Below are 67,789 nucleotides of genomic sequence, written 5' to 3'. Positions count from 1 at the left end.
AACCTGGAAAATTGGAATGTGCATAAACATTCAGCCCACCGAGTAGTATTTACCAATTTTTTCAGATCTCTGCGTTAAAACAGGGGGGTCCAAGGGGGCTAAAAGTTGAAAAAAGGATATTTAGACCCAAAAAATCCCGCTTTTCCTCTTTTTCCCGCCTTAGATACATGATGGAGACACGTGAGTCATACTGCCTGAAAGGCAGTTCTATTCTGAAGAGAACGATTGGCGAAACATGACCCTAGGGTAATTAGGGATGTCTCAGGAAATTTTTTACCCGAGATCATGGTGTTTTACGGTAATTTGGGGCATGGTGGGAATTCCTGATAAAATTTCTCCCGCCCTTGGTATTTAAGATAGAAACTTGAAATTTGGCACACACATTCAGTATACCAAGTACTATTTATCAGATTTTTAAAGATGGCTACGTTCGCACAGGGTCGCTCCAGGGGGCCCAAACTGCGAGAAAAAATTTTCCCTTTGACATCATTTTCCCCGCTCCTGGTATATGGTATGAGCATGCAAGTGGTATCATTTGAAAGCCAGCTCTATTCTGAAGAGAATGAGGTATGAACCATGATCCTAGGATAAATAGTGACGATGCAGTAGCTGCTTGACTGAAAGTCTAAAAAATAGCCCAAAAACCCCGGATCTCTTAAGGGGTAATGGTATATATTATTTGCAAAACAAACACATCATTACGTAAAGGAAGAACACCATCTTTAGTACATGCAATGTCAAACAGTACGTTTAACACTAGTACATTTATTTTAAGTTTTAATGCACACCTGCTACTTTACTGATTTTCGAAAAAATGATTTCACAAGATCTCCTGCCTATGTCAACACAGCAACTCAACTGAAACTTGCGTAGATGGCGTGCCAGTCCACCCGCATGAGCGATCTGTCAGATCCTTTCAGAACTAAAGCCAGTTGGAAAACGTACCCCTATAGAAAACTTGCCCCGGTCTTCCCTATTTAGTTTTCTTTGCACTTACTTCTAAACCCATGTTCCTGCAAGGTTTAATAAGATCTCTGCATTTCTTTCTATTGTTCTCCTATCATCTCCTATTAAATTTACATCGTCAGCATATGCCAGAACCTGGTGAATACCGTTCAACTCTAGGCCCTGATTGCTATCTTTGATTTTCCTTATAGCGTATTCCAGCACAAAGTTAAATAATAATGGCGACAACGCATCTCCTTGTTTCAGGCCATTTTCGACGTGAAAGCTCGTGGCCAAAAAGTTTCCTACCCGGACTTTACTTTGGGATTCATTTAAACATATCTTATTTAATCTAATTAGCTTTCTCGGTATTCCAAGTTCTGTAAGAACGTTGTATAATGTTTCTCTCGTAACCGAGTCGTACGGCTTTCTAAAATCAATAAATAATTGATATACCGGAGTATTGTATTCCCACTTTTTTTCGAGTATTTGGCGAATGGTGAATATTTGATCGATAGTTGATCGATTTCGTCTATATCCACACTGATAATCTCCAATAACTTTATTTGCGTATGGGGTCAATCTTGTTAAGAGAATATTTGAAAGGATTTTATAGGATGTTGACAGGAGAGAAATGCCTCGATAATTATTACAGTCAGTTTTGTCGCCTTTCTTGTGAATTGGAACAATGATTGATTCTTTCCACTCTTGTGTCAATTCTTCCTTGTTCCAGATAAGGAGAATGAGTTTGTGTACCTTGTTCCACAAGTTTTCGCCTCCAGCTAAAATTAAGTCAGCCGGAGTTTCATCTACACCCGGAGATTTGAGTTTCTTTAATTTATTTATAGCGGTTTCTACTTCTATTCGGTTGGGTTCTGGGATATACGGTTCTGCGGTGTGTATATCCTTTTCTCCACGCACATTATCTTTTAGCTGCGTGTTCAGCAAATCGTAAAAGAAATCTTTCCATCTATTTAAGATGCTATCAGTATCAGTGAGAACTGTTGCGTCAACTTTCTTTAATAGATATATAAGCACGAAGTTGATAGCCTTTCTTAAATTCGCTGATCCTCTTATATATGTCCCGAGTATTTTTATTTTTACTATTATCCTCGAGTTCCTTAATTTTAGCTTTCAAAAATCGCGTTTCTTTGTTCTAAAAGTTTTGGAAGCATCCCGCTTGATATCTGCGAAATTTTGTGTAGTTATTTCATTCGGATTTTGTAGTGAGCGTAAGTTTGCCTGTTTTCTCTTCTCTTCTAGTTTAATGCATTCCTGGTCGAGCCATGGTTTTTTCCTACGTATTTCCGCGTGTCCCAATTTTTCTATTGCTGAACTATTAATGCTATCTCTAATTTCAATCCAAGTATCCTCAACACTAGTGTACTCATCTTCTAAAACCGAGAACCTATTCGCAACTTCAATCTGGTATTCCTCTCTTACCTGGCTCTTTTCTAATTTCTTTAAATTAAATCTCTCCGTTTTCGGACATTGAATATTACCTTTATTCAACGATAATCTCTCTCGAATTATCGCTACTACCAGGTAGTGATCAGTGTCACAATCAGACCCTCTAAACGACCGAACATCAATTATGCTAGATTGCCTTCTTCTATCTACTAAAACGTGATCGATTTGATTATGTGTTTTTCCGTCTGGTGATGTCCAAGTGTATTTATGAGCGTCGCGATGTGGGAATTTTGTACCCTTCACGATTAGGTTTTTGGATGTTGCAAAATTCACAAGTCTAACATCGTTGTCATTACTTTCCTTTTGCAGACTTTTGTTCCCTATAATCGGTTTGAAAATATCCTCTCGTCCTACTTTCGCATTGAAATCCCCTAATAGAATTTTCATATGGTATCGCGGGAGTTGGTCAAATATCCGTTCCACTTCTTCGTAAAAACTGTCTTTTATATGTCATTTTATCTTCAGTTGGAGCATGTACATTTAAATAATACCACCGTCCCTTAAGAGTAATAAAAGAATGTTTGTCAGTAACAAATTCAACCCGTTTAATTGCTGGTAATATTCGTTTGTGAACGAAAAACCCTGTTCCTAACTAGTGATTTTTGTTTCCTTCCCCGTAAAAGAACGTAAAACTTCCGGAATTCCTAGATCCATTTTCTTCCCACCTAACTTCCTGAACTTATACTAGGTCCATCCTGTATTTCTCTAACTCACTCGTTACGGATTTTAACGCACCTGCCCTATAAAGACTTCTAATATTCCATGTTCCAAATCTCATGTCCATTTTCTTTTGTTGAGGTCGTGCCAAGTTATCAGTCATTGTCCGAGACATTTGTGAATGTTTCTGAACAGTTCCTTTTTTTTAAATTTTTTTACAGGATGAGGTTGTTAGTCTTACCCAAACCCCCAAGCTGGAGGACCACTCCTAGTCGTCTGTCCGCGACTGCTTATTCAGTATATTCGCAGCTAACCTGTATATCTAGAGGCCTTCTTCTCGATCCGCAACCTGAGGACGCGCCATGGCGTGGTGACAGGAACCCACGTTACGCTGACCATAACCATTCACTCATTTCAAAATTTCATTATGTTTAACAATTGTGCTTGTGACTTCAATAACCAACATGATGTACTATCTTAATGAAATTCTAATTGTTAATGATTACGAAAACATTCTCGCATTTATTTTCGAGAGTCACTATTATATTTCTCTTTCCTATTTGTCTTCCTTCCTCTGAGAGAGCGAGAAACAAAAAGTGTACGTAAAGCAAGCAAAGTAGGTCAAATTTATTCTATAGCTATTTTTAAATCAATTGAATGATTAGGATCGTTTATAACTACTCGAAATAACTCCCTCGAAACAATTCACTCATTGCTGTACGAGGTGCTACCAAAAATATCCGAGATTTTGTACTGGACAAAGCAATAGCAGTACGACATTCCGCCGCTAGATGTCTCTAGGTACATGTATTATCTACTGCACCACAAAGTTGCGTCATCTTTGGCGCATTTAGTTATGAGTTGTAGTTGTGCATGTCAGGACGTGTTTCAGTACTTCTGCGATTTGCCAAATGGCTGATGTTAAGGAAGCAACGGGTTTGCACCAAGTTCAAGTTCTGTGTCAAGTTGAAGAAAACTGCAACCGAAACCTGCTGCATGTTGAAAGAGGCATTGAACTATTGAACCATTGAACATTTGAATGGTTCAAGAGTTTCAAAGAAGAGCACGAATCTGTGGAAAACGACAAACATTCTGGTTAACTGTCAACATGCAGAACACCGGAAATGATCATGAAAGTGCGTGATGTGATTCGGGAAGACAGAAGGCAGACAATTTTAAATTTTGGTAACAGACTTCCACTGTCGTGTGGTACATGTCAAGGAATTCTATCAAATTAACTGAACATGAGACGAATTGCAGCGAAGTTTGTCCTTCGCCTTCCCAGCATCAACCAAAATAACCTCAGGATTCAGACGTGCACTGAGCTGCAACAAAGAGTTCGAGTGTCCAAACTTCTTATACAGATTCATTACAGGTGATGAATCTTGGGTCTAGGCTTATAAACGAAGCAGCAGTCATCAGAATGGATGACGCCATCCTCTCCAAGGCCGAAAAGAGCTCGACAAGTTTGCAGCAGCAACATCAAGTCGATGCAAATATTTTTTTTTTTTTCATATTCGAGGAATTGTGCATAAGGAGTTTGTTCCACCTAGTCAGAATGTGAAATTGTTATGTATATCAACGAATTACAATATTTCCTATCAGGTTTCAAGTTTAAAATTTGAAGTAGAGATTACCTAATCAGATTTCACTAAAAATAACTTTCCACCAATGATCTTATACTGTGAGTTGTGACTAAAGTTCACACTGTGAAAGTGTTATTGTTTCTTATCAATCTATGTTAATAACTACCTATCAGGTTTCAAGTCCTGGAACTTTTACAGCAATGACCTAACAATATGATTTCTCCCTAAGTTTCAAAGTGATAAGATGATATATTTGGTCAACATAATCAAATTTGAATTATTAGCAATTTTATATGCATGAAAGGGAACAAGGTGAATCACCTAAGCTTACGGTAATATATATTTGGTTCCTAGATAAAATATACCATTTTTTGACAATTCCCAAATTTAAAGAGTTGTCCTAGGTACTTCTACCGAAAAATTACAGATGTGCGTTAACGTACCCATATTTTACAAAAGAAAATGGGCCTCTATACTCACCCATGTAACTATATAACGTGATAAATTCTAATCAAATTAGATAAATTAGGTCAAAAAACTCCAAATTTTAAATTTTTGACACTTTTATACCCATGAAAGGGAACGAGTTGGACCATCCAAATTTACAGTGGTGTATCTTGGGGTCGTATTAAACATTAACTAATTTTATTTTTTGACAATTTCGAAATTTAAGGAGTGGTCCTATGTACCCCTCCCAGAATTTAAGAGGAGTGCGTCGATATGCTCATGTCCTTTAAAAAGGAATGGACCCCTGTACACACTCATATAATCATACAAGGTAATAAGCCTCATCAAAAAGAAAAAAAGTAAAAAAAAAAATAGTCCGAAATTTATGTTTTTAGCAAGTTTTGTCCCACGAAAAGGAACGAAGTGGATCCCCAAAACTTACAGATGCACATTCCCTGATCTTATACTATCATACAAAGTTTCTAAATTTGGCAGTTTCCAAAATTTAATGGAGTGGTCCTAGGTAACCCTCCCGAAATTTATGGTGTGTGCCAGTGTTCTCCCTGCCAAAATTTAGAAAGGATGGTAATATGCATCCCTGCACATGTCTCCTGAACCAAGGAGCCAGGGACACAAAAGTTTCCTCAACTGTCGCAAACATTACTACATGTATGCAATTTTATATTAAAATGTAAATTGCATATGTTTAGTCTATTAACTCCATGGATTTTTCAAGCCAATATTTTGATTGCTTTCCATTCTATCGCAGAATTTATATACATACGTGTGTGTGTGTGTGTGTGTGTGTGTGCAATTTGGTTGAGGATCAAGGGCCTCCCACCATAGTTCCTAATTAGGTCCTACATTCCTTATGTTCAGCCCTATGGCTCACGAACTATAACTTTGGAGAAATCGCGGTTAATTCGAGAAATTACGGAGAAAAAACATGTTGCTTAGAAACCACATGCCCCTAGCGGGGCCTCAGTATAAGATATCTACATCAAATGTACCCAAACATTATTACATGATTTGGAGTATATTTGTGCCAAGATTCATTCAAATATTGTTATTAGGCGTTAAAATAGGAATATTTTTTCTAAAAATATTGCCAATTTTGAAATGCAAAAATTTATTTAATTTTTGGTCGTATCCTAATTACTAAAAAATCATACGTCATTGTCTTCAGAAAAAGCTGTCTATAGCACGCACACACACGTCACGATCTGTAAATTTGGGAGAAGTTTGGGGAAAATGTTGAGGAGAAACTAAACTGGAACGAAATAAGAAATAATGTTGAAAAGGACTGTGAAAACTCTTTCTCCCCAGACACAGCAAAACATCTAGTACTCAGATATATACAATGTAATGAAAATAAATTGTTTGACTGATGTGACTGAAATTAAAAATCTTTAAGTTTTACGTCCAACGCTTATGCCGGTTAGGCTAAAGCAGACGGTATGACTGAGATTAAGTGCTATCCAAACACCAATAGGATACTACGACGAAGGCAGATCTTTATATATGATTAATTATATTAAAAAAACTAAGAGAATTCTAGTAAGCTCAAAGAAGAAATATTTATATGCCAACTTTCACACCAACTCATTTCATATTAACATGATTTTACCTTCCAATAACTTTTTTTTACGTACTATCTTATAAGATTTATTCAGTAACATAATATGGTATCATATCTGTACCACGTAAGATCGAAACTACGTGTAAAAAAGCTGATTTAGTAATAAACATGTTGGTATCATAAATTTCTGTTGATATAGAGAACTCTTAAAAAAGAAATAAGAACGAAGGGATTATATATTTTAGTGAAACTCTCTTCGTTGCACTCAGTATCTCACTTGGAAAGGTATTTGGAATCATGCATTGGTGGCTCGTGACAAAAGTCAAATCGGTAAAAAATATAGTTTTATCACTTCAAACTAAAGGAAGAAATCTCACCTGATGCACTAATTCTTGAGTATAATGTTTATTTCTTCCAACCAAGGAATCAGCCTACAAAGTATAGGAACACATTTAAAAATCACAAAATATCCCACTCAATTTAAACATATTTCTTTTATTGTATTACTTTGACCTTATTATGTACATAATAATACAAGATATAAAATATGTAAATTTACATAAACAGTATAAAGAATCTACAAATGATAAAATATATTCCATATTGATCACACCAACATAGAACATGTAGGAAACAGTTAAAAAAAAAGTTTCAAATGATAAATACAGAAATATCTTGCATAACGCTGTTACTCGGAATTGGTTCCCAGAAACGTCTGAAGAATGTAAATTAAATAAAACAAAATCCATTTATACACATAAAAGCTGTAAAAATAATGCGTAAAGTATTATCCTTTTCTTCAATTGCAGGGGGCCGTGGTGACTCAGTGGTGGAGAATTCACCTCTGGTGCATGGGGTCCCTGGTTCGATCCCAGCTCGCGCCAAGTGAACTTTGTGGTGGGCAAACACCGTGTGCGTGGGTTTCTTCGGGGTTCTCCCGTTTCCTCTCACTTCCTTCATTCCGCCATTTCATTCAATTCTCATCATCATCGTCTCCTTTAATCCAGCCGGCATAATCGCGGGACGTAAAACTAAAAGATTTCATTTAATTTCTTCAATTGCAAGAAAAAGATTATATCTTTCAGTTTTATGTCCCATAAATATGCCCTGTAGGCTAAAGGAGACAAGTGATTAATGAATGTGAATAGTTATGAAAGGAAATGATGGAATTATAATTGGGAGGAAACAGGAAAACGACAAAATCCGCGGACACGATGTTGTCCACCATAAACTCGCATGGCCTCGGGTCGAACAGAGACCCATCGCACCAGAGGTGAGCGCTGTGCCCCACTCTTTAACTCTATTTAATATCCTCGTATAACAAGCCAATACTCGACTCGACTTATACAATACAGGTATTTCTAACAATAGAAACATACATACTATTTACGTCTTTTATTTGGTTATTGTTACAAATCGGAATTGACAATCCTGTTGCCAATTAGTAAATAAGTAATAAAACTACGATAGAGCAAAGCCTGCGTTGTTTAAAAGTACGTTATGCAAGATATTCTTGTACTACATAAATAAAACTTGAAAGTATCCTATAAATAATAACAAAAATTCAGTCTATATAACAGCAAGACCATAGAATAATTAGACTATTCAGATCCATAAACATATATTCATTCCCAATATAAAACAACTTCTTAATAAACTTGGGAATTCTTAATATTTTTTATTTTCAGGTTTGACCTCTATTGGAAGATAAGTTTATAATTTGATCTCTTATACGACAATAGGTTAAAAAAGTACATTGTCTAACGGTAGCTAGATTATCTTTAGTTTTCTATCACAGTCATCTCTATTTTCCTTTCCTGAATTCAATTAAGTGTTCTATCATTATGTTAATGTGATTTAAGCTACAAGTCAATGTAACATTCTGAGTATACGAACGTATTTTTTATAAACGAAACGCTTAAAGTGACACCAATGAGACTCCCAAGAGCACTATAGTATTTGAACAAAATGTCGACTAGTATTGTGATAATACAATATCAGTTTTTTTTTTAAAAAAACGTAATGCTAGTACTGCCATATGAACATTGGAATGACTGCAACACCTGATTCCCCGAATCCCCAAGTCGCAACATTATTTATTAACATGTATGGTTAAATCTGGAGATCAGACTTCGAAGCAGATATCCTTCTCCATCTTTGCTGGGGAACTGAGTGAATAATGGTACAATATTCCTCTGGCAACCCTTCATGACTTATATAGTCTGCAGGCTAACACTAGTCCCTCACCGCATTAATAAGGCAAGTTTCATTTCCTTTATGTGTTTGCATTTTGATAAGTAGAAATGTGATTTTACTTTTTTTTTTATTTTCAAGAATATTAGTTAATATATTTAACTTGAAGAGATGATGCTCCACTATCTATTTCTAACCACGCTCTCTACTCGGTTCGTATTGCACGTAGTTGGAACATTTAGTAGGAGTATTATGAATTTCTAGAACAGGCCATAAGTAAAATTTTTAAAATGAACAGCCATATATATATCAGTGTCGGTTTCTCTTAAGTTTGGATGTTTGTACAAACCTCCTTCCAATATTTTCATTTTTTATTTATGCTAATCACTTTTCATTTTATTGTCAATATCGTCTTTCCTTAAAGAAGTATGTTTGAAACGGGCCTGGCTAATAGTTTTTTGCTTGAGAGTTTGACAAACTCCCCAGCTGGGCTACTGCGGGGGTTGCGAGGTGCCTCATAGATCCTTATAGTGCCTCATAAGAATCTATACGAGGGCTGTCTAAAAAGTATCCGACCTTTGGCCAGAAAAATAGTTGCGAATACCTGACAGATTTGGGACCCTAATCCCCTTCAAAATAGGCCCCTTGTGCTTCCACACACTTAGCCCACCGATCCTTCCACTGCTGGAAACATCGCTCGAAGTCTTCTTTTGGAATGTTGTTCAGCTCCGTCGTCGTGTTCCGCATTATGTCTTCTCTACTCTCAAAACGGGATCCCTTTAGAGGCGTCTTCAATTTTGGAAACAACCAGAAGTCACAAGGAGCCAGGTCTGGAGAGTAGGGAGGTTGGCGAACGGTTGTAATTCCATGTTTGGCTAAGAACGTATGGATCAATTGGGATGAATGTGCTGGGGCGTTGTCATGATGGACGTGCCAGTTCTTCGCTGTCCACATGTCTGGTCTTTTGCGCCGGACTGCGTCACGGAGTCGCCTGAGAACATCTTGATAGTACTCCTTTGTCACTGTTTGTCCTTCCGGTGCGTACTCGTGATGCACAATTCCACAGGCATCGAAGAAAACAGTCAGCAACACCTTGATTTTGCTTCGCACCTGCCGCGCTTTCTTCGGCCTTGGAGAATCGGCATGCTTCCATTGAGACGATTGTTGTTGTTTTGTTTCTGGGTCGTACCCGTACACCCATGACACATCTCCAGTTATCACGGACTTCAGATACCCAGGATCAGTGTTGGTGGTGTCCAGAAGGTCCTGTGCATCGTCAAAACGGGTGTCTTTTTGTTCCTGAGACAACAACTTGTGTACAAATTTAGCAGCCACTCGTTTCATGTTCAAATCGTCACGCAAAATTGCATGTGCAGAATCTTTACTCATTCCAACATCTTCTGCAATCTCCCGCACTGTCAAACGGCGATCTGCCATCACCAAATTTCGCACCCGCTCAACAACAGCTGCATTCCGAGCAGTTTGGGGCCTGCCGCTACGCTGCTCACTCTCGACTGATGTGCGGCCATCTTTGAATCGGTTGAACCATTGTTTAATTTGTGTTACACCCATCGCATCTTCTCCAAACACCTGCTGAATCTTACGAATTGTTTGGCTTTGAGAATCACCCAGCTTTCGTTCAGTCATCTTGCTCAATTCGTTCAGTCATCTTGCGAGAAACACTAAATCCGACGAACACTACCAACAGCACCTCACTTCGCGACCACCAGCTCAAGACTGGCACACGCGAACGCGGTGAAAAAATTCAAGCATGCGCATTAAGGTTCCTCCTTCCACCGTGCACGGTGGCGCCGCCTGAGAATCACTACTTTGCGTGGAAAAAATTAAGGTCGGATACTTTTTAGACAGACCTCGTACGTTTGCAGATCTTTTGTAAGCAAGTCTAACAACAAAAACAACTTTTCCAAAACAAAACGCTTTGGAACTGGAAATTCTCTACCGTTCCTCCCCTGCAGTATTGGTTGACACGGTCTCGCCTGAAGGGATGTGGTCCGCTCCTTCAAGTCGTGCACAGAGGAGAAAAAAAACTTGCGCCTTGCCTAAATGCAAGATTGCCAAGTGGTCATAACTATTGATTCTGTCAACCAAGTAAGGTGAAGGCAGCTATGGAGACAGCAAAGGCGACCCCGTGAAGAGTGAAGACAGATTGAGGGTGTCAATAGTTAATACACTCGTGTTTGAATGAGTAGAAATTTGTAGCATAGAGAGAATGTTTTCCTTTTCATATGTGTGGGTGAATGAGAGAGTTGGAGAGCAGTTTTTAGAAAAAGAGGGTTAATAGGAGAAGGGGTGAGAATTTAAAGGGGACTGCAATCTCTGTTGTCAACTCGACTGACCAATGTCCAATGTAGGAAACCCTTGTCTTTCTTCAGTTTCCTCTGCCGCCTACTATCACTCTCACGCCTTTGTCTGCTTAAGTAGGGGTAGCACCCTTCTCACTAAAAGATCTTTGGGGGAGTATGTGGATGGCTTCTTTTGGCGCAAAATAAATCACACCGGAAAAAATCATGTATTTAGGGTCGGACGGGAGTATGTTCATGATCAAATTGTCGAATCTGTTCGTACTTTGTACTGTTGTGTGTGTGTGTGTGTGTGTGCCGGTCTTTGTTGTTCATTTGAATGGTTGCTGTAATTGCATAATTACGTGTCTGTCCCTGATATACGTGAAGTGACAATGAATTCTGTAACGTCTCTGTTGAATGAGCCGTTTTCAAAAATAACTTTAGAAGCAAAGCTATTTAACAAACATTTACAAAGAAGTTCAATTTCAACTTGTACGAACAGCATGAGTAGTTATGTGGATGTGAAATTAAAAATGCTTTATTTTGTTTTCCGTGTTTGTTGTTTGCGGCGGGGGAAGATGCATAGAGTAAAAAGTGTGCTGTGGATATCCAGCATCTGCACAACAATTTTTTTTTTAAAAAAATAAAAAAAAACATGAAAATTCTTCAGCTCATATAAAACACGTTAATCTCACTGTGTTGGGAAATGTGAATATTGCTGCTCAGCTAGATGCTGGTTATAGGTGATCCATTGAGATTCATTATCAAAAAGTGACGCAAAACAGGTACGTGCTCAATATAATCAATTCGGTTTTGTGGCGTCTTCAAACTGGCTTTAAGAGGGCATGATGAAACAGACTTCTTCAAATCCATGCGTATTTAGTGGATTAATTAATTTCAGTGCTGAACTTGACAGCGCTCTTAAGAGTCATTTAGAAAACGCAACAATTTTTAAGGGTACGTCAAAAATCATACAAAATGAGCTTCTCCATTGCACGTTAGAAGTATATCATGAAGAAAGCGCTATTATTGTTTATACTATTATTATAATAATAATATTATTAATAATAATAATATTTATTATTATTATTAAATTATTATTATTTATAATATTAATAATAATGAAAAACGAGGTCATATATTGTGCACCACCTAAAATTCAAAGCACGAGCCGCCACTGCTATATAGGTAGATAGATAGAGTCGGAATGTAAACAAGTAAATAAGAGTTTGTGTGACTTTTTCTAAAATATCTAGTTTGCCGTTAAAATAATATTCATGATATAATGGAATGATAAGCTTCATACACAAGACTCCATCTTCCACTCTTTGTACAGTTAAGAGAAGTAAATTTTGTCAAAATGTCCTTTAACTAAATTCAGAATGCTCTATTGAGTAATGTAATTTTCAACTTGCGTAACACGCTGGAAGTCGAATTTGTTTAAATAGAATGTTGTAATTTTGATTTAGATTAGAAACATAAGAAAGAAAACAAAATTGCTTTGTTTCAAACATCTTCTAAAAGTGCTCTCTCCCTACCTATATAATGGTACCAAAAGTGCAACGATAGCTGCTTTACATGAATGCCTAATTTCCAATTTCGTCACCAGGTGCATATTTTTTTCTTAGTAAAAATAATACTATAGGCATGAGATAATCAAAATTATTAATGAAATATATTAGGGTAAAGTATTATAATTACGTGTCCCTTTTCAGGTACTAAATGCTGTTGAGAATGATGTGAACTGGTATGAATATCACAGAAGACATAAACCCCAAAGTGAAAGTTCATGCAAAGTCCAATCTTCCGATTCTTCTATGTAAAATCCGTGCATGGATGCAGGTTTGTCACACATCAGCGAGCTCATTGATATATTGGCAACATTAGCATTTTCATGTAGCAGCGTATTGTCATTCTGATGAAATTTCAGCAATGTTAACGTGTAACAATCGCAGTTAAGGCTTTTACTGTTCATGTACATGTTCACGCTCAAATTTTCATCCTCAGAAACGGGTGTAATTTCTTTATCTTTCAGGATAATTTTAGATATATTATTATAACTAAGGTCTATTAACAAATTCTTGGATCTATAAGTAAAATCAATCGATGAAAGATTAGTTAATCTATTGTGAGAAATATTAAGTGTTTCTAAGTTTTCCCAAGTTCTAAAAACTTCGTATATTTTGTCATGATTTGTATTTGACAATCCAATATATTTAGCTGATGGTGCAAGTAGTGCATACGGAAAATATGAAACTGGATAATTTCCAAATGGTACGGCTGCACTGATTCGAAAAAGTACATGATAAGCTATAATTAACTTTTTGTTGTTGTTTAAATAGAGAACTTCTAGTTTAGATAAAAAATATCTCATATGAAAATATCCTAACTGATTAGAAGATAGATCCAGTTCTTCTATATCCCTAGATGATATTATATATTGTGTATCCCATCTGTCAACTAAATTATAACTTAAATTTAGTTTCTTGATATCTTTCAGAGGATATAAAATTACAGATACATTTGTTACGTTATTCTGACTTAGATCTAGAGATTGTAGTTTAGTTAAGTGTTTAAAAGCATTAGAATCTATGTAATTTATTTTGTTCTGTTTTAAATCTAAGATTTCCAATTCAGTTAGGTTCTCAAATAAAAATTGATCAACGAGTGATAAATTATTGCCGCGTAATGATAACGATCTAAGTTTTCTGTTTTGTAAAACATGTGGTTGGATCACTGAAATTCCATTACGGTCAAGAAAGAGAGATTCAAGTTTCATTGAATTGTTGAGAAAGTTATTTGGTAAGAAGCGGAAAGAATTTTGTCCTAAGTCAATGGCAACCAAATTAATAGCCCCTTTCAAAAAATCTTCTGGAATATTATCAATGCTACAGTTTCTTAGTCCCAAAACATGCAACGAAGTAATATCAACGAAAACTATTTTGTTTGGAATTGATGGTATATTGTTATGTGATAGCAAGATTGAGGTAACTGTCGAAGGATAAATAATATTGTCTGTAATTGACAAGTTATTACTAGTCATGTCCAATGTGGTAATTGACGGAAATACACTTGAAATATCAGATTCTATTATTCTTATCTTGTTTGACTGCACATTTATAGAATGAATGCTCTCAGATACCGAAAATGCTTCTTTAGTAAATCTACTTATTTCGTTGTTTTCCAAAGTTAATGTTTCTAAGTTGATCAAATTACCAAATATATTATCTGGAAGTGCTCGAATTCTATTGTCGTGTAGATTCAAAGTCTTCAAATTGTTTAGTGTTTTAAACAAATTGGGGTTAAGATTGATCAATTTGTTTCCAGCCAATGACAATTCTTCAAGTAAAATTAAATTTTGAAAAATATCTCCTTGTAAATCTGTCAATTTGTTGCTTGATAAGTCTAAATCTGTTAAGTTCGTAGTATTTTCAAAGAAACCATTTGGAAGTGTTGAACAATTTGAATAAGATACCCACAAAAATTGAAGAGATTTCGGTAACAATCCGCGAGGTAGATCAACTACATTATGATACAAAATATTAAGTTCAAGGGTCGTATCCAAATCAGATAATGTCTCATTGTCAAAGTTCAGTGTGGAGTTATGGTCACCAGTAAAAAAGATAAATAACTCAGCATTGGCAACACTGAGGACTAACTTCACTGCATCTTTAACTTGTTTTATGAATTGTCCATTTACATTACAGTCCTTGATTTGAATTTGAAAATAATTTCCAGGAGGAACGATCGTAAAGAGATCTGAAGGTATTTGGGGTACTGATGAACTCAAACAATTCAAAACAACTGTCAACTTTACAGCAAAACTTCTAGAAAGAGTAAAATTCACGTAAAAGTCATTTGCACATCGAATTACAGTGTATTGAACTGAGTGATATATTTCACAACTTTTTATACTGTAGTTGAGGTGTTGTATCGGTGAAAACTGTGTGATATTGTTATCAAGTGCAGCCCGAATGGCTACTACTAAACACAGAAAACATAGCAAATTTAATACAAGTTTATTGCTCATGTTAATTTGTTTCACTTAATTTTGCGAATTTTAAAGTAAGCCAGAGAGAATGTTTCACTTATAAGAGCTATTGCAAACTTAAAACAAGTACTTCTGTATTGATTCATTCACATTCGCATTATGACAAGGAAAATGTTTGGTATATTCAATCTGTGTGAGTATGCAACTGAATGTACGTACCATTACTTTATGCCCAGAAAAAGAAAAAGAAAATCTAAACACAAAACAAGCATAATATAATTTATCTATTGAATGAGAATTACAATGTATAGCAAAAAAAATATAAGATGATATAATGAAGACTCCACACCTATAGAGCTTAAGTTGTAAAGAAAAAAGTGAAGTATATAACTTACACAATAGCAAAAAGTTACTTAAAACTTTGTATTACATATCCTCTGATTTGGACACCACAATAACATACAGCTCCTTTCTAATTATAACAGCACTAATATTCGAAATATTGTAGCACGCAATATATTGTGAAATTCAGTGTTAAATATTGTCTATCAAACCAAGTCTTCGAAGATTTTAAAGGAATACTTCACTCATGTCAGACGAGCCAAGTATTGTTCAGTTTTTGCATTCCTCACAAAGAGAAACAGGTGATTCAGATATGGCTCTTATGCTTGCACTAGTTGAGATTGATATAACAACGGGTCCTGAAATATAAAAAATTATTATTATTATTATTATTATTATTATTATTATTATTATTATTATTATTATTATTATTATTATTATTATTATTATTATTATTATTATGGAATTGCTTAGAAAAGATATGTTAGTGCTACAGATTTTCTTCTTTATAATGATTAAGTGCTTGTTAGTAGAGGCAGGCTGGTAGAGGTTTAAAAATCTTCGACAGTTTTCTTTATATTGGAAAAATTATCAGATACTCCAAAAATTCTGTCGAATTTTGACTCTATAACGAGAAAGGTGATAACGTGATGTAAAATATAAATGGAAAATCAGAAATAGTCTTCACCTCCAACAATAACCTGACTCCAATGCTTGGGAGGACTATGGACCCACGGTGTAAAATTAAGTACATAGAACCACGTCCATGTTTTCCAGCGTTAGAAATTTTTCAGCGGGCCCATGTCTTCGTCGAATGTTTGCAACCGTCGTCCCTGCAGTGTTTGTTGTCTAATAAGTGGAAAATTGTAATCCATGGGAAATATGAAGTATACACTTGCGATTTCGAACTAAACCGGATGAAGAATGTACTAAAATAAATAAATAAAAACACCTCTGTGGTTCATAAGCACTGAACCAATGGTTTTTAATTTTTCATTCATACATTCCAATATTTCTATTGATCATCTGGCCAGGTAGCCGCTGTTCACAATATGCGACACTACGAGCAGTCTGTCTTATTTTGATGCAATACCGTAAGATTTGCACCAGATTTAATGAATTTTAAAGAAAATCGCATGTAACTTACAAACGTAATGATTTAGAACACTGTATTTAAACATATAATGGCTAGATATATAAGGAAAACATTTGACAAGTGCATTACTAAACATTTAGTATGACTATAATAATTTAAATATAAATTCTGGTGCAGGTGGGGATACTATGCGCAACATACAAAAAAGTATGTTCAACATACAAACATAATATTTCTGTGCAATGTTTTCCCTTCAGTATTTATACATTTCACTCCCTACATAAAACTGCATGCGATCTACAAATATTGATATTAGAATGATAGTAGACTACTAGTATCAGTACTTAGTATGAATTATCGATATTTGTAAAGAAAATTATGTATTTTCTGGTACCAGCACAGGAATCACTTTCTAATAGTTTAGCATATGTCCCATAAAAGTGCCAACTCAGGAACAGAAAAAATCCCCGTACGAACTGATTTCCCTTAGTTGCTCTTTACGTCCAAGAATTAGTGGTGGGTCCAAAACCATTTTTTTTATTTTCGGTTTTCTCCAAAGCCGGTTCGGCTTTTCACCGGATCCGGTTTCGGTTTTCTTCAAAACCGGTTCCGGTTTTTTCCAAAATTTGTTCTATTTCTGACCAAAATAATGTTTCGTTGTTCACCGGAAATCGATTCTGTTTCTACAGAAAAAGTTTTATTTGTTTTTCTAAAAGTTTTCAAGTTGGAGAAAACCGAAATGTCGGTGCTTCAGGTTTCGGTTTTTCTAGAAACCGGTTTCCGGTTTTTATAAAAACCGGTGTAGCGCCCAGGAAAGACTCCAAGTCCCAATCTTTACCCCCTCATAAATCATAGTTGTAAAATGTCAATAAAACAGCAGATGGTTTTTTGAAACGAAGACCTTTGAGGTACAAGTTTTGTAGTCATACATGGTTGCCAGTGCAAGGACTGCAGAGAGGAGATACTTTGTCCAACCATAGAATATTTATGTACCCCCAATAAAATAAGGAAAAGACACGGAGCAATAAAACTACCACACGTCTTGACCACAAATTATTTTTGCTGAAGACGGTAAGAGAGGAAAAATTGGCACGCGACACATTGAGTGACAGGTAATAAATCAACCGCTCAATGCGGAGAATCGGTCTCTTGAAAAATCTTCTATATTAATCAATACATTTTACTTTTTGTAAAATATTAATGCTTTCACATGATAAATAAAACTGTCACTGTTCATTGTATCAGTCATAAGCATATACTGTATGTTTTTTAAATCAATTGATCAGTGTTGACAAATTATGTTCCAGACTGCAAATGTTATCTTTCTGTATTATTAAAATTAAGTTACTTGAAATGAAATTTAGTAATTGAATCAGTGGTGTTATTTATTTGTTTATGCCCCCTAAGCTTGAGATGTATAATGAAATACTAATGGAAAACATTCATTAGTAGATAACATTACTCCAGAGTCCCAATTGAAACCTGAAATATTACTCCAGAATATATTTCAATTAAATTCAACTTCTTTAGTCATTACGCAACACTAAGGTTATGAAGGACGAAACGTGGGCCTTGAACATTAGTAGATAACATTACTCCAGAATCCCAATTGAAACCTGAAATGTTACTCCAGAATATATTTCAATTAAATTCAATTTCTTTAGTCATTACGCAACACCAAGGTTATGAAGGACGGAAAGTGGGCCTTGAACATTAGTAGATAACATTACTTCAAAGTCCCAGTTGAAATCTGAAATGTTACTCCAGAAAATAGATTTCAATTAAATTCAATTTCTTTAGTCATTACCCAACACCAAGGTTATGAAGGACGGAACGTGGGCCTTGAACCGCAACTGGAGCTTGAACCAACTGTAGTTGGCGGGTGTACAGACTATCATATAAGATCAACTTTCTCAGAATAAGCTGTTTCCCACTACACTGTCTCACTTTCCAGAGAGTTGGATTACAGGATGACGCAACTGTCCTCACCAACTCAAATAATCTAAATTAAAAATATATCGAATACTTAAGTCTTTTAAAAATAAATAAATGAATAACCTAACCATTCTTTCTGAGTTTTATAAATTTCTGTCGAAGGGGCATATATCTGATACGTGCTTGCTTATTGTTTAAGAACAGCAAGACATTATTTTGGAGTTACCTTTTGATTAATTTTAAAAATGCCTTCAAAATGATTCGTTTCTTGGCCTGTTTGTCATTACTGATATACACAGGTGCGTATTTAGGTTAGGGTAACCGGTTCCCGAACTTAAGCAGACGCTTAAATTAATTATCGTTTTAGGCCTTAGGATTGCAGCCGTTGAGTACATAGAGGGAGCAGAGTTGAGTAATGTTACGTATAGGGTTTATATGCAGGGACATAACATGGCTGGTGCAATAGTAGGACGTAGAGCAAAGAATGAGTAATGACACCACTGGCGTAACTTCTGTGTAGACAGGGTGGACAAAAGTCACGGGCTCCGAGTCCCGTTCAGATGGTGAGGGGACCCAAGGTAGGCAGGTACTCCTATTAAAATAAACGACTGGATCACTTCTAACCTATACCTACCTACTAAGTTTCATTCAGCCATGGGTCTTTGTAAGTAAAAATAGCCAAGTAGTTACCGCCAAGGGCGCCGATCTGAGGGGCCGAAGGGGACCGGGCCCCCCAAAGCTTACGTGGCCCCCTGTATTTTATGAATATGTATTTTTATGTGTACTTTTTATTGTTATATGTATTCTTATATGTATTTTTTTATAAATGCCGCCCCCCAAAGTTACAGAGAAATCGGCGCCCTTGATTACTGCTATCTTCTGCTATCTTCTGCTATTTTTTTCTGCTATCTTCTACATTGTATATGTTATTCTTGGATTTTCTATACTTTGTTCATAATCACAAGTGTTCGAACTGAGTTCATCCTATACTGTGGAGAGAATTAGACTACAGACGGGGGGAGTGTATTCATACAAGGCGGCAAAGTTGTAATCTCTGTATACTGTTTCAATATAATTTTCACATTAAAGACTGATAATACACTGAGGTAAGAAATATGATTAAGGGGACTTCATGTAAACTGTTAAAGTAAGCGTATTATAGCGAGGTATTTGCTTTACATATATTTGGCAGGAAATCCATTCACAAGTCAGGAAGGAACTGACTCTCCAGAATTGAGTTTTCTTATTGATAGGAGAAATCAACGTATATTTCAGAGAATTCATTTCCTGGAAAGTCAGTTTCCTCGAAACTTGTCTTCTGGGAGGAAGGCGGGCCAACGTTCTAGAACCCTGCCCACATGTAATGTTCAAGGCACAGAGAGATGGTTAGAACGGTTCAAATAGTTCATAACGGATTAGAGTCGAATACACCGTATGTCACACAGCATGCGAAATCGTCCCAACCTAGGCGGGAGCAAATATTCCTTCTCAAATGTGAAAAAGGAAAATTAAAATTTCACTTTTTCGGAGTCTCTAGTGGTGGGAGGAAAATCCGCATCGCTCCGTGATTTCTCACCCTGATGTCACAGTATAAGACTAATTGCTAATAACTACAACGTCCGTCATTTATTTGTGTACGACAGTGAAGTTAACTGGAAATTAACTTATTATCCCACAGTCATTTCCTAGCAACAGAAACTGCAAATATATACAGCAGTTTCTATATATTTGCCTAAGCCTCCCGCGTGTTCTTCAAGGAAAAAAAAACTAATGGGAGCAATGAAAAATCTCTCTTTGTTTTAATATTTTACACTATTACACTTGAATTTAGGTTAGGTTGTGTATCGGCTGACTTTTAGTACCCTCCCACAAATTGTTTAGTAATGTTGGTACCTCTGAGTAGAACGCTGCTAGGAAAAGATTCACATTTGGTTTTGCTGCGTTCTTATACAGTATATAAAGAGATAAATAAAACTATGTATACTAAATACACAAATCGAGTTCAATAGTTATTTAACAGAAATATTCCATTATTATAGTGTTTATCTCAAAATCTTTATTTGTTAAATACAACCCTTAGAAAGATTCCTTGCACTTTTCAAGCTGAGAGCCCACACCTTCATTGTCTACGGGCCTCACCTGTTCTTGTTTCGCCACTGAATGACATAAATTTCACCTAGTACAGGTAATTAAAGCGGTCTGGTCCAAAGTGTGTATGCTGCACTACAAATCACGTCTTTGATTTATCCCTCTAATTTCTCTATACCTATTTCATTCGCTTCAGTCTTCCTCTCTTCTCTATTTTCGCGCTCGTTATCACATTTCTCCGGGAGGGCTCATGCCCTACTAACCGTTTTTCCGCATACAATTAAAAAGTATATATTCGCTTATTTGTGTACTGTCTCTGTGTCCATTTTGGTTGCAATCCTGCGTGGATTTAGATACTTTTAAAATATCTTCAATTAAAAGTTTTGATATTTCGTGGTCATAAACTCGGAGGGACCTGCGCTTCACAAAACGATTTGTCAAGAAAAATAAGAGTCATATTCCCTTATTTTAAGTTTACTATATCTGTGTGCAATTTCATTTGACTCGGTTTACATTTTCCTGTGCTCTTGGCGCCTACTTTCACACTTTTGGGTGGGAGTTTTCACTTCAAGAACCATTTTTTTCGCAGAAAATAAACTCATATTCCCTTATTTTATGTGTACTCTTTCTGTACACAGTTTTGTAACAGTGCTCCATGTACGTTATAATCCTCCATTTTTCAACTACCGTCATTAGAAATTTCGATATTTCCTAGTTGTAAGTTTGTTATAAGTTTGTAGAGCCTGAGGTATTTAAAACCATTTGCCAAGGACAATGCCAAACATGTATTCCCTAATTGTACGTCTACTATCTAACTGTTCGTAATTTAATTTGCCTCGGTCTACTTCTTCCTGCATTTTTGAAGCCTACTCTCAATTTTTTGGATGGTGTATTGCAGAGATAGAGTGGGTTAGTGGGTCGGTGGGTCAAGTAGGTCAAGTTTTCTGAGTGGGTCAGTGGGTCGGTGGGTCAAGTAGGTCAAGTTTTCTGAGTGGGTCGGTGGGTCAAGTAGGTCAAGTTTTCTGAGTGGGTCAGTGGGTCGTGGGTCAACAGCATGTGACCCACTGTGACCCATCACCCACCATGACCCACTGCGATCCACCACCCACCGTGACCCACTGCGACCCACCACCCACAATGACCCACTGCGACCCACCTACTCAGTATGACCTACCAACTCACTCCTGCCCACTGTTTGCTTAATTGCTTACCATTTGGGAGGTCAGTGAGATCTCCAGTGTGTCTCATTTAATCTTTATATGCAATTTACCAAGGTCGTATGTTAAATACCAGGTGTAATATGAAATATTCAATTTCAGTGTGTAAATGGTGCACCAGTGAAAGCAATTCTTATTCTCGATATCAGAAAGAAAGTGTTTGTTGTTAAATGGAATCAGTGTGTGTTTCCGTAATCTAACCTACCAGTCAAGCTGGAGAATAAATCTATATCAACTACCAGTTTCTGTTTTCCTGTGTGGTGAGTACCCTATTGCTAATTCTGATGTTTTCTTTCAGGATCGAGAGTTAAGGAAACATTAACTCCTTTAATTCCAGTATTTCTGACCATCTTCCTGAATGGGGCCCAGGAAGGCTTCGCCCCAGAGAACCAAACTACCCGGCTATGAGTATAAAGGGTAAACAAGCAGGCTGCTACCTGTTCATTTGAATTTTTTTATTAACCTTATTAAATTACCATACCCTTTACAAGTAGCTGCAGAGACCATAGCTGTGGTAACAAAATCCCTGAGATATTAAAAAATTAAAACCCTGAGATGTCATTTTGTTTTATCTATTTTCTCATGCTCATGAAAGTAATAAGTGTGGTAGTGGCGGCTCCAGCAGGAGGTCACCTTTGAATCTCCAAGTGGGGATTTGCATAATTAAGAGCATTAATTAGTATTTTTAATTAATATTTAATTCCATTGGAAAATTCCCTCGTCACTCCACCACCTTTCACAAGGAAGCTGCCTTTCTGCATAAGGCACTTCACACCACTTCATTGTAGACAGTATCTTCTGAAGACTGGTAAATTTGTCTGCGTTTTACTTTGAAGACCTTCATTTCCCTTCCTTTTTCATTTGTTTCTGTCTACTTACCTGAGGTATCTAAGTGAAAAAAGAACTTCAGGCACTTTTCGATATTGATATTTGTAATTGTAATAATAGCAATACGACGTATACTACTACTTTGTTTTCGAGGCCTGTGAGTTTTTAGAGGAGCTAACTACTGAAAAAAAATTTTTGAATCACTGTAATATATAAATTATTATATAAAAAAATGAATGTAACCAGGGCTGGATCCAGGATTGTCTGAGGGGGGTGCACCAACAACTACCAAAATAACCAATCACACCGAAACTTCAAAATATCATGTGGCAATATTCTTTGTGCCTGACAACGATGATACATAGAAGGAAGGGAGAGGAGAATTTTAAAGAGGGTCGCAAGTGTTATGCAGGAAAAAAATTTCTTCTCTCCTCCAGGTTTCTGTTTTCTTCCCTTTGGTGAATCCTTTTCCTTCAACCTTTTGACAATCGACTTAAACTATTGCTTTTGCAAAACTCTGCTTTCTTTTAAGCAAGCTTCTCATTTTAGATAGTGTATATTTACAACGAATGGGGGGTGCACGTGCACCTTTGCACCCCTCTAAATCCGGCTCTGAATGTAACTATTTGTCTAATCATTACGGCCAAATTGCAAAGTCAAATGAAATGCGGTGGCTCAGTGGTAGAGCTTTCACTTCCGGTGCTTGGGGTCCCTGGTTCGATCCCAGCTCGCACCGTGTGGACTTGTGGTGGACAAACACCATGCTCGTGGGTTTTCTCGGGGTTCTCACGTTTTCTCCCACTTTCTTCATTCCACCATTTCATTAATTTCCCACCATCACCGTCCCGTTTAGCCTAACCGGCATAACCGTGGGACGTAAAACTTAAACGTTTCATTTCATTTCATTTTACTTCTTACTGAGTATTTCAAAACTGACCGAGAAAAATCGTTATCAGACTTAAGTTTAACAAGCAGATTGTCGATGAGGAGTTGCAGAAACCGGGTAGAAGTATTATCAATTTCCACGACAGAGTGCGAATGGGTATTTCCCCTTATGAATTTACAAATGACTGATATTAGAAATACACTAAGTGCTCAAACATTGTCTAACTTTTTGGTCATCAATGTTAATGGCCCACCACTATAGACAAGCTCAAAGTAAACGAGCTAGTTATTTCTTGGCTGAAGGATGGACATCATTCCGCTGCGGATGATTTACCACGAAAAAGTTCTGGAGGCCAACAGGAAATTATCCCGATTTCAGATTTGTTTTAAGGTGGCAAATTAAGAGTAAGGAAAAATGTATGCCTGTATTACTAATGACTTATTCGCGTTATTTAACTTTGTACCTAATTTTTAATAAGTATCTTCTTTACTTTTTATAAACTAGAAGGTAAACTACTTTGAATAAATATTCATAATAATTTCAATTATGCATATTTGTAACTAAAATTTAATGTGGTGTTTAGTGATTACACAAATTACAATTATGAGCATACTTTATGGAGATGCTCTTAGAGGGTAACCGAACATCTTTATACGCTATGAAAAACTGATTTTTCAAGTCTTTTGTGAGAAAAATACTGTGAACTGAGAAATCATAATCTTTTCTCTACTGTACAGCCGAGTATATTCCTGCGATTAGAAGTTTCTTTTGGAATGCGCTGAGAAATTAACACTTGCAAGAATACTCTCTTAGTGCAAGCATATTTTAGGCACACACTAATTTCTCCCACCTTGAAGTGCTTCAATTTCCCCACTGACAACACTATACCATTTTATATCGTAAAGGTCAGATCCACCGTTATTGTAACAGAGTAGTTCTTGAGCGTTGACCGTAGAAATTCAAACTCCAATTAGTGACAATTTCACAGTCTTGTTTTATTACAAGTGTAAACTCTTTAGTCAGTAGAGAAGAGACCGTGAATCATGTGACCGAGTTGATGACGATGGATTTTGGTGACTCAGAGTAGGTCACAGTGGATGAGAGTGGTTCATATGGATGGTGGGTCGCAGAGGATGGTGGGTCAGAGTGGGTCACGGTATATGGTATGTCAGAGTGGGTCATGGTGGGTCAGAGTGGGTCACGGTGGGTGGTGGGTCGTGGGTCAGAGTGGGTCATGGTGGGTCATTGGTCAGTGGGTCGTGGGTCACGATGAGTGGTGGGTCAGTGGGTCGTGGGTCAAGTTATCATTGACCTAGGCCAACTCTGGCCGGGGCTACAGCTTCTCCAATTATCTTATTGAAACTTTTTATGGTGCGTTCTGTAGGCCAAAGAGGAAGCTTTCAGGTAGTGGTACGTTTGTTTCAACGTAGCCAGCAAGAGAGAAACAATAGAGGGGAAAGGCGAAATTTTCCAAATTTTTTCCATAAAATCGGGAATTAATTATTTGGCTGAAGACACTGCCATTAGACAGACGAAAACTATCTGCAAATAAACCTTGCTACCCCAACAATATATCCTACGAGTATCATGGCGATAGCTAACAAAGTAAGCATGAAATTAAAAAAAAATCTCATTCTATCTCAGAAATTCATCATTTTCTTACCATTTACAGAACATGGTTTATTATAAACTTCCCCAACTATATTTCCCCTAATTATTCTACTGAAACTTTTTATAGTGCACTGTGTATGCTAAGGTCGAGGCTTTTAGACTCTGGTACGTTTGTTCGAATGTAGCCAACAAGAGGAAAATAGGAACAAAAAAGGGGAATTTTTACAAAATTTCCACCTGAAATCTGGAATTAAAATTTTCTGTAGCTGGCAACACTGCTGTCACACACACACACACACACACACACAATCTATCTTAAAATAAGCTTTGGTATCCCCCTAATACATCCTACAAGTATTGTGACGATATCTAATAAAGTAAGCATGTCAATAAAAATATCTCATTCTACCTAAAAAAGAAAAAAATCACAGGTACCTTTCCAATTAGAGAATAAGGTCTACTGTAAACCTCAGCGTATTTCCCCAAATTATCCTATTGAAACTTTCTATAGTACGTTGTGTAGGGCAAAGACGAGACTTTCAGATACTGGTATGTTTGTTCCGATGTATCCAACAAGAGGGGAAATAATAGAGACAAAACAGATAATTTTCCCAATATTTCCCCCTAAAATCTGGAATTAAAATTTTCTGTAGCTGGCAAAACTGCTACCAAACACGCAAACTATCATAAATTAAACAAAGGTATCCTCGTCGCCAAAAGTGCCTTTACATCGCCGTGACGGGTATGTGACAGCGCAGTACTCTAAAGAAGGGATGGTTGCATAAGAATTTGCGATTAATTTTGAAGAGTTTTTATTTTGACTAGGAAAATAACGTAGGTATAGGGAGTAAAGGCACAGATTTGAAGTATCAGTGCACTGTCATTTCTGAAAAGATTCGTATTATTGACTTATATATTAAGTTAAACACCACAACATCTGTCACTGATAGCGTAGATCATCTCACTTTTTAAAATTGCCTCTGTAGCCTATTTGTGCATACATTAATCTCCAGACATGATGTATAGAGAGGAGAAAGAAAGAGATACAACATCTGTAAGATTTATGTAATTCACTAAGGGATTATAAGAAACGACTGAGCTAATTACTGCTACTAGCGCTTTTTACTCTTCAGGGATTTACTACGACATGTTCGCAAGACACTATTCTAAGTCCTAAATCTGTGCGTGAATTATTTCATTCGCCTGACTGTAATTATTTTAGAATGGAAACTGATTACGCTGAACATGAAAATGTTTCTCGTAAAGCAAGGGCCGTAATAAATGTAAATAAGGTTCTCATTATTATATAAAACACATAAGTATTTATTCCGTGTATAGAACAATATAATACAGTAACTAAGCAACATCATAATCACTAACGCCCGCAGGATTTTTTCCAACGGGTGGAGGGGAAGTCCGATATAGAATTTTTCGTTTTATTCCCTATATATATTAACAGTCATAACATTTATCATTGATAGCGTATATCGTCTTTCGCCACTGTAGCCTATTAGTCAGAACATTTATCTCCAGACATGATGTCGAGAGAATAGAAAGAAATAGATATGAATAGTAGTGTAACTAATTTTACTGCGCCCTGGATCGATCGATCATCGATTTACTCATACTCCACCAGGCCCCCTGCCACAGGTATTTCAGCTGCTGCGTTATATATATATGGTTCCATGTCAGAAGGGCCAAACAAAAGGGCAAAGACAGAAAGACCCAAGTCAAAAGGACCCTGCGTCAAATGGGCCAGGGTCGAGAGGGGCCCCGCTACAAAAGGGCCCGAGTCAAAAGATCTCCGCAACAAAAGGGCACGAGTCAAAAGGCCCTGCGTCAAACGGGCTCGGGTCAAAAGGGCCCTAATCAAAACGCCCCTCATAAAAAGGACCCGGGTCGAAAGGTCTCCGCAACAAAGGGCCCGAGTCAAAAGGCCCCGAATCAAAACGACCTTCATAAAAAAGCCCGAGTCAAAAGGGACTCCGCTACAAAAGAGCCAGAGTCAAACGACCCTGCGTCAAAAGGAACCGAGTCAAAAGTGGCCGAATCAAAACGCCCCTCATAAAAAGAGCCATAGTCAAAAGGAGCCCACGAGAAAAGGATCCGAGTCAAAAGGCCTGCATCAAATGAGCCCGGGTCAAAAGGGGCTCTGCTACAAAAGGGTCCGAGTGAAAACGACCCCATATCAAAAGGGCCCGGGTCAAAAGCTTTCCACAACATAAGTCCCGAGTCAAAAGGGCCCGAATCAAAACGCCAATCAAAACGAATCAAATCATAAAAAGGAGCAGAGTCAAAAGGGGCCCCGCTACGAAAGGGCCCGAATCAAACGGCCGTAAGTCAAAAGGTCGCGGATTAAAAAGGCCCTAGTCAAACGGGGCCAAATCAAAACGCACCTCATAAAAAGAGCCCGGGTCAAAAGGGTTCCACGACAAAGTTACCTGAGTCAAAAGACCCTGCGTCAAACGGACCCGGGTCAAATAAAGCCGGAGTCAAACTGACCCGCGTCTAAAGGGCCCGGGTCGAAAGGTCTCCTTAACAAAAGGGCCCTAGCCAGAAGGCCCTATCAAAACGCCCCTCATCAAAAGGGCCATAGTTAAAAGAGTCTCATGACAAAAGACCCGAGTCAAAAGGAACTGCATTAAACGCGCCTGCGTCGAAATGGGCCCCGCTACAAAAGGGCCCGAGTTAAATCGGCCCCACATCAAAAGGGACCTGTTCAAAAGGTCTCCACAACTAAAGGGCCCGAATCATAACGCCCCTCATAAAAAGGAGCCGAGTCCAAAGGGGTCCCCCTACTAAAGTGCCCGAGTCAAACGGCCGTGCATCAAAAGGGTGCTGGTTTAAAGGGCTGGAGTCAAAAGGGGCCGAATCAAAACGCCCCTCATAAAAAGAACCCAAGTCAAAAGTGTTGCACGACAAAGGGACCCGAGTCAAAAGGCCCTGCGTCAAACGGACCCGGATCAAATAAAGCCGGAGTCAAACGGGCCCGCGTCAAAGGGCCCGGGTCGAAATATTTCCTCAACAAACGGGCCCGAGACTAAAGGCCCGAATCAAAACGCCCCTCATCAAAAGGGCCCGGGTCGGAATGTCTCCGCAACAAAAGGGCCCGAGAATCGTTTGTTAACACAACGCAAAAATTTGAGATTTAGATAGCGATAATAAACATAACAATTATAATGATGTCTGCAGAATTTTTGTGTATACTGGTACGAAATGACAACCAACTTCAGTAACAGAGGCGACTCTTGAGGGAAGTGACATTGGTAAAAATTAACATTTTACGAACGCAATCCACAAGAAGTTAACTGCACAAATGTATGATGGAATTTCATTTACGGTTAAAAAATATTAACGGTCTCAAAACAAAAGATCAAACAAAACTAGTGATAAGCGCAAGAGTCTTGGTCTTGCAGTTTTTGCAAGTCTTGCATGCAAGACCAAGACCAGGAATCCCGATGCAAGACCAAGACCAAGACCAAGGGGTGCAAGACGAAGACCAAGACCACACCTGCAAGACCAAGACCAAGACCAAGACTCTTGCGCAAGAGTCTTGCACAAGTACCGTTTCGGTGGTAGAGCAGTCACATGTGGTTATACGGGTCCCTGGTTGGATTCTAGCATGCGCCATGGAAACTTTTTAGTGGGCAAACACCGTGTGCGTGGGTTTTCTCGGTAGAGACCTGCATGGGCCGGGCCTTGCCCGAGACCCGAAGCCCGGCCCTGCCCGCGGGCCGGGCTTGGGCGGGCCGATTCTAATATTTCTTTGGGTCGGACCGGGCTTGGCGGTCCGACACTGATTTCTTTTCAGGTCGGGCCGGGCTGGGGCCGATTAATTGCAATTCTTTAATAATTATTGACATTCGTTAAACGATAATTAGAATAAAGGCAAACGTTGAAGAAGTGTACCCGTGAAAAATGTTACAAAATGAAACTTAGAAAATTTATCGGGCCCGGGCCGGGCTCGGGCCAAGAATTTTAAAAAACTTATAGGGCCGGGCCGGGCTCGGGCCGAAAATCTCCAAAACGTTTCGGGTCCGGGCTGGGCCGGGCCTACGTACATTCGGGCTGGATTGGGCTCCGGCCGAAAACTTCGGCCCGTGCAGGTCTCTATTTCTCGGTGTTTTGATGTTCCCTCCTACTTTCTTCAATCCACTATTTCATTCATTTATCATGAATACCGTCTCCCTCAGCCCCGATGCATAATCGTAGGACGTTAAACTAGATATTTCGTTTCGTTTCAAAACATATTAATGGTGTTTTTCTTCCAAAACTAAAGTGAAATGTAGTATTGAACATTGGTAATACCGTACACCATAGGTGTCGACTACATGGGTATGGCCTTGGCTCCCAGACTCAAGCATCCGTTGGGAATTTTTAATCTGTGCTCATAACATTAATATCGAAATAACATTTTCATGACATTGAAAAAACTTAATACATGTGACCGCAAGTTTGATTTCATGGGCGCATGCTTATACGTTGAATAATTGTTTATCAATATAACTTTTAGCATCCTTAGGTATACGACACATCGAGGGTTGAGCGATATAACATTATCCTACAACAATAAATCTATGTTATAAAATTGAAAGTGACTATTTTTGTGACTCCTAATCTCTTGAACCACCCAACCGATCTCGATCAAATTTTCAACATAGATGGAGTTTGAGCCTGGGAGTGTTTTCATCATTTCACTTTGACGGTAAGCTTAGGAGAGGGGAGAAGGGGGAGTTATATAATAATAAATAAAACTTAATAACTTCAACCAAACGAGTAATCTCGATCAAATTTTTAACATAGATGAGGTTCAGCCTGGAATGTTATATGTCAGTTCACTTTGATGGTAGAACCTAGGGGGAGAAGAGCGAAAGGGGATATATTTGAACCACTCGATCTTATTTTAAGATAGATGAGGATCGGGCCTGAGATGGTTTCTGTCATATCACTTTGATCTTGAAGTTTAGGGAAGAGGGAGAGGAAAGATATTTAAAAATGATGGAAAATGACCGACATTGAAATGGAATCTATAGTTTTGGGGACCGCTAAGGTAAACAATGATACTTCCGGTACTGTTTAAATCAAAATTCAGCCCCGTAGCTTGGCGGAGGGGAGGGGAGATATATAAAAATGATCGAAAATGGCGAATATTAGTGTCGAATCCATAGTTTTCGAGGTCGCTGAGTTGAATACTGAGATTTCCTATACCATTTACGACCAAATTCAGCCTCGTAATTTGGGGAAGAGGGAGATGCATAATAATGATTAAAAATTACCAAATATTAGTGCCGAATCCATAGTTTCGTGGTCTCTGACACGAACAGTGACACTTGTGATGCCGTTTAAATCCAAATTCAGCCCGGCAACTTGGGAAGGAGGAAGAGAGGGAAACATAAAAATAATCGAAGATGACCGATATTAGAGAGCGCTTTACTAATAGTAAAAAAGTGATTGACTAACGAAATATATATTATTATTATTATTATTATTATTATTATTATTATTATTATTATTATTATTTTAGTTTAACCCAACAAAGTAGATACTTGATGCTAGTAATCCATATTCACAAGTGAGACTTCAAATAACTTTGAGTTTGATGCCCTTATTTTGTATTTCTAATACAGGTCAACAGTATTTATATAAATTGAGTCTACACAAAAGACATAGACAGTTGAGTCGTTTTCAGTTTTCCCTCAAATTATTCTAAAATATTAAGAGGTTTGATTATAATAATTATTATTTCAATTTTCTTTCCCTCTTTTTTTTTTGGTCAATATTGCTAAACATATCATCATCATAATAGCTATTCTGCTATTATTGGCAGGTTATTTGCTTCAACAGACAAGGTTTGACGTTCGGTGGTCCTCAGCTAGTCTCTTCGTCTTGACGTGGCAATTTTGTTTCAATACCTTTCTTCAACTAGTCTGCTTCGCTCCCTCCTTCTTTTTCCTTCCACAATACTCTCTAGCACGTCCCTTGTAATACAGTTCCTCGTCAGCCAATATCCTAAACAGTTCCCTTTCCCCCTCTTAACAATATCTAAAATTCTTTTTTTTCTCCTACTGCTAATATTTCTAACACCTCATTCGTTTTCGTTCAACACGGCTAATTCTCTCCTCTTTTTTCCATGCCCATGTTTCGAAAGTCTGCAATTTTTTCATCGCTTTTGCGTAATGTGAATGTCTCTGCCCCATAGAGTACATATTGGAATCAGTAAAACAAAGATTCAATATTTAATTGGAAGTTTGTTTAATACAAGAATTAGCTAATCGTGGTTGGAAAGAAAAATCTGACGCCTTTAAAATGTAAAAATAATTATGCAATTCATGGTATTTCAATAACCTGTGCCGTCTGATTTTCTTTCATGCGAAACAGGGGTAGCCTCCTCAGTTTGGGAACCAGTGGAATGTTGAATCTGTTAAAAAATATATATATAAACAGATTACGAAACTTTGTGATTTAGGTATATCTTATAAGAAGTGAAGCATGGGCACCCTTTAAAAAAATAAAGGTCATAACCTATGCTGTACGCTATCATACTTACACGACGTTAAATTATATTACATTTAGAAACATACATTGTATTTCCGTTACTACTGGTGCTTTGTAGAGTTTATTACACCTTATATCCATAGTAAAATTTACCTATGAAAAACTTAGATTTCTTAAATGCAAGACTTGCAAGACTCCTGCATGCAAGACCAAGACCAAGACTCGATGTGCAAGACCAAGACCAAGGCTCGATGTGCAAGACCAAGACCAAGACCTTGCATTTGCTCATCACTAAACAAAACACATCAATCACTTTTTGTTCATTGTTATGCATATTATTATTATTATTATTATTATTGAAATGAAATGAAATCTTTGAGTTTTACGTCCCACGGTTATGCCGGTTAGGCTAAAGGAGACGGTGATGATGAGAGATGAGTGAAATGGTGGAATGAAGAAAGTGGGAGGAAACGGGAGAACCCCGAGAAAACCCACGAGCACGGTGTTTGTCCACCACAAGGCGGGAGCTGGGATCGAACCCCGGACCCCAAGCACCAGAGGTGAACGCTCTACCACTGAGCCACCGCGCCCCCTATTATTATTATTATTATTATTATTATTATTATTATTATTATTATATTACTGTTATTATTATTACCATTTTTTAAATAATAATATACAAGGTCAGTGGTAGCCCATGCCTTCAAACCAGTATACGCCACTGTTTGAAACTATGAACTCTACATTAACATAGGTAGTCTTTCGATCATTTTATGTTCGAAGGTGTGCAAGGGTGTCTTATCCCTTCCCCCAAAGCATGAAAAGCAAACACAGCCAGGGGCAGAGAGAGAGACACACACACAGAACACACACAGCTCGCTGTGTAGTTGCAAGAGACCTATGGGTAACTATAGTTGCCCTCTTGTTACAAGGCGTTGAGTCAAGTAGTAGGTATCAAGGTCAGTTCCTGCAGTTGAACACGAAGTTGACTGTTAGAAAACAGAAGCATATAACTAGTCTCTTCTGTTTACTTTTCACGAATATTTTTCACCTTCATGTGTACAGGTTACGTCTGGCGTACATTTAAAAGGCATGCTGTGTCAAGTATATATTCCCAAAAAGATATGAGTACTCAAAAGGCAAAAACCTGTAGCTAGTTTTGTTTTCATTTTTCTATTAGCCAGTGGAAGCGTTGTTTCAACATCCTTCTTGTAGCTTGCTTAGCATTTACTTCCTTTTTAGTTGAGCTTTCGGCTATGAATACTAGGGATGGCCACATTTTTTCGAAAAATACTTTTTCGAAAAATGAATTTTTCAAAAACGAAAAACGAATTTTTTCAAAAAAACGAAAAACGAAATTTTTCCGAAAACCGGAAAACGAAAACTACCGAGAAACGGAAAACGGATAATTTTTGTAAAACAAACTGAGTTTATTTCATTTGTTAGTACTTCCAAAGTATAGTATACTATGCATACGTATAGGAAGTCAAATAGAATGGATATGTTCATCTGTCTGCCTATCCATCCGTTCGTCTGTCAGCTGGTATCAGAGCAAGAGCGGCAAGAAATAGCGAGAAGCATACATGTAGGTTTGCAACACGAATAGATTCATCTAATGCATTTGACTTTTATTTAATAATCCAGAAGTGGTAGAGATCTATCGCTTTCTGCTACATTGTTGATCAACACAGAACACAAACGGTAACATATAGAAAGACGCGATTTTCCAGAACCAATTCAGTGTCCCAAGAATATATTCAATGTTCGCCCTTATTACACTTGCAGCTTAAGCTATGCATAAGTGTCGAAAGTCTTGAGAATGGCTTTGTCCGTCTGCCTGTCGAGAGGTGTCAGAGCAAAACAGTAACAAATATTGAGAAGTCGTTTCTTGCGGTCGATTTAGAGCCCCTAAAATAGGTTCGATCTTCTAAATTAACCCTCCATTTAAAACCGTAAGTGGTTCTAATACCATTTTTGGTTTCAATTTGTATCGCTATAGAACGAAAATCGTAATAGATAGCGAGAAGCGATTTGTTGCAAACAATTTAGCGTCTTAGACAACATACAACTATCACAACATTTAATCAAAACCAGAAATTGTTTATATTTACTATTATTTCCGGTTTTAATACTGAATTACGAGATATCGAAATGTAGATTTTGGCAATCGATTCAACTACCTAGAAATAGCTGTATCTTTGCCATTAATCCTCTATTCAGATCGGATGTTGTTTAAAATAATCATTTTCGGTTTAACATTGATCGATATAGAACAAAAATAGTAATAGATAGCCACAAGTGTTTTTTTTAAAAAAAAAAACGAATCTATACAGCATCTCAAGAGTATATAAGCTATATATCATCTCAACGCACAATACTATCGAAATTGAAAGTGGCTGAATTTACTAGTATATTCAATAGGGATTCAATACGGAATTTTATAAAGCAAAAGATTGAAGAAATAGTGATGCGGTTTTTCGCGATCGACTAAACGTTCTAAGAATAGGCTCTACCTTGTCCCTTGATCTCTATTCACACCAGAAGTGGTTCAAATTAACGATTACAAGTTTCAACATTAATCGCCACAGAACAAAATTGGTAATAGATAGCGACAAGTGGTTCATCTACAATCGATTCAGGTTCTCAAGAGGAAATACAATTACAATCCACAGCACTCAACAAAGGCAGAAATGGCTGAAGGTTATTACTATTTTTGATTTTATAGGTAATACTAATTTCCATACAGCAAAATCGGTCAGAGATATCGAGATGCATTTTTTATAAAAAATTAATCCAGCATCCCAAGAATAGATTCCACCTTCTTCGTTAACACTTTATTTGAACCGAAAGTGTTCAAATTAACCATTTCCGGTGTTAACACTTGTCGCAATAAAACAAAATTGTAATAGATAGCGACAAGCAATTTTCTGGAATCAATTCAAGGTTTTAAGAGAACATATCTTCATAACCTGCACCACTCTTCTGAAACGGAAATGCTTGATATTTACTACTACTTTCGGTTCTAATACTTATATTCATAGAACAATAACTATAAAAGATATCGAGAAGTTTTCTGAAATCGATTCAGCATCCTAAAAATAGATTCCGTCTCCTCCCTTAACCCTCTATTCAAGCAGGATGTGGTTCAAATTAGCCATTCCTGCTTTCAATCTTTATCGCCATAGAACAAAAACGATAAGTGATAGCTAATAATGGCTTTTTGATATGGATTCAGCATCCGAGGAACAGATTCTATCTTTGATTTTATTAATCTATTCCAACCAAGAGTTTTAGTTGTGCTACTTGTTGTACTGAAGTTTTGAATATTCAATTCGCATGGATTGCAAGTCTGCCGCAGTTTTACACTGTGAAACGAAACTCATTTGTTTCTCTACAAAAACAGGAAGTAGGAAAAATGTATCACAATCAGGGGGGATCCAGGGGTCGATCGCCCCCCAGAAGAGAACACTCTTATTTTATATATAAATAAAACCCATCCCAGAGTTGGAGCTCGTAAAAATAGCTCTAAGTAGCAGTATTACAACCCCCCCTCCAGAAGTCCGTCCTGGATCCGCCCCTGATCACAACTCCCGGTTTCAGTATTGATCACCATAGAGCAAGCGAGAAGCATGAATTCAGTACCTTCGCAATAGACTATCTCCAAGTTTTATCCTGTGGTAGAAATTTACTACCACTTCTAATTTCAATAGTGATCACCATAGAGCAAAACTAATAAGAGATATGTTTATATATATGAATCCAGGATTCGAAGATTGTCATATCGATCGCTATCCCTCTATGTAAACCGGAAATAGTGAGAAACTACCATTTCCGATTTCATAGTAAAGAAAAGGCGATAGCTGGAAGCAGTTTTTGATATGGATTCTGTGCCACAATGGTAGTTTCCATCTCTAAGTTTAATGCAACCGAAAGTGATAAATACTTACTATATCTCTGGTTACAATCTTTTTTTCTCATAGAACGAGAGAAGTACTAGGAAGCGACAAACGTTTCTTTTCAATATATAATTTCATAATTCCAAGAAAAGATTTCAAACCCTGCAACTGGTCTAGTGGCTAGAATTAGTCCCAGAAGCGACAGTCCTATTAGCGACAGGAACTGTTATCTGTCCTATGAGCGACCGATTCATTTACATTGAGATGATGGAAGATGATATGATTCCATCTCGTAAAATATGTTTGCCTCTGGCGTTATTAGCGCCCGAACAACCTTGGTATGAAATATATACGTGCCAGTGATACTGTTCGTCAAATATATTTTTCCTCTACTGTGAGTACAAATAAAACTTATTTTAATTTTGAGTTAGATATGACATAAACATATCAAATAACTTAACGAGACAACAGTGATATTTCCATGAAAAGTATATTGCTAAAGATAAAACAATCCAAAAGATACACAAACTCTTTAAACTACCGTCCCCCCTATTGTAAGCTACTAAAATGTAAACTAATTGCTTAATTTGCCTTCCTCCCTTGTTTTGACTTATACATAAAAGCTTGTCGTGAAGCAATCTGAAATAATCCCTTATAACTAGACGAACTGTTGTCCTGCGAGAGATTTGTAACTTGTGTAATAATTTCTTCGAATCGTGTTTTTAGATTTCTTTGATATCCTCAAATAGTGAACACCTTTTTTTCCATGGGCACCCGATGGGAGGGCAGGGGTCGCCTACCTGGCTCACAAAAATGTATACGTAATATAGCAAACCACGTATATTAAGTACCAGATATACCAGACGTGATACAGCAACCATGGAGATGCCCTCCCTGGAAAATTTTCTTCGGGCGCCCATACCTCTTTCTGATTCCCTTTTATGCCATAAACATATTCAATCTAAACTTAGGCTCCGTATCATTTTAACATGACTTTTTAATTATATTAGAATCATAGACAAAAAGGAGCTACTCTAAATATTTAGTTAGTTTTCCCCTTGATAGAGTCAATGTATTCATATAAATTAATTCAAAAATATAATATTAGGAAAAATGTATAAAAGATTAATATAATGAGAGCATTCTCACGTATTAAATTCAGGTAGAGCAAAATTTTTCATAGTACATTTTGTTAGGTTCTAGATCACATTATCATAAAACAAGTTGAAGAAGAGAGAACCTTATCTTCTTCCATTATCTTAGTATGAACGAATCGGTAACCCTTAGGGCACTTAATAGATCGAATCGGTCGCTCATAGGACAGTTAACAGTTCCTGTCGCTTATAGGACTGTCGCAAGTGGGAAGACACCAGTGGCTAGCGCGTATTCCTTTGATGCACAGGGTCCCGAGTGGGAAAACATTGGTGGTTCGGATTCCACTTTATAATGTAGGTCCACGTCTTGTATAGTCTTGCTCGATTCTGAAAAGGGACGCTGAACTTCAACAAACAACCAAATAAAAAAAAATATTTCATCTTAGTAGTATTCTTCTACTGAAGTTAGTAGCAGTAAAAACTAATACGAAAACGAAGACCCACCTATTTAAAATTTAAATTCTCGTTTGATGAGATTATTATAGTCAGATACTTAGTTCTTACCGTATATAAAACATCTTTAGAACAAATAAACCATTCAATAGTATTTTGTTAGTATTAAATTGCCTATTTTTGAAAGCAATCAAATTGTTTTTGATACTGACTTAATTAGTTATAGAAAATAAGAGAAATGAATGGGGGATCTTAGTGAGAAGTCTTTAGTATTAGTACATATAATCACTTCATGTTTTATATTTTGTTAAAATCAATTGTTAAAAGTCAATTTATTACAGAGTTGACTGACACTATCACGATCAGTTTATACAGGATCCTTCTATTTGGTAATTTGTTAGTCTTTTTTACATTATAAAATATAATCGGGCTAATTGCTGTATCGCCGGACAAATTTTAGGAAATTTACCGGGTCAATGGAGAATTTATTTAAGTTTATGAGAAGAGTGATTGAAAGTCAGGTAAGGGGAATAGCAAAAGCTCAGATAGTGATTGTATTTGCTGGTTGTTTTTGATGTTGTAAGCGGCACTGTATGTGGAGACGGATGGACTATTTCGCGGAGAGATACACTTGTTTTACTATACGGATCCATAGATTGTAAAATGTATAGAAAAATTTGAGCAAATCTTTAATTGGCCCATTTCATGTCGAGAAGAGAATCCAACAAACCCCTGTGGGGCTTCTAATCCGTTCCTACTAGTATCACTACCCCTACTCCTACTCCTCCTAATACTACTACTGCTACTCCTACTTATACTATGGATCCGTATAGTAAAACTGCGCACCTAATAACATAATCTAACGTAACTTAATGTAATCCAACCAAATATAACCGAATGCAGTATATTTTGCTCCATTTTTTCGATTTTCAAATTAGTCCGGCGATTCAGCAGTAATGCCATATTGTCGATAACACATTAATAATCACTAGTAAATAATTATTTTTTAATATTCTGTAAAATATAAATTTTACACTGTTTACATTTGTGAATTATTATTTCTAATTTATATCCCTCAAGAACCGAGAACCAAGGGTCTGTGGATCACAATATTTCATGCTGAGCTCGCACGCGTACCAGACTTGTTAAAGTCTATGACCATATCAACTTTGGCCAATATCGGATGAGATTAACGCGTTTTAATGAAATTTATTCATTTAACTAAGTTCAAGTCCAAATTTTCTGAACAGTATTTTGAGAAAAAAAATACTGCTACAGGCTAGTCAGAGCATCAATGCAACTGTGTACTGTCAGCAGTTGAGCCGTGTTCAAAAAAAAAAAAAACTCAAGACTCTGGAGCCAGCACTTCTGAACCGCAAATGGGTCCTCCTCTTACAGGACAACGCTAAGCCCCACGTGGCTAGGATAACCCGGGACACCATTCTACACTTTGGATGGGAAACACTAGTGCATCCGCCATACTCCCCGGACATTGCACCGTCCGATTACCACCTGTTCCATTCCTTGGACAATCAGCTTAGAGGACACCAGTTGAAATCCCTAGTAGAGGTGCAAAATGCACTTGATACCTTTTTCGATTCACGGCCCACCAAGTTCTACCGCGATGGAATACATGGCCTTCCAAAACGTTGGCAGAAGGAGACTATTTTTGATCTTCCAGGTATGTCTTAGGTTAAATATCGATATTTGAAGGTGTTGGGTGAAAAACCGACAGATCTTTCTTGGTTACCTTTATAGTTACTAAGCTCGTCAAGATCTACCACCTTACCAAGTTTGGTAAAAATTGGATGAGTCCCATCTTTCGCGCTTTAATGAAATTTCTTGATTTCACTGATTCCAAACCTAACATTGATAGCTAATAACTCAGGAACAAAAAATCTGTACATCATAATATTTTATATGAGCTTCCATGCATATCAAGCTTGTCAATATTTACGATCCTACCAACTTTCGTCAAGATCATTTGAGTTTAATCAAATGCGACTTAGTGAAATTTCTTGATATCACTAACTTAAAACACAAATTTGATTAGCAATAACTCTGGAACCAAAGTCCCAAACACCATAATATTTAACATGTGTACTAAATACATTGCAGTCCATAACCATACTAATTTTGGTCGTGATTGGATGAGTTTCGTCAATAGTAGCACTACACACTATCCTTTCATTAGATCGCGCTCCTCCGTGGCTTAGCGGTTAGCGTACGCGCCTTTGGCGTGTTAGACCCGGGTTCGATTCCCGGCGGAAGCTCATGTGGTTCGGATTCCACGTTAATCAGTAGGTCCACGTCTCATATAGCCTCGCTGCTGAACGGGACGTTAAACTCAAAATCATTTCAACTTTTCATTAGATCCAAATCCAAGGAGCACGGTAGCTCAGTGTTAGAACGCTTACCTCTTGTGCATTTGATCCCAGACCAAGTAAGTTCGTGGCAGACAATATCGTGTCCGTGTATTTTCCCGGGGTACTCCCATTTCCTCCCACATTATAATTCCACGAATTCCGAAAACTTTTCGAGAAACGAAAAATCATCAAAAAAGGGAAAACGAATTTTTCGAAATATCGGAAAACAAATTTTTTTTTTCGAAAAATGAAAGACGAAAAAATTTCCGAAAAACGAAAAACAGATTTTTTAAAAAGGCCATCCCTAATGAATACCACCGCGACAAGACGTGGTTCTTATGATAGTGGCGTATTTTCGTCCGGAGAAATTATGGAAATAATAAATAATGTAGACTCCGATTCTTTTGAAACGGACAATGAATGTAGTTTGTACGAAGATTCTAGCATCAATTTATGTGACACACATACCTCTTTTCATATAACATTGCTGTTGAACAGGACGTTAAACTCTAAATCAAAACTCAACACATACCTCTTTCTATTTAAAAAATATTGTGTGGTAATCAATATTCGGAATTCAAAATGGCTGCCATGATGTGCACTAAATCATTTAACGCAGTTTATACACCAATGCCAAATTATAACATTTGCTTTTACTCCGTCTATGTGTCTCTTTGTTACAGCCCTGTCATAATACTTTTCCTATTTGATACATATGTAAAACATAGCACACTCTGTCTCAAACAGATGAAGTGTCAAAAATGAATTCACATTCTCATTTGTGGGAATATTCAAGTCTAAGTTGAAGTGTAAAATCATAACCTTTTACATTTAAAACAATACTATGTGATATGCAATATGGCGAAATTCAAAATGCCTTCCATGGTGACCACACTCAAATCAATGCAATTGACATGTCGTTATTATTGTTCTGTCCCAATACTTTTCAGTAACCCTGTATACAGATCCACATGTCTTCTCACAGCAAAATTAAACTAATGTTTTCCACAGAATATTTTTCATACTAATATGTATTTTTATACTTTGATCCAGGAGTAGAAATGGCGTTTTAGAAGCAAGGGAAAAGTCAGCAATAGATCAAGTTTGATTGAGCTATGTCACGAAAATACAAACTCAGAAAGACGGTAGTTAGGGGCGGACTGGCCAGGGCCCTTAGGTCGCAATCGCGGCCTAGGCTCTCTAAGAAAACAATGATGAAAGAATAAAGAAAGAAAGAGAAAGAAAGGCTAAAACTAAAGAGAGCTAAATAATTCGGTAGCTCAGTGTTATTATGCTACCAACACACACTCCTCTTCCACCCTTCCATCAATCAGTAAGTTATCTTTTTTAATAGGGTCCTTTCGTTACTAGATTTGTGGCTAGGTCCATCTTTCACTATGGTCTTTTTTTTTATCAGAGACTGTGATTTAGTTGGTACCTGGGGCCTTGGGCTCTTCTTTCAATATATTGGACAGTTGGGTCCTTCTTTCATTACATTGAGAAGTTGGGGCCCTGGGCCCTTTATTCATTATATTGGGCAGTTGGGGCCCTTCTTTCATTTCATTGAGCAGTTGCGGTCCTAGGCATGTTTTTCATCATGTTGAGCTGTTGGGACCTGGGACCTTTTTTCATAATGTAGGGTAGTTGCGGCCCTTTCAAGGCTGAAGACTGGTGCCTGGTTTGTAGCTGGGTTCATATTTAACCACAGGCTGATTGGTTCTTTATGGATCTTAATACACCTTGTAGGTCTATATTTGATAATTCAAAAATGGGAAAACAGAGCATTTTTAAAAATTTATTTTCTATCAAAAAGTTTACAAAATAACAGGAGAAAACAGTGGAAGACGCCAAGAAAGCGGGCATTTTCAACATAATGGTTGATTCTATCCAAGATGTTTCAGGGCTTAATCAGCTGGCTATAGTAATTCTCTGCGTTATAAACGGTCAAGTATTTGAGCGGCTGTTAGTAGTTGTCGTAAACAGCTTGGGCGTCTCTGGCGGGGGGACGAGGGGGACGCGTCCCCCCCAATATTTTGGAGTACAAAATATTCAATATTTCGTCCTAATTTAATTTATTTACTAACGACAGAATAACATATAAATAATAATAATTATATTTATTTGTCATATAATATTCAGGCTGTGTAACAGAGTTCTTGATATGCCTCACGGGGTCCGTGAAGGTAAGCAGAAATGTAACAAATGGAATTAAAGATAATAAACAGGTTGGGCTAGATAGTACCATTTAAATAACTTTCTTTGATGTCCTCCCCAAATTGTATATGCCAGAGACCCCAGTGGTAAACAATGACACTACAAGACAAGTAACTTATAATGAAATCAAAAGAGTACTTTGTGACAAAAATGTTTTGATGCTTGTGATGATATTGTAAGTTGCTTTTTTGATGGAGCTGCTAACTTCAGTGGATGCTATTAAGGAGTTAAAGCATTACTGGAGAAGGATAATCCTGAAATCATTTACACCCAATGCATGGCTTATGCTCTTAATTTCGTTATGACAAATTCGACTGAGTAGATCCCTGAAGCTGCAAATTTATTTGAAACCAGTGCCATGTTCTGTCTGAATACTACAAAAGAAAGGATGTTTGTAAGAAAATGATTGATGCAAGCCACGAGGGACATGACAGACTACGAAAAGTTCAACAAGTTGGTACAACACGATGATGGAGCAGAAACAAGGCACTGAATGCAGTAGTGGACACTAATGAAACGCTACGAAACATGAAACCAAGACGAGGATGACTGTCTATCATCAAGATTTCTTTCATTTTTATTGTTCCTCAGTGATGATGTACAGAATAGGGGTTTTAATGCGAAATGAAAATTTTAAGCTAAACTTTGCTGAATAAATGGACAGAATTTAACACTGTAATGAGGACTTCTATGTTTCAGGACTTATTTACGGAAACGGAGCCTGTTTCAAAATACCTGCAGTCTCACGGATTGGACTATCTTACCACCTGGAGACTTCTAGACAATTTGCAGCAGCAGCTTCGGAAGAAAATAGATGCAAAAGATGTCTGTTTAATGCTTTACGAAAACACAAAAATATTTTGTGTGAAAATAAATCAACAGCTTGCGCAATCGGGTGTAGAGATATCAATGGAAAAAGACTTTTTGCACAGAAGAATCTTAAAGAAGAAGAAAATGCCAGGAGAGCAGATGAACTGGAAAAGAACTTAAATATAAGTGAAAATGATTTATTCAGAATAAAAAAAAACTTCAACGAAAATTCTGAATACAGCTGTTACATGTGTCAGTGATAGATCTCAGCAGCCGAAAGAACTCCAAATACTGGAACCTAAGCACTTTTCAGAAATCAAGAAGAATGGTGTATGTGCAAGAGCTTTCAGAGTTCTTCAAAAAAAAAAAACTAAATATAAAACAGGAGAAAATATACAAAGAGCTCCAGCAGTTTTCTGTCATGTATTTCACTGTCACAAAACGTTCTCGTTTTTGATGATCCTGAAGAGAATGATGTCCCTGAATCCGTAGAAGATGATGATGATTATGCATCTGAGCATGCTATGGAAGATGGAACATCTTTGGACGGGATTCACAGTAAGAGTGATAATGATGCTGCAACACCTTGTATAAAAATTGTTTGTCATGTGCAGGGAAAATTTTGCACCAATTTCCGTCAGTCTAGTTGCTTTAATAATTTATACATTGTATACAAACATGCGTTGTCTCTACCATGCACACAAGTGACATGTGGAAGGTGCTTCTCAAAGTTAAAGTTAGAGTAAACAAATCTCAGAGCTAGTTTGTGTGAAGACATTTGGACACATTTTTGCTAATGAATATGGAAAGAGACATGTAAAATTTAGTGTCTGTGAACGAAGTTATTCAGAAACTCCCCGATTCATAAGCTGAACTGCAAAGAATCTTAACTTTTTAAAATTATTAGTTGTTTAGTAGTTCAGCAGTGTTTATCATTTTCAGTAAAACTGTCGTGTTCATTCCACAGTTAAAAGTTATTATTAGTTGTTTAGTGTTACAATTTTTAGTAAGCTGTCCTGTTCATTCCATAGTAAAAGTTATTCGCTATTATTTTTTTAGTGTTTCAGCTACTATACAGAGTGTCTCAAAAGTCCCGTGACATACGGTAACTCTCTTATTATCAGAGTTACAACAAAATATAGGCGGGGAAACGGTCTCCAAATATGATGTTTTCAATCTAAAGTGAAAGAATTTTTCAAATCGGACAAGCCGTTTGTGCTGTACACTCTATATGCGCTCAATGTTACATGAAAATGCAACGTTTCCATTTACCCGGACCCACAACATAAATGAATGAAGTTACTGTCTATTAAAAACATTATATTTGTAGGCGGTTTCTCCTCTTACATTTTGTTGTAACTCTGATAACAACAGAGTTATCCATGTCAGGGGACTTTTTAGACACCCCGTGTGGCAATGCAATAATAATTATAAAATATTCTCTTAAAAGTTTGTTTCTGGAAATCCTGTGCTTGCTGTGACATCAAATTTTCAACGACCAATGATAAATTATAGCTTGCAAAAACTATCAAGTAACAACGAATTTACAACTGCACAACGCGATGGCTCATCGCAGATGTTCATTGTACGCAGTGGCGCAACCAGAATTTTATTTCGGGAGGGGCCAAGAATATCCAGTACAGTAGTCTGCAAACGACGTGCTGCACCATTTGATGTGGACAAAATTGAAATTTTGAATTCTCCTCATTACAAGCAATTTTGTTATCCTTATTATTAACATGCTAAAAAACCTTAAAATGAAAATTCCAATTCACAAATTCCCTATTATTAACGGTTACAAGTTTTAAAATTTGCGCTATAATAAATATTTTGAACATCTTTATTTTTGCATAAAATGACGCACTCTTTACTAACATTTATTACTCTAAGAAATTAATGCAGGGGTTTCACTGGGTATTTCCCCTTTCGTACAGTGCTTTGACTTAGTTCAATATTCATTTATGCTTTGATCTATTTTGAAATTTCACCAAAATTTGTCTGCAACGCTGCTGTATAAGATAGACCAGGTTTGCTTCGGAGAGGGCATGGGCCCCCGAGTTCATAGCTCGTTGCGCCACTGATTGTACGTTATTTTAGAAATTAGTGTTATAGTAACCGCGGCCTAGGCCCTAATACACCCAGTCCGCCTATGACGGGAGTGCAAGCAAACTTTCTTGGAGAACGACTTAAGCGATAGCGATTATTCCAAAACAATCAACAAGCAAACAAAACTAATATTATCATTCAAATTTCCTATTTGTTATTAATAACCACAGATATATTTCCTTCATTTGCATAAACACTTCAACTTACTAAGGGGATACAATCCTCTTTTGCATGCCTGATCTCCACTCTTGCTTTGATCTCAAGCTTTTTACACGTGGAACCGTATTTACTGGGCCCTTTGGACGCGGGATCTTTCTGACTTGTGCCTTTTTGACGCAGGGCCCTTTTGACTCGCACCCAGTTGACGCCTGGCCATTTTGACCCGTCCCCTATTGTGGTGGTGCTCCTTTTGATCAGGGCCAGTTTGACAGTTTCTTGTTGACTCTGGCCCTTTTGTCGCAGAACCCTTTGAACCCGGACCCTTTTGACGCAGCGTCCTTATAACTCGGCTCCTTTTGTTGCAGATCTCTTTTGACCCGGGCCCTTTTAACGCAGGGTCATTTTGTCGCGGAGACCTTTTAACCTAGGCCCTTTCGACGCGGGGCTGTTTTGACTCGGGTCCGTTTGACGCAGGGCCCTTTTGCCTCGGACCCTTTTGTCGTGGTACTCTTTTGACCCAGGCCCTTTTCATGAGGAGCGTTTTGATTCGGCCCCTTTTGACTCGGGTCCTTTTGTTGCTTAGACCTTTTGACCCAGGCCCTTTTGACAGGGGGCCATTTGACTCGGGTTCTTTTGTAGCGGGGCTCCTTTCCACTCGGGCCCGTTCGACGCAGAGCCCTTGCGACTCGAGCCCCTTTGTACTGGAACTTTTGACTCGGGCCCTATTGATGAGGGGTGTTTTGATTCGGGCCCGTTTGGCGCGGGGCATTCTGACTCGGGTCATTTTGTCGTGGGACCCTTTTGACACGGGCTCTTTGAAAAGCGTTTTGATTCGAATCTTTTTGACTTAAACCCTTTTATTGCGGAGAGGTTTTGACCCGGGCAATTTTGACTAGGGCCATTTTGACTCGGGCCCTCTTGTACCGCGGCACCTTTTGACCCGGATTCATTTCAGGCAGGTTTCTTTTGACTCGGGCTCTTTTGTCGTGGGACCCTTTTGACGCGGCCCTTTTGACTCCTGCCCTTTTCTTGCGGAGAAGTTTGACCCAAGCCCTTTTTTCGCGTGTCCGTTTTGACTCGTGCCCTTTGTAGAGGGGCCACTTTTGACTTCTGCTCTTTTCTTGTGGAGACCTTTTGACCCGAGCCCATTTGACGTGGGAAAGTTTGGACTCGGGATTTTTTGTAGCGGGACTCTTTTGATCCTGGCCATTTTCATGAGGGGCGTTTCGTTTCGGCCCTTTTTGACTCGGGCCCTTTTGTTGCGGAGACCTTTTGAACCGGGCCCGTTTGACTCAGGTCGCTTGGGACTCAAGCCCTTTTGTCGTGGGACCCTTTTGACTCGGGTTCTTTTAATGAAAGGCGTTTTGACTCGTGCCCATTTTTGCGGAGACCGTTTAAACCGGGCCCTTTTGACGCCGAGCCGTTTGACTCGGGCCATTTTGCAGCGATGCCCCTTTTTGACCCGGGGCCTTTTGACTCGGGTTATTTTGTCGTGGGTCTCTTTTGACCCGGGCTCTTTTTATGAGGGCCGTTTTGATTCGGCCCCTTTTGACTCGGGCTCTTTTGTTGCGGAGGCCTTTTAGCCCGGGCCGTTTGACTCGGGTTCTTTTGTAGCAGGGCTCTTTTTCAGCCGGGCTCGTTTGAGGCAAGTCCCTTTTTACTCGGGCCCTTTTGTCATGGACCCTTTTGATGAGGGTCGTTTTGATTCGGGCAATTTTGACTCCTGCCCTTTTGTTGCGGAAACGTTTGGCTCGAGCACTTTTGTTGCGGGGTCATTGTGGCCTGGCTCTTTTGTAACTTGGTCCCTTTTGACTCGGGCCCTTTTGACTTGGGCCCTTTTGTTGCGGAGACGTTTCGAACTGGGTCCTTTTCACATGGGCCATTTTGACTCGGGCCCCTTTGTAGCGGGGATCCTTTCAACCCGGGTCCGTTTGAAGCAGGGCCGTTTTGACTCGGGTCCTTTTCTTGCGGGCCATATTGACTCTGGCCTTTCGGTCTTTTCCATTTTGTCAGGCCCTTTTGACATGGAACCGTATATATAACGCAGCAGCTGAAATACCTGGGGCAGGGGGCCTGGAGGAGTATGAGTAAATCGAAGATAGATCGATCCAGGGCGCAGTAAAATTAATCACATCACTGTTCATATCAATTTATTTTTTCTTTCGACATATCTGGAGATCAGTGTTCTGATTAATAGCCTACAGCGGCGAAAGACGATATACGTTTTCAATGTTATGACTGTTAACGTAATATATATAGGGAATAAAACGAAAAACTCTATATCGGTCCCCCCCTCGTTAGAAAAAATCCTGCGGGCGTTAGTGATTATGATGTTGCTTAGTTACTGTATTATATTATTCTATACACGGAATAAATACTTATGTGTTTTATATAATAATAAGAACCTTATCTACATTTATTACGGCCCTTGCTTTACGACAACTAAACATATTCATGTTCAGCGTAATCAGTTTCCATTTTAAAATAATTACAGTGAGGCGAATGAAATAATTCAAGCCCGAACATGTAGTAAATTCCTGAAGAGTGAAAAGCGCTAGTAGCAGTTGTTAGCAGTTTTTAACTTAACATATAAGACAATAATTTGAAAAACTGAGAATACAAATCTTCTCAGAGATGACAGTGTACTGATGCTTTAAAACTATGCCCTTACTCCCTATACCTACGTTATTTCCCTAGTCAAAATAAAAACTCTTCAAAATTAATCAAAATTTCTTATGCAACCATCCCTTCCTTAGAGTACTGTGGTGTCACATACCCGTCACGGTGATGTAAAGGCACTTTTGGCGACGAGGATACATCACTAATATGTCCTACCAGTATCATGGCGATATTTAAGGGACAAAGCTTCTAATTACGAAAAATATATTACGGTAAAGAGAAAAGCAGGGAAAACTGGAAAAACCAAGGGTTAGAACCTAAATACTAATTTTTTGTGTACCCCCTAATTACCCCATTGTAACGACCTGAACCCGCGTTTGTTCAGTAAGGACAAATGTTCGACTGGTGTAAATTAACGTGCACTCGGACGCATAGGTACGGATTTATAAACAAATATTTCTATTTCTTTGCTCAAATTTAGGGAAATTTTAATTTCCCTAAATGGCAACACTGCACGGAGGCCCACCCAATTGATGCCAACAATTAGGTATCCATGCGAGGTATGTGCCTTGCATGTGTTAAGGAGGTCTCTCTACAACAAAGGAAGCTTCAGGGAAAAAATAAGTAAAGGAAATTCGAAATTTCTCGAATTTTTGACTGGGCTGAAATTTGAGAAGGAAATTCGACACCCAAAAGAAAAAGAAATTAATATGATAAACTATGGTCCAATCATATTCGGCAAAAATAATATCCCGATATTTTAATTAGTGTCCACACAAGAGCGGATTAAAAAAGTGACACACCCGTGTGTGCCACTTTGGCCATATGGATCCGAAAGGGTTACGAGTGTACATTTGCTTACATTTTTTTGACTACTAACCCGTGTTGTTGTAGTATTTATAGTCTCGACTAATAATAATATCGTCGTTGTAAACAATAACTTTATAAGGAAAATTTTCTCTCCTTTTTACATCTTAGTTCCAACACTGTTGGTGAGAAATGCAGGGTGTTTCAAAATGAATATCGGGGTTTTCAAGTCTTCGTAGTATTTATTACATTTTACGCACAATTATAAACAATATATCAAGTAAAAGAGCACCTCAAACAGTCTTCGCTACAAGTGTTTGATCTGAGATTCATTCGTCACACGGCACACATCTAGTCGATAGGCGAGAAAGACCCATAAATTTTCCGCCATATGGCACAAAACACACCCAATTTAGGAGAGTCTTGTTTCAACTGTACCTGAAGATTTGCTGACCGCCAGATGCGAACATTATGAGTGTTCACATTAGCTCTTAGGTGAAATGTCGATTTATCACTGAAGACGACACGATCCAGAAAATCTTCATTGTTATGCAGCAATATTTCACTTGCGAAATTGGCACGTAAACCGTAGTCTGTAGGCTTTAAACCTGTAGCAACTGCAAACGATAAGGACGTAGTTGCAAGCGTCTTCTTAATATTCTTCACAAAGACGGTTGCATTGTAATTACAGATTCAGTCTTTATTAAAACACAAAAAGCTTTCTGCTCTCTAGTCTTCATCTTTGCTCCTTGCTCTTTCTAACGGCAGACAGAAGAAACAATGCATGTGCATGCGTGCGTACAAAACTGTTTGAGTTGCTCTTTCATTTGATATAATATTTATAATTGTAAATTAATTGTAATAGATACTACAAAGTTTGAAACCCCTAAAATTAATTTTGAAACACCCTGCACTACTTCAAATTGTGTCTTCCTATATTCATGTCTTGTATATACATATCATCAGGGCCGGCTCTAGGCAATTTGTCGCCCCGTGTAATGGCATAATTTGCCGCCTCTCCCTTTCTCCAGAAAGAACAAATCTTAAAAGTCATGATTTTAAGGATGCTACTCCAGCGTGAACAACGAAGGGAACTGTAAGTGCAGTCGAACTCAGAAAGGCTTAAATACTTACTAAAAATACAATCTCGTTGTCTCTTTTTTCTTTAAATATTAATCTACGTATTATGTTAGTGAAAGGTAAAGCAAACACACTTGCAGAGGAAAGATGCTAATCCTTTTTATAGAATTAAATATCGAGCTTCAATCTCAATGTATCAGTTTGCAATTCCAGTGCAACTAGCTCTTTTATCCTTATTTCTTGATTTTTCTTCTACATCTGTTAATATTTAAAAAAAAAACTTGTTTGTATCTTCAATGATAAGGAACTTGTTTATGACAAAAACAAGACTAGTTGTCATACCAAACTGTGATAACTAACTAAATGGAACAGATATTCGCTACTATTCGAGAATTGGATTCTTGCATTTGACAACAATCAAGCAACTTGTGCTCGGATTTATTTGACCATTTGCTTTAGCATTGTCCATACTACCTTAAACTAATGCGACCTAAACATAATTTATGAACGTAGTATTCAAATAGAAGTTCAGCTTTGTAAATGTAACTACCATCATCATGAAGTCTGTTTCCAACAAGAAATATTTAATTTAAATAATATACTTATGACAGATTTTGCCGGACCCTTCAAACTTGCCGCTCCATGCAAATGCACGTGTTGCACTTTACACATAAGATAGAGTCGGCTCTGCATATCATATATATCTAGTCGACAAATTATTCATATATGATATTTACAAAAATACTAGTAGGCAAATTAGTATTAGTTTTTACCTTTAAACAAGTTATTTGAATTTTATACTGTTTGTGACATTATTTTCGTACTTATTAAAGGCCTGCTTTAACGAAAAAGCAAAATTTCATTTCTACTTTTATTTCTTAGTTGATATAGATTAAAACTGCTGAAACCCGAATTGTTAGTAGGTACGCTATTCATATAAATTGTAAAATATGTGTAGCTTATCAGTATCTAGCGTTTAATTTATGTTGCATTTTACGGCGATTACAGTACATAAAAATAAACAAAATCTGGGGAAAAAACGAAAGGTAATGTTTTTTTTAAAAAAAACGTACATTTCTGAATATATATATATATATATATATATATATATATATATATATATATATATATATATATATATATATATATATATATTAACAACACTAGTGCCATGACAGGGCTTGGCCTTCCTCCAGCAAAGCCTATGAACATGCCTGCTCTGTCATTACACGTAGAAATTCCATTTCATTCTGATTAAGCAAGGTCAGAAGTTATTTATGCTGTTCAGAGTGCAATATAAAGTTCAACTCGAGTTCACATAGCCTATTCGTTGCAGGTCTATATACCTTGCATTTCTGAAGCAAGTTTAAATGGCCATGGATACTGCCGGTCACATTATTCTTTCGAATTGAAGAGACGTAAAACTTCTCTCAGTGTTCTTTTCTTTTGAACACAACGAGGCATGTAGCATAATAAATACAACACAAAAGCTGCAAGATTTCAATGAATTGAAGTTACAACTACTGTTAAAGCAAGGTAATATTAGGCAATGTGTGCTTACTTACGTTAGAATTCAAAAACAACACTTGGACATCTGGTTCGTAGAGGTGATTCAACACTGTGATATAACCAACGATTACAGGATTTAGTTGTTTACTGCTAAACAGCCGCACCTAAAACTTCGTTTCGTTGTCTTCCGAGGAGGAAATGTGCTTACAGAATAGGTCTTATTTCAGATACTTTTCCTCCATGGTTGCCAGGGGTCTGTTAGAAAATAAAGGATAGAAAAACTATTGTTTTCTCTTCAATCACCCGCATTTAAAATCACTCTCCTGGCATTCCTAAATTGAATATTGAGAAAAGTAAACCACAAACCAGTGTTTTGCAATACGCTAAGAACATAATATTCATACAGTGGCGGCGTAAGGGCGGTGCGGGCGGTGCCCCCGCCCCGGGCCCCACTTTATGGGTGCCCCCGACGGAAGGTAAAAAATAATTACTAAGGAACCTTGTTACCATGAGCCGTACAAGGGCCGTCAAGGTTTATAATCCACACCTTCCCTAAATGTAAACGCAATTAATTGTCAATCAATATTACACCAAATAACGGATAAAACAACAGAAATATATGTCTAATAAAGCTAATCAGTGCTGAATTTCCGTACAAGCTAAACAAACTATAAGCTTCGGGCCTCACTCTCCTGGGGACCCGAAAGAAATTTAAAGAAAATGCTGAATGTAGATTAAAAATAAATAAAATAAAAGTTTCATTATCTTGGAGGGTCCCAAAGAAATTTAAAAGAAAAAGCTATGAATATAGGTGAAAAATAAAGTAAATGTTTCATACTCTTGGGGCCCCCCAAAGAATTTTAAAAGAAAAGGCTGAATGCAGGCGAAAAAATAAAACAGACGTGTCACTTTCTTGGGACCCCCAAGATTTTTTTTAAAAAAAGTTGAATGTAGGTGAAAAATAAATGAAATAAAAGTTTTACTCTCTTGGGGCCCCAAAGAAATTTAAAGGAAAAATGTATGTGAATTAAAATATGAATAAAATAAAAGTTTCACTCTGTTAAATTACCTCAGAGAAATTTAAAGGAAAAGCCGAGTGTAGATTAAAATATAATGAAAGTCAAAGTATATTGTGTTCCTAATTAAAAGCTCTTTGGTGCAGACGGTATAGTCACTGATTCACTTGTTTTCCTTCTGTCTTTATTCTTTTGTCCTTCACAAGTCGAATTTTCAGCGAGCGAGACCCTTTTGCTTATAGCTGGTTTCCCCATTTCTGCTCTTGTTTTTTCGCGTATGAATTTACATTTCAGCCCACAAATTTAGAGTGAAGAAAATGCTCAATAAGAAAACAAGTGTTCAAATAAACAAAATACTTCAGCATTATATTTAATTCAACTCTTGATTGTTCTCATATAGAACACTTGTCACAGATCATTCGATTTGTTGACATACAACGTGATTCTGTTCAAGTTCGGAAAGCATTTATTGATTTCATCTCTGTCGAAGGAAAGACTGCTGAGAGTATTTCTGCTGAAATACTGAAGAAACTTCAATGTGATAGGCTTGGTATTGGGGCCAGTCTTGTGATAATCAGGCTATAATGGCCGGGCAATATTCTGGAGTTCAAACTTTCATACGGAATATAATTCCAATGGCCATTTTCGTTCCTTGTAACAATCATTCATTGAACCTTGTGGCTTACATGCTGCGCACGTTAACGTTCTGGCGGTGACTGTTGGAAGCAATGGAACGTTTGTTGGTATTCTTCTCTAGATCTATTCACCGATGGAATGTGCTGCAAAATCACGTAAAGATTGATCTGAAACGTGAAAATTACACTAGATGGAGATCAAAAGCAGAAGCTTTAAAGACACTTTCTAGTCAATTGGATGAAGTAATTGATCCATTGAAAGATCTGCGTGACACTTCAATTGAAACGCTTGGCACTACAGGAAATGCTGGTCTTCTTTTTGCAAGCATCCAGTCATTTAACTTCATCACTTTACTATATTTCTAGTCTGCAAATCTCTCATATATTGATCGGATCCAAAAATGCCTTCAATATCAAGATATGAGTTTCAATCTAACTCTTATTCAGTTACAGAGCCTGGTTAACACCATTAATATCTGGAGACTTGAGCTGGACAAGGAAATCATATCCACAGCTGAAAGAATTTGCATGGCATGGAACATAACTGTGGGTACACACAGTAAAAGGAGATGCATGCTCGGAGAAACAAAGAATGAAACCTAACTGCACAGGCCGAAGTGAAGCGCTCTATCAATGAAATTTTAGATGAGATGAGACAACAAATGATAATTTTACTCAGATGCATGGTCTGAACGACAGATTTGGATTCCTGTGTTCTATGGCCAACTTTGTGCAGCAGCTAGATGATGATAGCCAGGAAAGGCTAAAAGCATGTTGCTCTGATTTGGCTTTGTTCTACCCGAATGACCTGGATGACCAGGATTGTAAGGATTTAATCCGTTCACTAAGGTGTGCTCAGAAAGCTAAAGAACAACTTGATTTTTCACCACAAGATATCCTGAAATATATATCTTCAATGGGGCTTAAAATTTACTAAAGTTTGGCAACCGCTCTTCAGATTTGTTAACACTGCCCGTATCTGTCACATCATGTGAAAAGCTTTTCACCAAAATGAAATTGATAAAATCATACTTGCGTTCCACAATGAGTCAGGAAAGATTCACGAATTTGGCAATTCTTTGTATCGAAAATAAAATAGTATCCACTGGATTCTGATAATATAGTTGAGACTTTTGCTGCTACCAAAGTAAGGAAGGTATTATTCTGAATGTTGGTGGAACATAGGCTAATATGGTAGTGGAACCACTGTTGAAAGTAGTTTCATGTTTCAAGTAAAGGCAATAAAATACAAAAGTACCAAAAGAAAATGAAATCTTTGTCTTACGTCCCATGCTTATGCTGGTTAAGCTAAAGGGGACGGTGATGATGAGAAATGAATGAAAAGGTGGAATGAAGAAAGTGGGAGGAAACAAGAGAACCCCGAGAAAACCCACGAGCACGGTGTTTACCCACCACAAAGTCCACACGGCGCGAGCTGGAATCGAACCAGGGACCCCAAGCATCGAAGGTGAACGCTTTTCCACTGAGCCACCGCGCCCCCAAAAGTACCAAAAGAGTAATAAAAAAAACTGTCAAGATTTATCAATTGACTGGTGATAGGTGGTAATGAAAAGTAGGATGGTATAACCCGTAGTAGAATTCTGTGCTCACATATTTAATTTATAATATCCCCAATTATTCAATATATTCAGGATTTTTTGTTATAATATATTCTACAGTAAACCCTCGTTAACACGAATTCCAAGGGACTGAAAAATCAGGAGTTCGTGTTAAAAAAATTCGTGTTAACCGGAGACCCAAATTTTATTATTCGAATAAATTTTCTCCATACATACGCACTACAGTATACAGACTATACATAACACGACAGTATATTATGTATGTCATAGAAAACACTAGAGATGGTATCGAGACGAGACTGAGTAGTCTCGGTCTCGTCTCTTTTCCAAATTCGAGACGAGACCAAGATTATTCTCAGTCTTGATACCATCCACAGAATTGTATCGAGACGAGATTGAGAGTTTCAGTCTCGTCTCGATTTCGAAAAGCACGGCTTGGTCTCAAATTCGAGTTAAGATCGAGATCGAGACTAGTTTCGGTCTCGGTACCGTCTTCTGAAAAGTGAAAACACTACAGTAAGCTTATTATCCTATCTTCGAAGATTTAAAAAAAAAAAAAAAAAAGGTTCCACGGAGAAAATCCGGGTTAAGTTATAAAATTGATAACTCCGCTAGCAGGTTGGGTACCGCTAGTAACGGAAAGGTATTTATGACTTCTGTAACCAGTTTGGAGTTACAGGGGAGAGATGTTTTGTCTTGAGCTGTAGCCAGCTCGTCTGCCAAGCACCTGCATGTTCAGCGCTTGACGGACAGAATCAACACCTCATAAGAGAGGAAAGATATCCGTTTCTGTTTTTTCTCTTATTTACAAGGCAATTTTCGTCTGTATAAATACTGTATGACAAAAACTGATCCGGAGTGAAATCTGAAATAAAAAAATGGTCTCGAAAAACAACAACAAAGGATTGAAAGTTCGTGTTAAATGAAAACCTTTACTGACTCAAGGGACTAAATATTAGTTCGTAATTCGTGCTAACCGAAATTCGTGTTAACCGATAAAACTTCCTATAAGATAACGTACAGCGATGCCGGGACCGAAATTTTGTTCGTCCTAACCGAGTGTTCGGCTTAAGCGAGTTCGTGTTAACGAGGTTATACTGTAATACTAAGTATGTTAGTAAATGGTAATGGAAATAGTCATAAGTGACAGAATATAAACATGACTGAATTATTAAATACAAAATAATATAATCATAAAACAAGTGCGAAATCTGGAAACAATAGTAAAAAAGACAAGCAGGAGAGAAATATTCTAGTGCTTAACTATTCATTGATATTTCGGCAAAAGCAGCGGGACTAAATAGATCGTACATTATCATTGGAGAGAAACCGAAAGATAAAGTGAATGGGGCTAATTTTAGGAAGAAAAATCTAATCAAACAAAACCCATCTAATGTAAATTCAGACAGGTGAGAAACTATGAATAAACTTAACCATATGAGAAATTGCGCAGGAGAAACACCAAAAGAGAAGAACCGAACAAAAATATTCTAGAAAACATAGAGCTTACATTTAAAAATCGCATCGGTTATGTTATTATTTGCAATTTTTGCAATATCAACTCATTGTTACGTTTTATACGTAAATTTGTCTCTAACTGTATTATTAGGAGCATTACGTCCACTATTCCATCTAATTACAGTACGCGTTGATACTACGATAGTATAGGTGTAGGATAAATTCTGAATTCTTGATTGTTACGTTTTGGATTGTTATTTCTGTTGTGGGTTGTAGTTTCCGTTACACTTGTATCCCTAATCCTTTTTCTATCGCGTCCTTTGTTTAACAATGAATAAAAAAGAAAACAATATGCAATGATAATCGTGGCCTAGTTTTATTTGTAGATACCAGACTGAAGGCGCTTCTAAGTATTTAAAAAATAGACAGGGATGCTGAATTTGTTTAATATATCCCAGATTATAATGATCTAAACACACACACCAACGGGAAAGGGGAAGGAGCAAACAGAAAGAATGGTTATGTAAATGAATATCAAAAATAGAAGTGTATAAATCACGATTGTTTGAAAAGGGGCCCCAACCTACTTCACTGGCTCCAGGTCCCAGTTTGCCTCACGCCGCCACTGTATTCATATTCAGTTTTTCTTTAACAAATAATTGTCTGTGCGCGTAGTCCCGAATTTGATCTACTGTAGGATCTACTTGTTTGGATGAATAAGCAGTAATTGGGATCCATTGTTACTATCGTTATCATCGTCATCATCACGAAATCAGGATAATCATCCTTACCGACAGGTCACTTAGCTCTCAAATTAAGAGGCCTTAGCCATACGATAATTCATCAACGTTTTCTTTCACTCGACATAAGAATAGCCTTTAACGCCATTCATCAGTTGCAATCTTTTCTCCCCCCCCCCCTTTTTCATCATTGCTTCTGTCACTTTACAACTTTGTCTCAAATAATGCTCTAACTAGTTCTTCATCTTCTAGTTATCTCTAATATCGTTCTCCTGTCCCTCAGGTTTACGTACGTAAATTCTCTCATTACCATATTGTTTTACACAGCTATTGTCCATTCTTCTCTACAATTCTATACAATTCAGGACTTCATGTTTCTGCGCTGTTCAGTACAATCCCCCAACACAGCATTTGATGTTTAGTTTCCTTGTTTTATTTAAGACACAACAATTGCTTCTTTTTTCCACGATATTCTTTAATTATTTGTATTTGTTACCTTTATTTGTCGTTGACGTCCGTGTAATGTGGGTTCTTGTCACCACTGCATGGCGCGTCCTCAAGTTGCGGAACGAGAAGTCCTTTAGATATAGAGGTTAGCTGAATATATACTGAATATATAGCTATACTGAATAAGAAGCCTTGGACAGACGACAAGGTTAGTCCTCCAGTTTGGAGGTTTGGCCTGAGGCTAACAACCTCATCTTATAACAAAAGGCACTTATTCAGAAACATTCACAGAAGCCTTGGACTAGAACTGAAAACTTAGCACTACTTCAGCAAAGTAAAATGGACATAAGATTGGAACATGAAATATAAGAAGTGTTTATGGGGCAGGCGCATTAACATCCGTAACAAGTGAGTTAGAGAAATACAGGACGGACCTAGGTCAGGAACAGGCGTGCACTTAGAAATTTTTTCTTGGGGTGGGTCCAAAGTGAAAATATATTCTCGTTTTCAAATTTATTTGTGTTGATACATGTGCTCTATTGTAATACGTCACTAATGCATTTAGTACAATATAAGTAACATGAATTAAGAAAAATCGAATAAAGATGGCTGAATTCAACAAATTATTAAACCTACCGAATCAGTATGGATATTTCTTGTAACTAAACAAGTATTATTTCTCTTGTTAGGCAAATGGCCCAAATTAATAATTTCTTGTGTTGAAGACAGATAAAATATGTCATCATCGTAGCTTACATCTCTTCCTGTTGACCTAAAATAATTATATATGTAGATGAGGTTCGGGCCTGGGAAGGTTTCTATCTCTTCACTTTGACAGTGGAACTCAAGGGACGGGAGAGAGGGAAGATATTTAAAAATGATCGAAAACGACCGATAGTAGTGTCGAATCCATAGTTTTCAGGGTCGCTGAGACGAGCAGTGACACTTCTATTGCAGTTTAAGTCCAACTTCAGCCCTCTGTGTCCAAAATGAAACATATTCGCTCCGTACGAAGAACTGGTATTCTGCTTTTATATTTGGTGCTTCAAAACAACACCGACAACATTTGGAAGGTGATTCCTGACACCAAGACAAGACGAAAAGTATAGATCAACCAGGGTGCATAAATGTTTCCTTTCGGAGTTAGGTATATAGGCTGTCGAAAACATGAAAAAATGAAAAGCTGTAAAGTTGTAAAGCAGGTTGGTTATTTTCTTTCTTTTGTTTAGTGTTTTATTATTATTATTATTTTTGACACCGTAGCTCACACTGAAGTTTACAAGTTCTCTTCATCAGTACAATTTGTGAAATCTTTTTTCTTTCTGTGGATCTCTTCGGATGTCTTATGTTGAAAAAAGAACCATGGCAGTATGATGGTTTCCAAACGTACCTGAGAGCGATGACTTGTCTTCAAAGTCGATGTTGTCAAGAGCTCCTGTTGTGAAATCTCTTAAGTTAAAATGACTTGGTATAGTGTGTCAGCAATTTCACAGGCTTTTACGGAGTAAGCAGAGAGTAAATTTCTGTTTCCTATTAAATTTGAGTAGCTAATGGAAACACCAACCCGATTTAAGGAAGTTATTAACGTTTTACTTTTGCATCGATCATAAATTGTGTGCGCCAACATCATACGAAGTAGTGTTTTCTTCATATCATGCCATACCTGATAATACATTATTTGGAATACAGAGAATAGTGGCAAAGATTTGCGTTCTAGTGCATTAGTATCAGAAATGACATAATCTTCCAGTTCATTATCATTATAGATGTTTGCGACATCACTGCTGCTTTCATGAGTGTGTTTTGCTAATATTGAATAGGGATGAAAAGAATGGTAATACATCAGACATCGTCGACACCTTCCAGGATTATAGAAGCTCTGTAGAATCACAGAATTTGTCGCTTAAGTTAAAATCTAATTCCTTAATAGCATTACGTAGAAGTGTCCCTGCAGTTTTTACGGCATTATGAGATCTAATCATTTGGACTAAAACTTCTGAGCTCAGATCAGAAGAAAATACAAGCAAAGATTTTTTCGGTTTCTGATGGGCAAAACTTGATTTTGCCCTCATATTCCCTAACCAAAAATATCTTCACCTCATTGTTATAAATTGGAATACTGTCATCGAAGTTGTTCATCAGCTAGACCTAATTTTAGAAAGCGTGAAGCCATAACCATTACTGAGCAAAGGGTCAATACCTGTTTTGCTTGCTTGAATAACTGGAATTTCTGTAACAGTTTTGTACATTTCGGCTCTTTAACACTTGACAGGCAGTCATATTTTCTAAGATAAGCTTTTATGCAGTTTCCATGGACGAGTACATCGGCTGCAAACAACTTGTACTATCTAAATCTTCGATATGGTCTAACACTTCATCTTGAAAGAAATTTGCAGCTGCCAGAAATTTGTGAGCTTTATTCTCTTCACACACACGAAACTTCTTTACTTCACTCACTCCAGTTATTGTAGCCGAAATGTTTCCGCAGATAATCCACGGAAGGTTATCTCGGATTTCTTTCTGATTAGGACTTCGGCGGGAAGTGGTTAATGACCGATTTTAATACAATTTGTACTCATATTGAACTTGGACTCGCCGAAAAGCTTTGGATCCCTCCGAAATAAATTTCTGCGTACGGCCCTCGCTATATTATGCATCAGAATTCAATATATCGCAATTTTAAGATAATATTTGAATTCTCTGATCCCAAAAACCTACGATTTGACACCAAGATGACTTTCCTAGTTGACTTAGTACCTTAGCCCTTCCTTAGTTACTTATGTTGATTGCTTATTTGGCGGCTATATTGGAAAATGGCGTCTGTGGAGATAACTGATATGATTTTTCTGTTAAGATGTGGAAAAACGAAATAAAAGACACTTTCAATTTGATTTTGGATTTATGTGATACATGTGATAATGAATTTTAGCCACATATGAAAAGACTATTAAATATGAGTCACGCTGCGGGTAACAACATGTACAGTTAAACGTTCCTTCTAGACACTCAAAAGACCGAAGACCTATCTTACAAGTAACACTTCCGAAGGGTAACACTCCGATTTTGATAAAATTTGGCAGGTAGTTACTACACACAAAATAAACGAATACGTGTTTTTTATTGTTTGCGGGAAAACGGTTTTAAGGAGCAAAAACCCCCACCCCAAATTTTGAAAGTTGACGCCCGAAAGCCAAAAACAAGTGGACCGAAGTGAACGAAATTGTACGCAGATATTGTAGACGTAAAATGAGGGAACACGTGTTTCGTATTTTCCTGGAAAAAATTGTTAGGTGGAGCACGGAACCCTCCAAAACTTTGATCATGAAATATCAAAAGTGCTAATAACAGTATGTCAGATGTGTGTAAATAACATGAAGAATTGCAAAGTAACTTTGTCTAGGGACAATACGCAAAAAATAAACGAACACGGATTTTCTATTTTCTGCGGAAAAACGGTTTTAGGCGGCAAAAGCCCCACCCAAAATTTTGAAAGTTGATTCTAAAAAGGCAAGAATAATTGGACCAAAGTGAATGAAATTGTGCACAGAAAAATGAAATGAAATGAAATTTTTGGGTTTTACGTCCCACGGTTATGCCGGTTAGGCTAAAAGAGACGGTGATGATGTGAGATGAATGAAATGATAGAATGAAGAAAGTGGGAGGAAACGGGAGAACCCCGAGAAAACCCACGCACACGGTGTTTGTCCTCCACAAAGTTCACTTGGCGGGAGCAGGGTTTGAACCCGGGACCCCAAGCACCAGAGGTGAACACTCTACCACTGAGCCACCGCGGCCCCCAAATTGTGCACAGATATTGTAGACATAAAATGAGGAAATACGGGTTTCGTATTTTCCTGGAAAAAACGTTTGAGTGGGGCACGGACCCCTCCAAACCTCTGATTATGAAATATCAAGAGTGCTAACAACAGTATGTAAGGAGTTCCTAAAGGACATGAAGAATTGAAAGAAAACTTTGTGTAGGGACAATGCGCAAAAAATAAGCGAATACGGTTTTTTTTTTTATTTTCTGCGGGAAAACGGTTTTAGGGGAAACCTCCCCCTACAATTCAGAGGTGCAAATCTGTCTTCAACATTGGGGGAAACGGGTAGGACCGTACCAATATTTTGCGATGTCCAAAATATTTATGAAGTTAACAAAGAATGTTGTGGAGGATCAGAGCAGCAGAGTTGTCTTCAACGTTGAGAGGCAGGCAGATTTGAGGCTTATTCTTAAGGCTGGTCTACACGCTCCGTCTTGGCAACGATTTACCTGCGCAGTTTTAAGACGTTGCAATTCGTGTGTGTCTACACCAGAGATGGAGTGGGTCAGTGGGTCGGTGGGTCAGTGGGTCAAGTTTTCTGAGTGGGTCGGTGGGTCGTGGGTCAACAGCATGTGACCCACTGTGACCCACCACCTACCGTGACCCACTGCGACCCATCACCCACCATGACCCATTGTGACCCACCACCCACCGTGACCCACTGCGACCCACCGACTCAATATGATTTGCAGACGAACTCTGCTCACTGCATTGTAGACAGTATCTTCTGAAGACTGGTAAATTTGTCTTCGTTTCACTTTCAAGACCTTCATTTCCCTTCCTTTTCCATTTGTTTCTGCCTGCTTACCTGAGGTGAGTATATCTAACCAAGTGAAAAAATGAACTTCAGGCACTCTTGGATATTGATATTTTTAATTGTAATAATAGCAATAGGACATTTACTACTACTTGGCTTTCGAGACCTGTGAGTCTTTAGAGGAGCTGACTACTAGAAAAAATACACTTTTGAATCACTGTAATATATAAGTTATTATATAAAAAAAAAATGAATGTAACTATGTGTGCCTGATCATCACGGTCAAATTGCAAAGTCAAATGAAATTACCTTTGGTATATAGTTAGGCCTTAATCCAAACTGGGATGTTATATTGCTTTCATTATAATGCATAATATCCTAAGGAGGTAGTAAGAATCCGAATTTTTGCGAAAAAAAAAATGAGTATTTCGCAAGCCGCTAAACTTACGGACCCGAAATTCAGTGTATTAACTCTTTATTGAAAATAAACAGAATCTGTCCTGGAATTTTTAAAAATTCTTCTTTATAGAGGGTGCACTTTTCTATATATGGAAAATTGGTAGTGAGTTGGTTTGTAGAAATGATCGAAAAGGATCGATGTTATTTAAGAAAAAAAATCAGAAACAAAAAATACAGTGCTTTGCTTCATATATTCAGTGCTTTCTACTATAATAATTGCTGAAGCTTATGTTTGTTATATGGAGCGCTTACAGCACAGGGCAATCAACCCATAAAATTATGAGAAAATAGACATAAAATTTGTACTGTAAGCTTAGTTACACGGAAATTTTAAGTTTGGATTTTAGGCATAATTATATGGAAAATTTTACAATTTTTTCCCTTTACGTTGGTCTACTTACCTTGATTTGGAACTTTCAAATTTCATCCCTTTTTCCACTGAAAAGCATCTATAATTCAACAAGGAAATAATTATACTATGATAATTTAATTGAAATTCATCGTAATTTGGCACATGGCAAACATCAATGTGGTAATTGAAGGGGAAGAAGGAGTGAAATTCCCATTCACCTCTGAATACTTTCCAGGAACCTCGTTCCTTTTGGCTTTCTAGACGGGGAAGAGAACTTCGTAATGGCATCAAACCTTCATGTGTAATTACAAAAATTAAATTCATAAACAAATAAGAAATCATCAGTTTATCAGGCTTTAATTGATAATTTATTCACAAGATTCCCTATCGAAGGTGTGGTAGATGAAGTTTCTGTTCTCCATGAGTCGACATTGCCAACTGACATGGAAAAGATGTATGGTGATAGAGAGGTGATACTTCTTGCTGAGTATTTCAAAACTGACCAAGAAAAATCGTTATCAGACTTAAGTCTAACAAGCAGATTGTCGAGGAGTTGCATAAATCGGGTAGAAGTATTATCAATTTCCACGACAGAGTAGGAACGGGGATTTCCCCTTGTGAATTTACAGATGACTGATATTAGAAATAGACTAAATGCTCAAACATCGTCTCACTTGTTCATCAATGTTACTGGCCCACCGCTAGACAAGCTCAAAGTACACGAGCTAGTTATTTCTTGGCTGAAGGGTGGACATCATTCCGCTGCGGATGATTTTCCACGAAAAAGTTACCAACAGGAAATAAACCCGATTTCAGATTTGTTTTAAGGTGGATAATTACGAGTTATGGAAAATGTATACTTGTATTACTAATGGCTTATTTGTGTTATTCAACTTTGTACCTAATTTTTAGTAAGTCTATTCTTTGCTTTAGGTAAACTACTTTGAATAAATATTGATAATAATTGCAATTATGCATATTTGTAACTTAAATTTAACGTGGTGTTTTAGTGATTACACAAATTACAATTATGAGCATACTTTATGGAGATGCTCTCACATAGGGTACCCGAGCACCTTTATACACTATGAAAAACTGATTTTTCAAGTCTTTTGTGAGAAAAATACTGTGAACTGAGAAACCATAACTTTTTCCATATTGTGCAGGGGTATTTTCCTGTGAATAGAAATTTCTTTTGGAATGCGTTCAGAAATTAACACTTGCAATAATACTCTCTTGGTCCAAGTATATTTTAGGCACACACTAATTTCCCCCCACCTCGGACTGTTTGAATTTCCTCACTGACAAACACTTTACCATATTATATCGTAAAGGTAAGTTCCGCTGTTATTGTAACAGAATGTTGCTTGATCAATAGACTAGAAATTCAAACTCCGATTAGTGACAATTTCACAGTCTTGTTTTATTACAAGTGTAAACTCTTTAGTCAGTGCAGAAGAGGCCGTGAATCGTGTTCAGAGTTGATGACGATGGATTTTGGTGAGTCAGAATAAGTCACAGTGGATGAGATTGGTTCATGGTGGGTGGTGGGTCACGGTGGGTGGTGGGTCAGAGTGGGTCACGGTGGATGGTAAGTCATGGTGGGTCACAGTGGGTCATGGTGGGTCGTGGGTCAGAGTGGGTCACGGTGGGTGGTGGGTCAGTGGGTCGTGGGTCAAGTTTTCATTGACCCACGCCAACTCTGGGTCTTTGCCACTCAGTTTTTCCAAAGCCAATATGGAGGATGTGTTGCTGTGGTCAACGTTTGCGCTCTGTCTTCTCAAGAGAAATATAATTAGACGTCGTAAGTACACGCGACGCTGAAGGTGGTCCAGACATTGGCAAACAGACTACCCTCAATGAGTAATACCAAAATTGTTTCTAAGCAAAACAAAATTCATTACCAAAACACTGTAATGTAATAGTTACAGTATTTTGTGAATAGCCCCTTACCAGGCCCGTATCCAAGGGGGTCTAGGGGGCCGGGCCCCCTAAATTTTTGCGGCCCCTTAAATTTTCAAGATAGGCTTGCAAATGAACTATAATATGGTTGGACCGGGCCCCCTAACTTCTACCACCCCTCCTACCTTTTAGGCTGTCTACCGTCCTGCCCCTTACTACAACCAAAGGGGGCCTGTGATGCCCAAAACGCTTTATTTAATAATAGGGAAATGTATATTTGTGGTAAATTTCATAGGAAAAGAACTAGAAATACGAAAATTGGAATAATAAGTAAAACAAAATGTTGCTAAATGGACAAAAAAATTATTTTCGTTATATTGTTCTTATTTACTGCTCTTTTGACATGAAATTTGCCACATACATGTCTTTGCCGATTATACACATACTAACATTATAAGAAATAGCAGGCAAATTTGTTATCAAATTATATTCCTAGAACAACAAATTTATAGACATGCGACAATAATTTTGAACATGAGTTTACATGTATGCATTTTTATATATATAATCTACACTAGAATTTTTACGCGCTCTTCAAACTCTATTTCACAATCATTACATTGGCGTATTTGCAGCCAACCAATTACCATTACGTGTTAAGGTACCTGCAGCTATCATCCTAAATACAGATCCATCCACTAAAATCGGTACTCACTGGGTATCCGTATATATTAATACCGATGGACGTACAGAATACTTCGATACATTTGGATTTCCTCCATATGTAGTCAACACATTCAATTTCTACGTAGAAATTCTTTCTTATAAATTCATTAATAAATTCAAAGTGTGAAATCGTCCCTATGTGAACATTATTTGTATTTTTTTCTATGCTTCAAGGCTAAAGGAAAGTCCTTACCCATTAGTGCACAACGTTCGATAAATCGTGCGCGTGCTTTTATTCATTTACCGAAGAAACTGTGTTTTCAGCCCTTTACTTCATGAGTCTATTATCTATTCTTTCTACGTTTCCTATGGTTGGCTCGATAACATTGATTGTCTACTTCATTTGCCGAAGAATAAAACACGGTGGCGAGGCAGTATGCTGTTTAATGTATAGGGTTACCTCTTACATGTAAGTATATATAAAGGTGTTCTTAAAGCTTTAAATTTTGTATAAAAATTAAAGTATAGATATCAACATTTATAACTAACTACATATTTAGTTATGATTTCCGTTTGCACATGATAGGCGAGATGTAAATTTTAGGAGTCCTGTGCATGAGGGACTTTTTGCATTCAATACAAGCTCAATTTTTCTGGTAATATATATTGTTTGTTTTAATTTTTCCTTGTATTGAGTCTGATTAATTTCAGAACCACTTCTCATTAAATGCGTTGTATTTAGTTTTAAAATTCAGTATTTACTATCACGTAGGAATAACACAATTATTTCTAATTATTATATGTTTATGTAACGCAATATACAGTGTAACTTCATTTGAATAACAACGCACAACGAGGTGCTGATGCGGATCCTTTATGTGAGCTGAAACCATATGCAGGGAAGTTTTCGTCTTAGTTCCAAAAATATCGTGGTCTTAGGAAAGAATTGCAATTGATGAAAGAATGAGCCTTATGCAAAACAATTTATGAGAGGAAAGCCCATCCGCTTAGGGTACCAAAACTGGGCCATTTTTACCAGTTCAGGTTAAATGATGTGTCTCCAATTGCAAGAAAGGAAAAAGAAAAAGACTATCATTATGGACTGGATGGGAGTGTCGTATTATCTTTGCTAACTTCAGCAAGCATTCCACGTAATGCTAGGTGTAAAATATTCTTTGACAATTACTTTACTTCCGTAGATCTCATGAATCATCTGCATAATATGGGTATTCGTGCATCAGGCACAATTCAGCAAAGACGAATCCGCAACTGCTCACTAAGGGACATCAAAGAAATGAAGAAAAAACCAGGAGGTGCACATGACTATCGTAGCAACAAAAATGTCAACCATGTTAGGTTGAACAGCAATACAGTTACGCTGGCAACGAGCTACGATTTTTTTGGTTCAACAAGTCGGCAGTCCCACGAAAAGAAGTCAAGGATAAGAAGCATTCTAACATTATAGCGAGCTACAATAAAGGAATTGAAAGAGTAGATTTAGTAGATCAGTGCGTGGCATCATACAGAACAAGAAAAAGGAAGCAAAAATGATAGTGGCCAATATTTGCATATTTGCTACTTGTTTCAGTTGTGAATTCTTGGTTATTGGCAAAGAAGCTTCAATCCAAGAAATACACTGATTTCCTTCTCAGTTTTAAAAGGCTTTTTCATTATTGACGAAGTACGGAACAGTGTTTCGACAAGGAAAGTCAATAAACAAGACCCTTCAAGATGAGCGCAATGATCGCTATTATAATTGGCTTATAGGAAGCAGAACTGAACAAATATGTGCTTATAATAAATGCTCAGGAAAGTCTAAGTTCATAGTGCTTTAGAAGAGTTCATTCTAAATATTTACATGTATATCATCAGTAAAATGATATTGTAATGGTAATAATAAACAATTTATACGAATTGAATTATAAATGAATTCACTTAATTCGTGTACTTTCTATTGAAATATTGTCTTCTCATATATCCTTCTTCACTATTTATTCTAAATAGATAATTGAACAACAAATCTTTCAGTTATACTATATTTTTAGTAATAATTTTCTTTGCCATGTCTTCAGTAGTTGGAGACGAACTTTTACACCCGAAAGGAAGAATGTTAACGGTACTTTACGTAATAATTATGTTCTAACATGTTTCTTTAATGGATGTTGTCAGAGGGGGGCGTGTATGTTATTATGGTTTGATGACCTGCTTACGTGTGTTTCTTTATTTAGTTGTGCTGACATGGAAAGGTCATGTGCTCTTTTTCGAGTTTGTATGCGTGTCTGTAGAGACTTTATACTGGATATTTTTAAAAATAATAATGGAAATTTGAATTAAATCTGTTGATATGATGATACGTCATTCTGTATCACTTACTTCCGTAGTAGTGATTAAATTAATAATCCGTAGTAGTGATTAAATTAATAATTCGTAGTAGTGATTAAATTAATAATCCGTAGTAGTGATTAAATTAATATTGAATATATTACACGAGCAATATGTGAGAGAATAAAAAGATATTTTCCTCCGGGACCCTTAGCACCAGAGGTGAACGTTGTATTGTAATGGGATTGAACCGGGACCCTTAGCACCAGAGGTGAACGCTGTATTGTACTGGGATCGAATCCGGGACCCTTAGCACCAGAGGTGAACGCTGTATTGTAATGGGATTGAACCGGGACCCTTAACACCATAGGTGAACACTGTATTGTATTGAGAATGAGCCTGGGACCCTTAGCACCAGAGGTGAACGCTGTATTGTACTGAAAATGAACCCGGGACCCTTAGCACCAGAGGTGAACGCTGTATTGTAATGGGATTGAACCGGGACCCTTAACACCATAGGTGAACACTGTATTGTATTGAAAATGAGCCTGGGACCCCAAGCAGCAGAGATGAACGATGTATTGTACTGAAAATGAACCTGGGACCCTTAGCACCAGAATTGAACGTTGTATTGTACGGGGATTGAATCCGGGACCCCCAAACACCAGAGGTGAACACTGTATTGTACTGAGAATTATTGCAATTCTCACATGTAAATTGGCGAGAAAAAAAAACATGGGAAATACGAAGTGTGTGTGTATGATTGAATGGTTTATTTATTTATTTTGTTAATATTCATCGTTTTATTGATTTGTTTATTCCTTATAGTTAACTCCGTGTTTACAGCCAAGT

General features: G+C 37.4%; 1 protein-coding gene across 2 annotated transcripts; it reads right to left on the bottom strand.

Annotated features, from left to right (window-relative positions):
• Positions 1-7,055: 7,055 nt before the first annotated feature.
• Positions 7,056-51,024, bottom strand: LOC145680892 (uncharacterized). 2 transcript variants are annotated; one of them, XR_014130691.1, is made up of 3 exons: positions 50,839-51,014; positions 15,567-15,872; positions 7,056-7,115 (listed from the first exon to the last, which is right to left on the bottom strand). XR_014130691.1 is itself a non-coding variant. In XM_081752051.1 (2 exons), exon 2 carries the CDS (start codon positions 15,208-15,210, stop codon positions 12,937-12,939), a length of 2,274 nt encoding a protein of 757 aa, XP_081608177.1. In that variant the 5' UTR covers positions 15,211-15,872; positions 50,839-51,024; the 3' UTR covers positions 11,214-12,936. The 2 variants fall into 2 exon arrangements, 1 of the variants encoding a protein (XP_081608177.1); XM_081752051.1 differs by lacking the exon at positions 7,056-7,115 and having other exon boundaries at positions 11,214-15,872; positions 50,839-51,024.
• Between the last annotated feature and the right edge of the window lie 16,765 nt (positions 51,025-67,789).

Source organism: Thermobia domestica, chromosome 3 (genome assembly GCF_964235325.1).
Source record: "Thermobia domestica chromosome 3, izTheDome1.hap1.1, whole genome shotgun sequence".
In the NCBI taxonomy this organism is placed as follows: Eukaryota; Metazoa; Arthropoda; class Insecta; order Zygentoma; family Lepismatidae; genus Thermobia; species Thermobia domestica.
This window is presented reverse-complemented; position numbering and strand designations above follow the sequence as displayed.

Excerpts from the sequence above, each read along its gene's own strand:
- LOC145680892 (XM_081752051.1), bottom strand. The coding sequence starts at position 15,210 with ATGAGCAATAAACTTGTATTAAATTTGCTATGTTTTCTGTGTTTAGTA.